Raw genomic sequence first — 56,437 nt, 5'->3', positions numbered from 1 at the left:
AGCAACCATAAAAGGTCAACAGGAGGGTTTAAATTGATGCAGAGAAGCAAACACTCTGTAGCGAGGATTGTAAAGGAACTGGGTCTGTCATAAATACGATGCTTGAACAGGAAATGCATATTCGCTTGTGTTATGTGGGAAGAGACAAGTAGACTTGCACCGTATAGATATATATATACTTATATTTACACATACACATCCTTACAGGCTCAGCTGAGAGAAGCAGAAGGGCAGTAGCTGTGGGTATAATGAGTTGCCCCTCTATCTGCAGACTGCATCGCTGGGGGTATATATGAATATATCAAACCTATAGGTGAGTCCAGTACACGGGGCATCAGGGGGCATAGGAACAGCAGGGACATGGTTTTCTTTTTTTTTTAAATATTTTCAATGTAGAATAGAAGCCTTACAATAATTCATTGTTATAGAGTGTTTGTTATGTGAGGAAGTTAATAAGAATATGTTTTCTATATGAGGCAGACGGCGTGAGTCTTTGTGGTTTTCTTATTATCTGATTTTCTATTCTGTCGACTGTTTGTCAGTCTCATATATATATACATAGTGACTAAAGTACCCCCTCTTGTCAAATATAAGGATATTATAAGTTACTGAGGAGTTTCATGACCATATAAAAACACAGATCATGGAACTCCGAAGTGACTTCTAATATCCTCATATTTTGCAACAGGAGGTACTTTATTTATTATAATATACAAAGTTCAGTGACAGAAATGACATCACTAAGCTCCAATTATATAGTAAATAAAGTACCCCCTATTGTAAATTATAAGGATATCATAAGTTACCGAGGAGTTTCATGACCATATAAAAGTACGAGGCTGAAGGCTGAGTGTTTTTATACAGGTCATGGAACTCCGAGGTAACTTCTAATATCCTCATATTTTACAACCGGGGGTACTTTATTTATTATAATACACAAATTTCAGTGAGTCATGTGACAGAAATGACATCAGAACTCACCGTTTATAAGGATATAATTTACAAGAAATTCATGGCTTTTGTGTATTATAACCGATTACATCACTAAGCACTGTTTATAAGGATATAATTTAGAGGATATTGGGTATTATATATATTTTTTTATATATATATATATATATATATATATATATATATATATATATATATATATATATATATATATATACACACACACATATATATGAATTTTAAATAAAACAACTCAGATGAAGTGATTGTGATAAAAAAAAGGCTTTAGTTCGTCGCATTTTTATGCAATCTTTTTGTTCAACCCACTGAATTAAAGCTGAAAGTCTGCAGTTCAACTGCATCTGAGTTGTTTCATTTAAAATTCATTGAAGTCATGTACAGTACCAAAATTAGAAAATATGTGTCTCTGTCTAAAGATTTATGGGCCTAACTGTATATGTAAATGTTGGAAGTGTTACTGTCTGCTCTTTACTTCCCCTACAGAAATAGGGATTGGTAGCACTAGATAGGTACCTAATATATAGAGACAAGAGGAAAGTGTCGGAAGGGTTACTCTCTGCTCTCTCTCATTTCCCTACAGAAATAGGGATTGGTAACACTAGATAGGTACCTGATATATAGAGACAAGAGGAAAGTGTTGGAAGGGTTACTGTCTGCTCTCTCTCATTTCCCTACAGAAATAGGGATTGGTAGCACTAGATAGGTACCTGATATATAGAGACAAGAGGAAAGTGTTGGAAGGGTTACTGTCTGCTCTCTCTCATTTCCCTACAGAAATAGGGATTGGTAGCACTAGATAGGTACCTAAAATATAGAGACAAGAGGAAAGTGTTGGAAGGGTTACTGTCTGCTCTGTTCTCATTTCCTTACAGAAATAGGGATTGGTAACACTAGATAGGTACCTAATATATAGAGACAAGAGGAAAGTGTTGGAAGGGTTACTGTCTGCTCTCTCTCATTTCCCTACAGAAATAGGGATTGGTAGCACTAGATAGGTACCTAATATATAGAGACAAGAGGAAAGTGTTGGAAGGGTTACTGTCTGCTCTCTCTCATTTCCCTACAGAAATAGGGATTGGTAGCACTAGATAGGTACCTAATATATAGAGACAAGAGGAAAGTGTTGGAAGGGTTACTGTCTGCTCTCTCTCATTTCCCTACAGCAGGGATCCCCAACCTTTTGAACCCATGAGCAACATTCAGAAGTAAAAGCAGTTGGGGAGCAACACAAGCATGAAAAATGTTCCTGGGGTGCCAAATCAGGGCTGTGATTGGCCATTTACTAGCCCCTATGAGGATTGTCACCCTACATTGAGACTCTGTTTGGCAGTACACCTGGTTTTTATACAACCAAAATTTGCCTCCAAGCCTGGAATTCAAAAATAAACAACTGCTTTGAGGCCACTGGGAGCAACATCCAAGGGGTTGGGGAGCAACATGTTGCTCACGAGCTACTGGTTGGGGATCACTGCCCTACAGAAATAGGGATTGGTAACACTAGATAGGTACCTAATATATAGAGACAAGAGGAAAGTGTTGGAAGGGTTACTGTCTGCTCTGTTCTCATTTCCCTACAGAAATAGGGATTGGTAGCACTAGATAGATACCTAATATATAGAGACAGAGACAAAAGGAAAGTGTTGGAAGGGTTACTGCCTGCTCTGCTCTCATTTTAACTACAGACATAATGATTGACAACCATGGTTGGACTGGGGGGTCTGGGGCCCACTGGGGCTGCTGTCCCAGGGCACCCCCTCTGCCCCCCCCCCACACTGCTCCGTCGCTGCATGCTGCACCATCGCGTGTTTGCTCGAAGAATCCCTTGAATGTGGGATCTGGGTATAGATCTTGGCCGGCGGGGCCCACCGGGTTTTTTCCTGGTGTCCTGCCGGCCCAGTCCGACACTGTTGAACATGTGTATATACTCCTGAAATATACTTTTTACCTTGGTTTGCTAGACATTAGTAAGGAGAGGCTTTGTTGAGTTCAAATTCAAATAACATTTCTATTTTATTCTGACCTGACCTTTTAAAGGTTTTAAAAATTCCTGGAAAAGATATGACAAGTCTCCACTGTAACCTGCGTGGGAAGTTTTTGCATAGTTCCTTTGAATGACCAGTCCTCCACTTCCGAAGGAAAAACACAAGTCACTTTTTACTGAACAGTGGGGCTCTTTGCAAGACAAAAATATTATTTGACTAAAATGTTCCAGTGAGCAATAAAATATTATCACTTTTTCGCTCAACCCACTTGAATGACTTTCAAGTGGGACAAGCAATAAACCTAATATTACATGAGATTCATCTCCTCTCACAACTCCCTGCTTTATTCACGTACCACTCAATTTACTGATTGAACTAACTTTAGTGATGCATCAGGGTGCGTCATTCATTTCAGTGCCAGATGCTTCAGTTAAAGGGGTTGTTCACCTTTGAGTTAACTTTTAGTATGATGCAGAGAGTGATATTCTGAGACAATTTGCAATTGGTTTTCATTTTTTATTATTTGTGGTTTTCGAGTTATTTAGCTTTTTATTCAGCAGCTCTTCACTTTGAAATTTCAGCCATCTGGTTGCTAGGGTCCAAATTCCCCTAGCAACCATGCACTGATTTTATTAACAGACTGGAATATGAATAGAAGAGGCCTGAATAGAAAGATGAGTAATTCAATGCAGCAATAACAGAGCATTTGTTTTTATAGATGGGGTCAGTGACCCACATTTGAAAGCTGGAAAGAGACAGAAGAAGAAGGCAAATAGTTCAAAAACTATAAAAAAAAAAAATAATGAAGACCAATTGAAAAGTTGCTTAGAATTGGCCATTCTATAACATACTAAAAGCTAACTTGAAGGCTAACCACCCCTTTAAGCCTGCTAAATAGCAGTTATTAGTGATTAGGAACTATATATATTTCTAAAACATGTGCCCCCCAGTGATAAGAGGAGAACCCTATCTTGCAGGATGAATGTTTACCAGGAGTAGAGAAAGTGGGGGAGAAAATGCTCCGGCGTCCAAAAAAAATTTGCCCATCACTATTGGCTGCTTCTGCTTTACCAGATAAAGTTGTTTGCGTAGGCTTAATCCTGTAGGGCAGTTTTCTCCAACTTCTGTTGGCATAGGGCATAGGGCATAGGGCAGGCAGAGTATGGCACACACAGGGAGCATAGGGCAGGCAGAGTATGGCACACACAGAGAGCACAGGACAGGCAGAGTATGGCACACACAAGGTACATAGGGCAGGCAGAGTAAGACACACACAGGGAGCATAGGGCAGGCAGAGTATGGCACACACAGGGAGCATAGGACAGGCAGAGTATGGCACACAGAGGGTACATAGGGCAGGCAGAGTATGACACACACAGGGTACATAGGGCAGGCAGAGTATGACACACACACAGGGAGCATAGGGCAGGCAGAGTATGGCACACACAGGGAGTATAGGGCAGGCAGAGTAAGACACACACAGGGAGCATAGGGCAGGCAGAGTATGGCACACACAGGGTACATAGGGCAGGCAGAGTATGACACACACAGGGTACATAGGGCAGGCAGAGTATGGCACACACACAGGGAGTATAGGGCAGGCAGAGTATGGCACACACAGGGTACATAGGGCAGGCAGAGTATGACACACACAGGGTACATAGGGCAGGCAGAGTTAGACACACACAGGGAGCATAGGACAGGCAGAGTATGGCACACACAGGGAGCATGACACACACAAAGTATGGCACACACAGGGAGAGTAGGACAGGCAGAGTATGACACACACAGTGAGCATAGGGCAGACAAGAGTTGGGTCCCAGTTGGACAGCACTGCTGTAGGGAGTCCATTGGTAGGGGGTTTTCTCAATACATGTAACATGGTGGGTAGAATTAGCTCCCACTTCTTGTTTTACTTGCTGAATTAAGTATTTGTATTAATGTTTCAGGAAAAAAAAACATTATTGCAGGTGGAAAGTTCTGTTTTTATTTTAGTCAGCTCATTTTGTTCCCTTTTCTTTTTTTTTGCAAATATAATCCCTGTCTCCTGTTGCATTGTTTCACAGGCTTCTGAATCATGTAAGTTTCCGTTTATATATATACTGTTCTGGGGGTCACTTTTACAGTATGTCTCTCATTCAGTTTTCACATCTTGTATACTTTAAAAGTACTATGGGTTTATTCCCGCTACAGCTTTATATTCCTGGAACTCCCTGCTAATCTCCGTTCCTCGTGCGGGATTGTCTTCCTGAGGATTACAGAGGTTGTTCCTCTACATGGACCTGGAAATTAAGAGACTTAATTAATTTTCAAGTGTATACCTTTTTACTTTGCTTCTTCAATACAGGATTCATTTAATAAATAATTTAAATTCCTAACACACATGTATAAAAATTGACGTGGGTGTCGAAATTGATGCACGTCAAAATAATTTTGACGCCCATCAATGCGTTTCAAAAATGTTTCATTGTTTTGCAATTTCGCGGGAACAGGACAAATTTGCCCATCACTAATAATTAATATTTAATAATATTTACTGAAATCCAGTTTCTAAGCAATTGAACTCAGCTATACACACTACTGTATACCAGGTGATCCCCATTCAGTGTGTGCCAATGGCCTGTCTTGTCCATCTCAGCCTCAATTTTTTTCCTTTCAAAGAGTTGAGATAGAACTGAAAGATCTAAGCCAGGGAGAATAACCCTCAATAACTGTGATGGATGTTAGCTCTTTGGCTCATACCTTCTTTAGCTACTCTTGTTGCAGAACTCTGTTCCACAGGTAAGTCCAGAAAGGATTGAGTGAACCTGAGAGAGTGTCTTCACTGTGGCCTCCTGGAGTCCTGCTCTACATTGGTTCTCTCTTCTTCTCTGGAGAGGATCCCAAGAGACTCCTCTTGACTGTGTTTATATAGTGGTGGTCAACTCATGCTGCCTGTAACATGGGGCTGCCCCCGACATGGACATCTTTGTCTACCAAGGGAGTCTGCCCCCCTTGTGGGTAAAATAGTGCCCAACCATAAAGGTTCCTTGCCCTGTATGTGAATCACAGAGCCAAAACCACAATGTGCAGCAAAAACCTTTGTCAGATTTTCCGTTGGCCAACAAAGTACCTTGTGTGTCATTGCCCTAATATTACTCCAGAGAAAATTCTTCCCCCAGGCTCCAGGGGGCAAGGCAGGGAATACCTATGCTGCCATAGTTGTAGGGGATCTCTCTGTACAGACTATGAGCAAACTTAGGGGACTGTTCCTGCTGAATTGTGCTTAGTACAGGGAATACCTATGCTGCCATAGTTTTATGGGATCTCTCTGTACAGACTATGAGCAAACTTAGGGGACTGTTCCTGCTGAATTGTGCTTAGTACAGAGGAATACCTATGCTGCCATAGTTTTATGGGATCGCTCTGTACAGACTATGATCAAACTTAGGGGACTGTTCCTGCTGAATTGTGCTTAGTACAGGGAATACCTATGCTGCCATAGTTTTATGGGATCTCTCTGTACAGACTATGAGCAAACTTAGGGGACTGTTCCTGCTGAATTGTGCTTAGTACAGGGAATACCTATGCTGCCATAGTTTTATGGGATCTCTCTGTACAGATTTTGAAAAAACTTAGGGTACTTTCCTTGCAGAAATGAACAAATTATAGGGAAATATATACTGAATGGTGCATATGCTTGTGTATGAGATATGTGAGCATGTGGAAATATCTTTCTGTACAGCAAAGGAATTCCAACGGCACACAGGACTGTAAGAAATCTTCAAAATTTATTTCAAAGCGGACTCCGCTTTGAAATAAATTTTGAAGATTTCTTACAGTCATGTAAGAATTCATGTGGAATTCCTTTGCTGTACTCTGCTGTGGGGCTTGCTGAACCTCTACCATTGTGCACCAGGCTGCATATTGTTGTTATCTATTGGGTGTGCGAGATCCTGCCTTGTTCCTAGCTTGAATATCTTTCTGTACCATTAGAATTTCATAGAGCAAGAAACCTTATACAGTATGTACAGTATTTAGTGCATTATCATTTTTGTTTGACTTCTAAACAGAGTTCTATATACACCTGAGCAGAACAAGGGAGGAGATGGAGATAGATGGCTGCTCAAACTGTGCCATAGTTTTCATAAATTACCTTTTCCATCATAACCATTTTTCTAATAAGACCTGTCAGCTCAGAATTCAGGCCATTTGGGGTCATTTAAAGGAGAACTAAACCCTAAAAATGAGTATGGCTAAAATGCCATATTTTTTATACTGAACTTATTGCACGAGGCTAAAGTTTGAGCTTGTCAATAGCAGCAATGATCCAGGACTTCAAACTTGTCACAGGGGGTCACCATCTTGGAAAGTGTCTGTGACACTCACATGCTCAGTGGGCTCTGATTGGCTGTTGAGAAGCTAAGCTTAGGGCTCGTCACTAATTATCCAGCAGAAAATGAGCTTCCCTGGCTGTAATATAAGCTGATGCTACAGGTTTGCTGATTATTAAATTCTGATGCTAATTGCACTGGGTTCTGTGCTGCCATGTAGTAATTATCTGTATTAATTACTAATCAGCCTTATATTGTGACATTTCTATTCTATGTGTACTGTATATTGTGAGTGGGTCCCTAAGCTCAGTAAGTGACAGCAGCACAGAGCATGTGCAGTGAATCAGCAGAAAAGAAGATGGGGAGCTACTGGGGCATCTTTTGAGACACAGATCTTTACTGCTAAAGGGCTGGGGTTGCCTTGGGCTGGTACAGAAGCACAAAACATCATGTACAACATTTCTAGCTACTTCTTTAATTAGGCTTTTGTTCTACTTTACTAATGGTAATATTAACTTTGTGTCAGTTCGGCCTAATCATAGTAGCCAACCAGCAACCATCATTCACTAACCTACTGATTTCAAGCAAGCCTCTGGTTATGGGTAACTATTATCTATAAACTTACTAAAGTACTGCATAATAAACACTGTGCCCCTACTCTCTTTAAAGGAAGGTTGTGCTGCTGAAGAAGTGTTATTAAATCAAAAATGGCAGCTCTGTATCTTGGAGCAATATCATTTCTTCTGGCAGTGGGTAAGATTTAATTCACCATCTGACCTGTTTGTTTGCACCCGCCACATGTTTTTTAAATGCTCAATATTTATTGCTTAGAGAAGATGCTTGCAAAGAGATCAGAGATAATTTGAGCTGGCTGTTTGGCTATATTCTGTTTTGTTTGAAACATTTTAAATTAAATGTTAGTAGGATGTAGAGAGTGATATTCTGAGACAATTTGCAATTGGTTTTCATTTTTTATTATTTGCAGCTTTTGAGTTACTTAACTTTCTATTCATCAGCTCTCCTGTTTCCAATTTCAGCAATCTGGTTCATAGGGTCCAAATTCCCCTAGCAACCATGCATTGATTTGAATAAGAGACTGGAATATGAATAGGAGAGGGATTGAATGGAAAGATGAGTATTACAAAGTAGCAATAATAATAATAATAATAATAATAATAATAATAATAATAATAATAAAACATTTGCAGATTTACAGAACATTTGTTTTTAGATGGGATCAGTGAAATCTTCTCTATATATTATATGGGGGTTATTTACTAAAACCTGAATTTATCTCATATTTTATTAAAAAAAAACAATGACCAAACTCCCATGCTCGATTTGACCTTATGTATTAATAAAATTACCCAAATTAAATAATTGCAGAAAAACTCAATAAAATTGAGAGAACCCCCCGAATCACTCAAGTTTGTGCCCCATAATCCCAAAAAAGATTTTCAGGCTAAACCAACAAAGACCCCGATAACTTAAATTTGGGATAGGTGCCTCATCCATTGACTTATACAGGACCTCGACAAGACATAGAGATCCACTCGTTTGGTGATGTCGCCAAACGAGTGGATCTCTCCCTGATATGCCGACATTGAAGTGGGTAATATCGGGCTAATCCGATTGTGGGCCCTAGGGCCCAACGATCGGATCATAATGGGTCTAATGGGGCGGTCAGATCGCTGGACCGCATGGACGCATAAATGCGGCCGCGATACGAGATTTTTTAACCTTCCCAATCGAGACTTTCTGTCTTTCCAGTTTGCAATTACCGCAATCTGGTTGCTAGGCTCCAAATTACCCCCTAAACCAGACATTGATTTGAATAGGAGACTCAAATATGAATAGGAGAGGCCTGTATAGAAAGATGAGTAATAAAAAGTAGCAATAACAATATATCTGTAGCCTTACAGAGCATTTGGAAAGATTCAGAAGAAGGCAAATATTTCAAAAACTTTAAAAAAGACTAATTGATATGTTGCTTAGAGTTAGCCATTCTATAACATACTAAAAGTTGACTTAAAGGTGAACCAGCCCTTTAGAATCTATTTGCCAAGTAGATGCTCTTGTAACACTTTTTATTTTCTTCTCCAGTTCACACACTCTGTGATATCAGAGTAGACCAAGCCCCGTTTGCTTCTGGAATTATTGGCTCCACTGTCAACTTGCCTTGCCTTTTAATTGATGCCGAAAAGCAAGTGACCAGAGCACATCCCTATTGGATATTGCAGAAGCCAAACCAGTCTGAAGAGACTCTGTACCCCATCAAACCCGGTGAGGAGACCCGTGTTCAGCTCAGGAATGAGGACTGGAAAGACATGTCAATAGCCTTCTCCAATGTACAGCTTTCAGACACAAGCAAATATATATGTCGTATATCTGTGCTTAAAGGGTCAGAATCCCTCTATTTGGCTGGAAATGGGACAATGCTCTATGTTCATGGTAAGTAGATAGAAAAACTTTAAAGCTATTGGGTCAGTTTGCATTTACTTGCCCAAAGAAGCAGAGCTAGTATATTGCAGGCTGAAGTAGAGCTAATATATTATAGGCTGATACTAGAAGTGGAGCTAGTATATTGTAGGCTGATACTAAAGTAGAGCTAGTATATTGTAAGTTGATACTAGAAGTATAGCTCGTATATTGTAGGCTGATACTAGAAGTAGAGCTAGCATATTGTAGGCTGATACTAGAAGCAGCACTTGTATATTGTAGGCTGATACTAGAAGAATAGCTCGTATATTGTAGGCTGGAACTAGAAGTAGAGCTAGTATATTGTAGGCTGGAACTAGAAGTAGAGCTAGTATATTGTAGGCTGGTACTAGAAGTAGAGCTAGTATATTGTAGGCTGATAGTAGAAGTAGCACTTGTATATTGTAGGCTGATACTGGAAGTAGCACTTGTATATTGGAGGCTTATACTAGAAGCAGAGCTAGTATATAGTAGGCTGATACCAGAAGTAGAACTTGTATATTGTAGGCTGATACTAGAAGTAGAGCTAGTGTATTGTAAAAATCTAACAATAAAAAGGGAAGAGGGCATGGGGGAAACATTTGCTTTGTTTCTGTCCACACTGCAAGTTTTACATTAGTGGGTTACAACATAGGGCTCACAGCTCACAATTTGCCAGTAGGAACTTTAGCATATTACCAAGGGTTAGAGCGTGCTTGGAGCTGTAATCCAGCATTGGGGTCAATTCCTAGACCCCCGCAATGGCTGCATTAAAATGCAAAATAACCCTCCAATAAGAACTCCATCCAATTATTTGTTTCTTTGAAATCTACACACCATCGTAAAAACCTATTATAAGTTAATTATGTCCCTCCAATCCATAAAAATATTTAGGTATGGAACTTCATTGCCCCATGTTGACCTCAAACCTTTTGTGGTTTCGGCTTTGGTGTTGCTCCTTTTCTTTTTTGTCAGTGTTAGAATTTCAGATTCTGAGACCTGGTAGGATATTTGGAGTGTAGCATAACTGGTTGTTTATTTTATACTAAGGTCCAATCCAAATGGATTTCAATAGCTCACATGTTATGTGTAAGGCTCAAGTCCAGATGACAGAAACAGTCAGTTTGGTTTGGAACTTTACATTTGGGGACATGTTACGTGGGGAGCAGCTCAGTAGCAAACAACAGAATCCAGATGGTTCGTTTTGGATAAGCAGCCATGTTCCAATTCAGCCGCAGTGCACAGCCAATGGAAACATGATGTTGAGTTGCTCACTCAAAAATAACAAGGGATACATCATTGATGAGCAGAGTGTTGAGTTTCCTTGTCCAGGTAAAGAAAAAGATGATTTCTTAAATTTACAGACTTAATGGGAAGGAAAAAAAATCTATGGGGGTTGCAATAGTTTCATATGCCCCTGAGGTCAGCCCCAGCTTTCAGTTTATATGTAATGAGAATATGCTTTTAATATAAAAAAATTATTAAAATGAAAACACTTACAACAATCAGAACTGCTATGTAAACTCCAGCCAACTTGAGGGGGGTCTTCAAGAGGCATACGAAGGGGAAGCAATAAATCCTTCTCCTCTAGTGGATGTAGAGACAGAACAGACTAGAGGCCCAGGCAGAGGAAGGGCCAGAGGAACCAAGAGGAAGGGACAAGTCTCTATCCACAAGCTTAAGCAGGTGAAATGAGCAAATTCACCAAGAACCTTCTGACTGTAGTCCTGACCCAGTGGTTTGAAAAGTGTCCATTAACCATAAGGTTCCTCATTAAAAATCCAACAGAGTGCTATCTTACAGGGACCCTAAACATTATTAAGTTACTTAATGTTAAACAAAGAGTGCAAATGCAAGCTGGCACCCATTTAGCAGAAAGCCCAGTATTTGTTTATGTTACAAACTCAATAGTATCCAGGACATGAAATAGTAGTAGAGTAGAGTTTGACCACAGTTAGAGGGGAGAAGCCCCCACAGTTTGTAGACGTTATGGGATGCTTGTTTACATATTTTAATTGACATTATTCATTGTTTATGCCAAGCTCCAATAGAAATGAATTTCAACAACACACATGTAACATGTGTCAGTCAAATTCAAGAGGCACAAAATATCAGCTTCGTGTGGGACTTTGGACACTGGAAAAGGGTGCATGGACCAGAGCTCAGTGACCAATGGTGGAACGCAGATGGCTCATACTGGATTAAAAGCAGTGTCACACTTCATCAAGAGAGGTGCACCGCAGATGGAAATGTGACACTTAGTTGTTTACTGAGGAACAGCTTAGGGTACAGCTTTCAGAACCGGAGCATTGAGGTTCCATGCACAGGTAAGTATACATCGGGGGTTATTTATTAAAGGTCCAGTTGTGTTTTTCCCTGAAAAAGTTTTTGAGGGTAGTTTTCAATAAAATTTTTCAGGTTAAAAGAAAACTAGAATTTTTCGGGTTTTAAAAAAAAAAAAAACTAGATTTATTTTAGATGTATTATGCCCCAAAGCTGGAAATATATCGAATCCAAAAAATACTCCAGCTAAAACCTGTCGAGGTCATGTAGTAGTCAATGGCAGAGGTCCCTTGAACCATTTGAAGTTGTTTGTAGCCTTCATGATGTTTGAGATTTTTTTCGGTGGGTTTTGCTCGAAAAGTATTTGGGTTTTTTACCCCAATTACACACATTTTTTACACCCTCTGAATGTATAAAATGTCTGAGTAATTATAGGGAAGGTCAAGGAGCATTACTGAACTGAAGGCCTTATACTGGTCAAGGATTATTATTACTGATGACATCACTTAGAGGCTAATTTAAGAATGCCCGAACCTGGGTACTAAACCACTTGAGTTCCTAAACTTTCCTTCTTCCTTCGAATATCTCAAACCTTTTTATTTTTTGTCTGAAAAACCAGCTGAGCAAGGAGGTGAGTTATTTGAGGGAAGAACCCGCAAAAAATGTAGGAACTTTCAGGTGGTTTTACTACCTGAATGCTTGAGCCCAAAGGTTTGAGCACTAGAGATGGCGCGAACTGTTCGCCGGCGAACTTGTTCGCGCGAACATCGGGTGTTCGCGCTCGCCGGAAGTTCGCGAACGTCGCGCGACGTTCGCCATTTTGGGTTCACCATTGTTGGCGCTTTTTTTTGCCCTCTCACCCCAGACCAGCAGGTACATGGCAGCCAATCAGGAAGCTCTCCCCTGGACCACTCCCCTTCCCTATAAAAACCGAAGCCCTGCAGCGTTTTTTCACTCTGCCTGTGTGTGCTGAAGAGATAGTGTAGGGAGAGAGCTGCTGCCTGTTAGTGATTTCAGGGACAGTTGAAAGTTTGCTGGCTAGTAATCGTTTTGATACTGCTCTGTTATTGGAGGGACAGAAGTCTGCAGGGGTTTGAGGGACATTTAAGCTTAGGTAGCTTTGCTGGCTAGTAATCTACCTTCTACTGCAGTGCTCTGTATGTAGCTGCAGTGGGCAGCTGTCCTGCTTCTGATCTCATCTGCTGACTGCTGCAATAACAGTAGTCCTTGTAAGGACTGCTTTTATTTATTTTTTTGTTGTTTTACTACTACTACTACTACTATAAGAGCCCAGTGCTATTAGTCTAGCAGTGTTGGGGAGTGGGACTGGTGTGCTAATCTGCTGCTCCTAGTAGTTCAGCAGCACCAACTTTAATTTTTTTTTTTAATATTCATTTTTTTTTTATTTTACTTTTTTTTATTTTACTACCGCTGTAGTAGTGTATAAGTTGACCTTTTAGGCATTATTTGCCCTGTAGGCATTTTTTGCCCAGTGTGTTATTCAACCAACTGCCATCTAGCTGTGTGACCTTGTTCACATTCTGTCTAAATATCCATAATATTACCGTCTCCAGAAAAAACACCGGAGTGACTTTTTTCAAGCAGCATTCATATATTTTACGTAATCCGTATCCACCGCTGTAGTAGTGTATACGTTGATCTTGTGGGCAGTATTTGCACAGTGTTTTCTTCAAACCGCCATCTAGCTGTGTGAGCTTGTTCACATTTTGTCTAAATATTGATAATATTATCGTCTCTAGAAAAACCACTTGAGTTACTTTTTTTCAAGCAGCATTCATATATTTTACGTAATCCGTATCCACCGCTGTAGTAGTGTATACGTTGACCTTGTAGGCATTATTTGCACAGTGTTTTCTTCAAACCGCCATCTAGCTGTGTGAGCTTGTTCACATTTTGTCTAAATATTGATAATATTATCGTCTCTAGAAAAACCACTTGAGTTACTTTTTTTCAAGCAGCATTCATATATTTTACGTAATCCGTATCCACCGCTGTAGTAGTGTATACGTTGACCTTGTAGGCATTATTTGCACAGTGTTTTCTTCAAACCGCCATCTAGCTGTGTGAGCTTGTTCACATTTTGTCTAAATATTGATAATATTATCATCTCTAGAAAAACCACTTGAGTTACTTTTTTTCAAGCAGCATTCATATATTTTACGTAATCCGTATCCACCGCTGTAGTAGTGTATACGTTGACCTTGTAGGCATTGTTTGCCCAGTTTTTTTGGCCGCAGCCACTGAAGCACAGAGGCCAGAAAAAATATGCCATATAAATGCTGAAAATAGTCATTTTTTGCCATACGTTGACTCAACGTATATGGCAAAAAATTACTATTTTCAGCATTTATATGGCATATTTTTTCTGGCAACTGTGCTTCAGTGGCTGCGACCAAAAAAACTGGGCAAACAATGCCTACAAGGTCAACGTATGGCAAAAAATGACTATTTTCAGCATTTATATGGCATATTTTTTCTGGCAACTGTGCTTCAGTGGCTGCAACCAAAAAAACTGGGCAAACAATGTCTACAAGGTCAACGTATGGCGAAAAATTACTATTTTCAGCATTTATATGGCATATTTTTTCTGGCAACTGTGCTTCAGTGGCTGCGTCCAAAAAAACTGGGCAAACAATGCCTACAAGGTCAACGTATGGCAGTTGTTTAAAGAGAACAGTAGATTACTAGCCAGCAAAGCTACCTAAGCTAAAATGTCCCTCAAATCCCTGCAGACTTCTGTCCCTCCAATACAGAGCAGTATCAAGCAGATTACTAGCCAGCAAACTTACTATCATCTGTCCCTGAAATCACTAACAGCTCTCCCCCTACACTATCTCTTCCAAGCACACACAGGCAGATTTTTCAGATACATTTTTGCCCTTGATCCCCCTCTGGCATGCCACTGTCCAGGTCGTTGCACCCTTTAAACAACTTTAAAATCATTTTTCTGGCCAGAAATGTCTTTTTTAGATGTTAAAGTTCGCCTTCCCATTGAAGTCTATGGGGTTCGCGAACCGTTCGCGAACCGCTCGCGAACCGCTCGCATTTTTGCGCAAGTTCGCGAATATGTTCGCGAACTTTTTTTCCGACGTTCGCTACATCCCTATTGAGCACTCTTAAATAGCCCCCTCACACCATATATAAGGATATCATTTACAAGATATTCATGGCTCTTGTGTATATTATATATATAATATATATATATTTAATATACAGAAATAGGATCCATTATCCCGAAACCCATTATCCAGAAAGCCCTGAATTACATGAAGGCTGTCGCCCATAGAATCCATTTTATCCAAATAATCCAATTTTTCTTTTTCTGTGTAATAATAAAACAGTAACTTGCACTTGATCCCAACTAAGATATAATTCATCCTTATTGGAAGCAAAACCAGTCTATTGGGTTTATATAGGGGCCGATTCACTAAATTCGAGTGAAGGATTCGAAGTAAAAAAACTTCCAATTTCGAAGTATTTTTTGGGCTACTTCGACCATCGAATGGGCTACTTCGACCTTCGACTACGACTTAGAATCGAAGGATTCGAACTAAAAATCGTTCGACTATTCGACCATTCGATAGTCGAAGTACTGTCTCTTTAAAAAAAACTTTGACCCCTTAGTTCGCCATCTAAAAGCTACCGAAGTCAATGTTAGCCTATGGGGAAGGTCCCCATAGGCTTGGCTAACTTTTTTTGATCGAAGGATATTCCTTCGATCGTTGGATTGAAATCCTTCGAATCGTTCGTTTCGAAGGATTTAATCGTTCGATCGAAGGAATAATCCTTCGATCGTACGATCGCAGTATTTGCGCTAAATCCTTCAACTTCGATATTCGAAGTCGAAGGATTTCAATTCCTAGTCGAATATCGAGGGTTAATTAACCCTCAATATTCGACCCTTAGTGAATCAGCCCCTTAACGTTTACACGATTTTCTAGTAGACGAGGTATGAAGATCGAAATTACTAAAAGTAATCTGGAAAACTCCAGGTTCGGAGCATTCTAGATAACATGTCCCATACCTGTATATATACCTGTATATATAAACATGCTGTTGCGGGTGCTGGGTCAGTATATGATGTATAAAAATTCAGAAGGACCCGCACTCCGTTTTATTATCTTAATATATTTATTTGATTGTATGCAGCTGCTTTTTCCACTTTGCTGTTTGGCTGCTTGAGATTCTAAATCTTGGTGCATAATTAACAATTTTTACACCTTACTTTACATCCAGATTATGGAAAACCTGAAATATCCTATTGTAAGTAACATATGTATTGTATTATTTGTAGGTGGCTCAAAATCTAAAGGACACCATCCAGGTCTTTTTTTCTCTCTGCTGTTGGGAAGCACATTGCTGATCCTGTTATTGGTGCTCCTCTTATTCTACAGAAGAAGGCAATCCCGAAATCCAAGCCAGAGATTAAAGGTTCATGTTCCCTATAATGCTGTACGTTAGCAGTCACAATGCTCTGCAAGTAGAGGGAGAAACACAGTGGTTTTTGAACTTGACAGATTTATTCTTCCTTCAAGGAGATGTTTTATTTTTGCTTATGGCTTTCCTTAAAATAATTTCCCTGGTGTGGCACCAATGCCAACCTCTTTGCCTTCCCTCTGTTTTGATAAGTAGATGCAGAGAGTTGGATCACACCATTAATTCATGGTGGGAATTTATTATTCCATATTTACTGTAATGTTGCACCTGCTTGAGATCATGAATGAATGGATGCTCATCACTTGACTGTTTGGAATAACTAACCCTTTCACCAATATTCCTGGATTACAGTTATCAGAACTTCTGAGCAATCCCAGAGGACTCCATGTTGGATTATATATTTATATTATGGACCATGTACTGTAGCAAATGTAGTGTGAATGGTTTTTTTTTACAAATAATGCAGATTTTTTTCTTATAATGCCAGAGTAATTGGGACCATGCTCTGAATGTCGCCTGAAGCAAATAAGATGTGGCAGATAGTCTATGGTCATTCCCTACAGAATAGGAATGAGGATGAGATACTACACATGAATAAAAGTCACCCATACTCAATGCCACTAAAACTTTGTTTCATGTGATCTTTGATAGGTGAATGCTGCCCGGCCGATCCCAACTGAAATCTATGTTCCATGGATACCCGTTTGTTCCTTGATTGGAGGACATGTTGGAAAATGTAATCTGCAAGTGTGTGATACAGTATGTGCCTAAGTATTGTGCGTCGGCAGATGGGAAAATGAACAGGAGTTGCAGCCCGGGTTTACTTTTTATTATTTATTATTAACATGTATTTATATAGCGCCAACATATTGCGTAGCACTGTAAAGTAACTGTGATTATACAACTACATCACATGAATTACATACATAATGTACTTCCTGCTGTTCTAGCCATATGGGCTCCTTGTATGGTAATGGTCTGTTTGGCCAGCGGGCTAATGTACTGAACATACTTTTTGTCCATTGTCTTAATCAAAAATTTCTATTGTTTTTGCTATTTCTTGGGCTAAACAGGGGAAAGACAAAACACAGATAAGCCCTGTGTATAATGAGCTCCTCCTTATCTAAAAGCCTGAAAGAGAGATTACAATCGGTGGCAAAAAAGAGTGTTTTGTTTCTACAGAACTCATTATAGTAAAGGTAAAAACAAAACTATCATCCATCAGTGCTTTTTAATAGACACAAAGGAATAACAATAAAACATTCATTAAAAGGCTGAATAGGCAGAAATAGGCAGAACACATTATTGTGCTGCAATTAAACAAAAGGGTATATAGGCTAATATTGACTTTTTAAAAGTCTGCGTTGGGATAACAAAATACATCATATTTTGATCATAACTTTAAAATGCAGCTGAAAGCAAATAGAAACCCAACCTAAGGGAATGTGGTTTTCCCCAAACAACTGAAAAATATTTTTCAACCCAACTGTCAATTACCTGAAACCTCATTCCTTTAACTGTTAAGTGGAAAACAAAAGAACTTGTGTGATACGTCCATAGCACCTCACACAGAGACATGGCCAATAGTAATCTTGCTAGACTAGAGACAACTCAGTTCATGGCTCCACACAATGCTTTAAAGTCATCAACTCCTTCCTGGGTGTTCTAACGCATAGTCCCTTCCTGGGTGCTCAACAGCATGTTCCCCTCTAGGGGTTTCAAAATTATGAATCCCTTTTGGTTTTTCAAAAGTGGTGGTTAAAAACATGACCCCCAACTTGGTGTTTAAAAGTAGGATCCCTGACTTGGTGCTCAAAAGCATCAGTCTATCCTTGGTGCTCAAAAGCATGATCTCCTCCTTGGTGCTCCAAAAGCATGATCTCCTCCTTGGTGCTCCAAAAGCATGATCTCTTCCTGGATGCTCAAATGTATGCTCTCCTCCTTGGCGCTTAAAAGTATGATCTTCTAATTGGTGCTCAAAAGCATGGTCTCCTCCTTGGTGCTTAAAAGCATGATCTTCTAATTGGTGCTTACAAGCATTATCTCCTCTTTGGTGCTCAAAAGCATGATGTTCTCTTCTGTGCTCAAAAGCATGATTTCCTCCTTGGTGCTCAAAAGTATTATCTCTTCCTTGGTGCTCTTAAGTAGCATCTCCTCTTTGGTGTTCAAAAGCATGATCTCCTCCCTGGTGTCAAAGCATGATCTCCTCCTTGGTGTCAAAGCATGATCTCCTTATTAGTGCTCAAAAGCATGATTCCCTCCTGGGTGCTCTAAAGTATGACCTCTATTTTGGAGTTCAAAATCATGATCCCTTGCACAGTGAACAAATACATGCAACAACACAGTGGTCATACTAACTGATTTATTTTATTTTTACTCAAGGCTGTGCAACATGGCACATCTATTCACAGGTATAAGAAAGAAAGTTTCAAAAGGGTGGAGACAATCAATTTTTTGGCAAATCCCAGCAAGCAATCCATCATTTCCATGACTTGGGGGCTGATAAAGAAGTGTGTGTCAATAATAAAAAGTAGATAACGGTAATAATGGATAACATTTGCTAAGGAAGTTTCAATTACTGTCTCAGATCCTTGGGAACTGATCTAATTTTCCTGTACTTCTGGTACTTCAGTGTGAGCCCTATGGGTTTAATCACAGAGCCATATATTCCACTCATAGAGATACACATAATTAGCAGCTCTGAAGTCCTACACAAGCACCATATATTGTTCTTTTGTATTAAAGTTCCTTATTGTATTTTTTATTCTACCTTTTAGAGGTAGGAGCAAGTGCTAGAGCAATAATGATTGAGGTGAAAAGTGTGGGGCTGGTCCCAAAAGTGCAAAAAAACATGAGTTTTTGCCTGTTTTCCTCACTTTGAACCTTGACCTGCACTTCATAAATAACATCTGCAAAGCTGAATGGGCTGTTTTTCCTGACTACCCAAACATCTCAGTTCTTTCTCTCAGGACTCAACAATCTACCAGCACTTCATTTGGCCCATGGATGAGGCTTTGCCAGACCTGCAAACATTAGGTGCTTCTTCTACCTTCCAACCAAATTTATTATTGAGGCTTTTATTACTACATGGCCATCCATTGTATGCTGAAGACCAAAGTGAACAATAATAGCAATAACAAGTTATCTTCTGTGTGGCTTTATAATTGGTGACATTTGAAAAAACCTAAGGAATGGAAAGCCCAGATAATGAAAATGGTGCATCTCAGAGTCCTTCATGTCCAGTAAAATGTAACCTGTGGTTTAGAAACTTGGCACATACTGGAACTCTCCCTGCAGATAACATTAAATCAGATCATGTTTAGCCTACAGTATGGAGATACAGTATGTCCTGGATACAGCAAACAGCAGAGTTCAGGACCCCAGGGAATGACCGGTGACTCGGCTGAATTTATCAACATGTGATCATGTGATTTAACAGGGTGTCAAGGTGCAGTTATCATACGTTTTTTTGGGATAAGAATTTAGAAGTCATTAATTTAAAGGCTTATGAATAGACCCACTTCATTTAAATAAAAAGTCAACCGATTAATAAAGATAATAAAAAATGTTCTAGAAAGATACTATAGAATAATATTAACAGGTTTATCAGGGCAGAGTACAGTAACAACCATAGCTGGGTCCCAAGCATGAATTTTCATAAGGGAATCTAGAGATTTTCTATAGAGTGGTTTGGGGTGCTACATACCCTAGTCACATTAAGCAAAGATCTACAGGATGTGAGCAGGATAAATATCACAGCAGGGGTAAACTGAATTTGCTATATAACTTCTTGTTATCTGTGTGGCTCGTTTTTTTCCGTCAGTGGAAAAATAGAACATTCTGTCACAGATACTGGAAATCTGAATACAGACATTTTTCTAAGAAAGTTGCTTCTTCTGCAACCCACAAGTGGTTGAGCTCAAGTACGGTTTTAAAGCCCACATGGTGAGGCAGTAAAGCAACCAGATGAACTGCCCAACCAAGTCTGGACAGGTGTGCTATCACTATCATCATCTCTCCAAAATTAAATTAGAAACCCTTATCAGCTTCATGTGCACAAGAGCTAAAAATCAGTCCCCAATCAAACCCATGTAATTTAATTTTGGAAAATATATGTGGATGAACTCAAGAAGCCACTCAGACAAGTGGGGATAATTTCTTCAAGATTTCTCAGCAATTTATGATAGGGTACAACTTGCAGAAACTGGTGCAAACTGGCTTATTTGTCACATTTGCACCCTGCCCTGTGCTCCGTCCCAGCAGTGCTCTATTCATTTAGATGGCCTCTAGTTTGCAGATGCACAAGTTAAGAAAGTGCCTGTGTGTGCAATGTGCTATGGATCCCTGTATTTATCTCCTGTCTATGGCTGGTGTTAAGTACAGCGCAACATTGTGTCTACTGGACTGCACCTTGCTCCTTGCACTTGATCCAAGATACTGGGGCTGATTTACAAAAGGGCAAAGTGGGCTTTTTTAGCAAGAATTTGCCAAAATGACAATTCGCAAAGAAATAGGCAATTTACTAAAAGGCAAAGTGGACAATTTGCTAGCAAAAAAGCTCAGTGCTACCAAAGTTTGTCTCCATTTTGCCTGGCAAATTTTCGATCAGGCGAACAGTCGTTACTCAGAATATTTATCGAAGTGCGAACTTTCCAATATGTTACTCTTTGTCGCTAGAGTTTGTTTCGCCAGGTTCTACTTGCCAAATTGATAAGATGAAGCCACATCTTCAACATTATTGTCAGTGACATCATATCCTGTATGATAAAAAAGTCATAAAAAAAAGACAAAACCCTGTTAAATATATGTTTTTTAAACTTTATTAGCCATTTGAAGCTGATTCCACATTTGTTTTAGGGTGGGCTCGTGTCTAGGACAATAGAGGATCTTTTGTTTCTCTTTTCATTTTGCTTCCTTGGACATTTTTCATAATAAATGGGGGCCACTTACAGCAATTTCACCAGCTCTCACTACTAAAGACATATATATATGACCTGTATGTACCTGCCATATTTAAATTAATGTAAGCTTAATTATGTTAATGAAGTTTCGCTAGGAAGATAGTAATGCTTAGAAATTCGCTTAGAAATGTTTGCGTTGACGAAGTTGTGCCAGTGAAACTTCGCCAGCATTCATTTGCTGAGATGAAACTTTACATTTTGATAAATACGTGTATTTACTGCAAAATTACGTCAGACTAAGTTACGCAAAGTATGTTGAGGTTTCCTAAAGCGAAAATTCACCCTATACAGAATTGAAAGGAGCAAGATTGGACCCAAGTCCCTTTAATCAATAGTTTTAATACATGCATTAACTGCATCTATTGTAGCATCACTTTGTAAATGACCCCCTTATAGCTGAAATGGAGAGCAGAGACATATGGCAAAGTGCAAAAAATGGCAGATTGCACCCATGTTGCAAGTGAGCCTTCATGAAGCACCTACTGTACATAACTCTGGTCTACCTTGAACCTACACATCATTTCTCAAAGTTTTTAGACTTTCTCTACAATCGGCCAATGGTGAATGTTGCCTTGAATCTTCTTCAGATTTTCCCTCTCAGTGCAATGAGGCTTTGTAAACCCAAAAAGATGCCCTCAAACTCAGATCTGACTTATTGTCTTACTGACCAGAAGAAAAAAAATTTCATAACAGATCTTTGATTTGCAATCATCTCCTTCCTGAACAGGATATGAATGTACAAAGTTGCGCACACTTACACACCAATACAAATATTGTGCACAACTGCCTGGGAGAAGGGAATGTGCAACCTTGTATATGAGTCTCTAGAAATGCTTTGTCCAGTCACATTGAATGCATGGTTCTACTGGATCTGCACTGCATAGTCCACTCTTCTAAGAGGTGGAAGTCCATCTTATAACCTTCTGGAAGCCATAACTTTCTGCACAGTAACGATCAGGTGTATAGTTGCCACCTGTCCGGATTTGACCCGGACAGCCTGGTTTTCAGGAGGGCTGTCTGGGTCAAAACTACGTGCCCGGTTTTCCTAATTTGGAAAACTGGGCAGGATTTCCTAAGATTGATGCGGGGATTGGCCAGTTGGCAAGCGCACCATCATAGCTCCGCCCAACATCCCGCCCGTGCAACATCACTGAACCACCCACAACATCATCATCTCGCCCCCCATGACATCATTGGCCCACCCCACACCTGGATCTCCCAGCAGGGAAAGGTGCCAACCCAAACCAAATGTGATTGTCACGGTCGGCACCCAACACCAGAACAAACACCAGGCACCCTGGTCTCGGCTCGTGCTTCACCAGTAGTGTGACCGCCTTTGGGCCTCGGGAGGAGCCCTCGGCTTACTTGGATGCCACCTGGACTTAAACGAGAGGTGCAAGATGAGGGTTCTGGATAGGCAGAGGGGCACAACAGTAAAGCAAAGTCTTTTGGACAGAAGATCGTAGTACAAGGCGTTTAGGCAAAAGAGTAGTCAGATCAGGCCGGGTCGAGGCAGGCAGAGAGTAAACGTTATCAGGCAGGCAAGGGTCAAACCAGGAAGTCAATCAGAGGAGGTAGTCGATAATCAGGCAAGGGTCAGAATCCAGAAGTCAGAATAGTCAAAACAGCCAGGCAGGGGTCAAAAACAGGTATCAAACACGTTCAGAGTATAGCACAAAGCTCAAAGCACCAGGAAAAAAAATCCTATCACGGGCAATGATAACTGTGGGAATGCCCTTTAAATACATTTTGAATTACGTCAGTGCGCATGCGCCTTTAAATCAGAAGTGCGCACGCGCACTAGGGAGCCGGCACAGGACGAGCAGCACGGCGTGACGGGCGTCCCCGTCGAGGGGGCGGCAGGCGTCCCTGCCGTCCCCCCACTAGACCACCAGGACAAGGTATTTTTATTACAGTGATCAAACCAGTTCTCACCAAGTTGAAGAGTTGTAGACATCAGAGTGAGCTAGTTACCTGTGTAACCCAACAAGATTGGACTGGGTGCTGCTCACCATCACTGGTGAGAACTTAAATCAAAGTTTCAAAACAGGGGTGACATTTGTGCTGTGCAAAGTAACTCAAGTAATGATAGTTACACTGTGTGCTCATAATACAGACATGGGACCTGTTGTCCAGAATTCTCGGGACTTTGGATCTTCATACCTTAAATCTACTCAAAAAATAATCTAAATATTAATTAAACCCAACAGGCTGGTGTTACTTCCAATAAGGATTAATTATATCTTAGTTGTGATCAAGTACAAGTAACTGTTTTATTATTACAGAGAAAAAGGAAATCATTTTAAAATTTTTTTTAATTATTTGACCTTTCTTAGAAAGCTTATTTAATTTTAGCCTTTCCTTCTCCTTTAAGGTATGGAGATCTAAAGCATAGAAAGATCCCTTATCCAGAAACCCCAGGAACCGTGCATTCTGGATAACAGGCCTCACAGCTGTGTAATTCTACACTATAAGAATTGAAATTCCAGTTTTGCAACCCCTAGGTCAGTGCCACACAAGGCCAATTTTTCACTGTGATTTGTGTTAGAAACAGCAGTGGCTTCAAGGAGAATGTTCTTGAAAAATAAAAATGTAATAACATATTAGAAGAAAAGTAATAGAAAATCTGGATGATTTTCTATGAATTGAAGGGTATCTGTGGAATGCCCAGTTGTGAAGGCAGATTCCTTACCTGTAACATGGATACAAGGTAAGCATGGTTTTTCATGGGTTTTCATATGTTAGTAGGACAGCAATAAATATGAATGATTAGAGTGCTACGTACACTTCAGTCTATATAGTAAGCTAATTAGTGATGGGCGAATTTGCGCCATTCGCTTCACCGAAAAATTAGCAAATTTCACGCGAAATGGCGAAAAATTTGCGACGCCGGCGCCCGTTTTTTGCCGCCGGCGCCCGTTTTTGACGGCAAATTTTTTCAGGCGAATTTTCGCAGGCTTTTCGTGAATTTATTCGCTGGTGGCGAATCGCGCAAATTTGCCGCGAAATCGCGCCTGGCGAATAAATTCGCCCATCACTAAAGCTAATGATATGTCTTTTAAGAAACAAATTGAAATCTCTCCAAACAAAGTATGAACTCTGGTATGAACTCATCTTTACCATTCCTTCAAACAAAACCCTGGAACCTCCCAACTATTATAATACTGGAACACTAGGATGAACCTCGAAATACTGATGGGCGAATAAATTTAGCAGGTGCGAATTTGCCGCGAATTTGCCGCAAATTTGCACGTTTTGCCGCTAGCAAATAAATTCTCAAAACTGCTGTGAAAATTTGCCGGTGAAAAATCCACTGTGTCAAAAAAATGTTGTTGCGTGGCAGAATAGTCCGCAGGAAATTTGCCGCGCGTCAGAAATATTCGCACGCCCATTGACTTTAATGCATTTGGACAAAATAGGCGTGCATATAATCAAAATTGATGCCCGTCAAAATAATTTTGACGCCCATTGACTTAATGTGTTTAGCAAAATTTTCGCAGTTTCACGAATTTCATGGTAATTTTTTGTCAAAGCGAAACAGGACTAAAGGTGGCCATACACGGATAGATCCGCTCGTTTGGCGATGTCGCCAAACGAGCGGATCTCCCTCCGATATGCCCACCTTGAGGTGGGCAATATCGGGCTGATCCGATCGTGGGCCCTAGGGCCCAACGATCGGATCCTAGCGTTCGCCAAACGGCGGTCGGATCGCGGGACCGCATCAACGAACAGATGCGGCCACGATCCGACGGGATTTTTAACCCCATCCGATCGAGATCTGCCCGACTTTCGGCCAGATCTCGATCGGGGAAGCCCGTCGGGGGCCCCCATACACGGGCCAATAAGCTGCCGACTTGGTCTGTCGGCAGCTTTTATCGGCCCGTGTATGGCCACCTTAATTCGCCCATCACTACTTGGAAACTATGATTGCCAAATACAGAATACGTAATTCTGATGGGTCATTAGCCCCATATTAATAACCAACCAGAATGCTAAGGAGATTTCTTTATCGTTGGTTAGTGAAATATGAGTGCAACTGAATACACTGGCTAAAGAATTGACAGACCTGAAATACCTGTTTAATGACCTCTAAGTCCAACCAGGAAGAGGGAGACAAATTCTTAAAACATAAAAGTGCAGAAGAGAAATTTCTCTTTAGTTTGTCTCTGATTCACTTTGTGTGAGGACTGAAGCTCGATCCCCTTTCCTGTCTCAAACTCAGGTAAGAGCCTAAATCCAGATTTTGTAGAAATGTCGATCTTGCTAAGGGAAAATACAATTTCTGTGAAATCATTTGCACAGCAATTTAAATATGAATATTGAATATGAATATTGAATATAAAACATAGCCTCCTTAAGCTCCCCATAGACGCGACGATTCTTCTTGCCGAACGACCGATTTTAGGGAAGCCCGACCAATCCTTCGACATTATCGTGCGGTTAGTGGGATTCGAACGATCGTATATCTTACGATTTTTCGGTCGACATCTTTCAGGAAATTGATCGGCCAGGTCAAAAAATCTTTGTCGGTCCCAGTGCAATCTCTCTATGTTTGCAGGGCCAAGCAGGCAGCTCCCCTTTGTTTTCCTGGCAAATTGGTCTTTTTAGTTGATGGTAAATTCGTACGATAGTACGATCATTCTGAGAAGATCGTAGTCTCACAATCAGGATCTGATCTTTTAAAAATCTCAACATCTATGGCTGCCAGTCTACATTTGTGCTACTAAATATCCAGTCGCAATCCTTATTTGGTACCCCACAGGAACATTTATCATGCCAGCATTGCTCCCCAATTCTTTTCTTTGGAGGACGCTCATGGGTAAAATACGTTTTGTGCCCCAAGAAAATCGTATTTCTCTGATATTAGCTATTAAAGCAGGCATTTTTCTACAAAAATATGGCTTCCAAAGGATGTAGCTAAAAAATGATTTGATGCCCAGCAGCTATCAGAGCACAATACAGACTGAGGGTCAGATGTACTGTATGAACGTAGGCAAAGGGGGCGTGAAAATACAGTCAACTGTACAGATATTTCTCAGAACAGTCAACGTTTGAGTTATTCATTTGATTGGCTGCCACAAGTAAAGTTGCACCAGCTGTATTCTTGGCCATGCTCATGCCGGTGCAACAGCTTAAATTGTGTAACATCATGTTGTTGTTACCTAATTCTATTATCTTTTATTTCGATTCCGATAGTGAAGCCAAACAAAGAATGTGAACTGTGAGCTGGATGTTTTGAATTCTGAAGCTACAAAGCAAGTGGATTTTGTAAGGGGGTTATTTACTAAAGTCCGAATGCAAAAATCACGAAAAGTTCATGATTTTTTTTTTAATAAAATCAGACTTTTAAAAAATCACGAAATTTCCGGATGGAAAAGTCAGAATCAGAAAATCCGGTATCTCAGACCTGTCAAGGTTGCATATAAGTCAATGGGAGAAGTCCCAATGATTTTCTGATGTGCGCTGGGTTTCGTGCAATACCCTGAAGTTTTCGGGGAAAAAATCGGAGTTTTCAGGTGAAAAATCTGAAAAAAAATCATGAAAATAGGATGAAAAATCCGAAAAAAATCGTGAAAAATCGTTTTTTTCCTGCAAAGCAAATTTTCGAGAAAATGTAAGAATAAATAAGTGCAAAAAAACCCGAGCAGATTTGATCGGAGTTTGTAGCAGAAAATATTGAGATAAATTCGGACTTCAATAAATAACCCACTAATTGTGGCTGAATTTTGCTGCTCCCTAGTGATGTTATAACGGATAACAGAATACAATCTTTAAAGGTAGCCAGTATAGACTAATCTGGTTATAGAAGGTTTAACCGCATGCCGAAATCTCAAACTGAAGTGCAAATAGTTCTTTGTTCTTTGTAGGTATAATAAATATTTACTTACACTGAGATGCCAGCCTTTCCAACAAAGAACATCTAGATTTTTTTCTCTGGCTGCTATAGTTGTGTTTGCTCATCAAATACTCAACACACAGGCATGTTTATTCTGTTGATTATTTTAAAACTCCTCATCACTCACTCAAGGAGCCTTTGTTTATAGTAGCACTTGTGCTAATTTATATTAAATGGCTGCTAAACCCTTGGTTATTAATGTTAATTTGACACCTCAATTTCTAAGGCCGCTGTACCAATTCCCATGGACAGGCATCATACGTAGATTAAAGTATGTCCACCTCACCTCAACTATTACCTCCAGGGGTCACCTCCCAGCTTTTGCTGGTTTAGCATAGACTCCAACCTATGTAGCCCTGTTTTACTCCAGCAATGTATTAAAAAAATCCAAGGCAATGTTAGGCTTCATGTAAAGAAAAATTATTAACCACAAATTCATCAGTTTGCCATGAATGTAATGTAGATGTTCCACAAATGAAGAACTGACCCTAAGGGTTGGCTAATTAGCTCTGAGCAGGTGTCTCTTTACCTCTTTACTGGTCAGAATTTGTAGGTTAATAATACATGTTACTTTTATTATATGGTACAGGAAATCCTAAAAAATAAGAAAGTAAAATAAAAGAATCTATTCTAGCACCCCACACTACACTTGAGGCATGGTCTTAATCACATGTGGCTGTTAAAATATTTTACCCCTTGTATCCCACTTTCAAAGTAACATATGGAAAGTATATAGACTAAGGGGGTTATTTATTAAGGTTCGAGTTGTGTTTTCCATGAAAATTCAAGTTTTCAAGTGTTTTTTTGGGCAAAACCCTGGAAATAGCTTGAATCTGAAAATACACCTTCTAAAACCTGTCTGAGTTGTGTTCCCTTGAACCATTTGAAGATGTTAATAGCCTGCTTGATGTTCGAGTGTTTTTGGAGAGTTTTGCCCGAAAACTCGAATATTTTGAGCGATTCGGGTTCCTACGGAAACTCTATTAATTCGAGTTTTCAGGTTTCGCAACTCAGACTCACACAACCAGTTTTTTTCCATTCCAGTTTTTTCTTAAATAAGAAACCATTCCAGTTGGGAGTTCATTCAAGTTCATTCGTGGTATAACAAACTCTTAACATTTCACCTTTGATAAATAACCCCCTTAATAATATGTTATCACAATGTGAAATGTTATGTGTTTCCAAAAATAGTGCCATGGATAACCCATGTATTCTTTTATTCTCCTGTAAAGGTTGAAAGCAGACCATTCACAATAATCTTCATTTATCATGACTCTTCAGCGTATTCTAGTGCTTCTTCTAGTAGGTGAGTCAATGCAGTAACATACTGTATAAAACATTGTTTGTTTGCTAATATGCAGGGTGAGGCTGTAGAAGCCCTGCTCTACTTGGAGAGAGAGAAATTTGCATGCATAGGAAAGCCACATTGTTTTTCATTTATTTTCATTATTAACAGCTACAACAATGGAGAGTGCAACAGAGGCAGATGAGACAACAACAGAAGCATCACCAAAAGGTATAACCCTTGATATTCTCCATACTATAGTACTATAGTTAATATTTCAGGGATTCTTAAAGGCATTCTGTCATTGGAAAACGTTTTTTTTTTTTTTTTTTTACAAAATACATCAGTTAATGCCGCATCTCCAGCAGAATCCTGCATTGAATTTTGAAATGTGTTATGGGTCTTAGTTTCCCAAGTGCCCCCAGCCATGTAACTTGTACACTGATAAATGTTATTCTCTTTTTACTGCTACACTGCAAGTGGGAGCGATATCACTCCTTAACTTTCGCCCCTAGCAGCCTATCAACTTAACAATGGGAAGGTAGCAAGATAACTGCTGAGACATGCACTGCTAAAATACTCCCATGCTCCACATAGTGGTAGATATGAGAATAGCACTCAATATTAAAAGACCCAAGTCCGACCAAGACTCCTCCAGTTACATTGAGTAGTAGAAAAAATAGCTTATCTGAAGCAGTTGAATTGTGCAGTGCTGGCATAGAATCATGCACAATGACCAGAGCTGGCTGCTGACGGACAAATATTACTACTAAAAAATACATTTATTGAGTACATTTTTTAAATGGTAGAATTAATTATTTGCAATATACACAGTGTCATTTAGTAATAAAAAAGTAATAGAAACTATACCAAATAAATCATAACAGTATCCCTTTAACAGGTGGTTCAGAATACCAAGATTGGGTTTGAGAGTTGGACTAAGTTATTTTAATAATGTGAAAAGTCTTCCTACAATAGAAATGTGCCATCATTATAAGATTTGATATCTGCTATTTCTGTAGCAAAGTTTGCCCATTTGGATACATTGAGGAAAGGTTTGGGAAAGCCTTATCCATCTATAAGTGAGCCAAAGTGAAACTTGGCAACTCTTCAAAAAAATCTAATAAATAAAGACTCTTCCCAGATACTGTAGTTTCTAGAAGGAATTTGTGGACATTGTACAGTAGAAATAGTAAAGAACAAATATTTGCATATTATATAATTCATAAACGAGCACATTTTTTTTCCTCTTTTTTAGCAATGATGATGACAGACCCAGGATCAGAATCTACACCAGAAAAATTTACGTCAGGTAGTAACTTTTAAAGGAAACTTATCTCATTGTGATTCTTTATGAAGCAGTAAGACTTTACTTTGAAATTTCCTTAGAGAACAGCCTTCTTGATGATAGATATGGATGTTGTAAGCGTTGATTTATGAAAAAACTTTATGATTTGTATGATCCTGTTTTTTGGCTTAAACATTTAGGGGCAGATTTATCAAGGGTCGAATTTCGAACTACAAAAAACTTCGAAATTCGACCATCGAATTAAAAAACTTTGAATTTGAATACCGAATTCGAAGTTTTTTCAACAAATTTGGCAATCCTGCGATCGAATAAAAATCGTTTGATCGCATGATTAAATCATTCGAATCAAATGATTAAATGTTCGAATCAAACGATTTGAAAGATTTTAGCGATCAATCTAAGGATTTTTATAAAATTTTGTAGAAGGTCCCCATAGGCTAACATAGCACTTCGGCAGGTTTAATTTGGCGAAGTATTGAAGTCGAAGTTTTTTTAAAGAGACAGTACTTCTTTTATTGAATGGTCGAATATTCGAACAATTTTTACTTCGAATCGAAGTCAAAGTAAATTCGAAGTCGTAGTATCCTATTCGATGGTCGAAGTATCCAAAAAATTACTTCGAATTTTGAATTTATCTAATTATCTAATGTTGATTGATCTGGAAGAACATTTATTTTGATAATGATGATCAGTATTGATGTTTATCGAATTGGCTCAAAAATGTATTTTAAAAATATGAGTCTTTGCCCATAATGTTCTATCTCATATCAACAAGTGATGGACGAATTTCTCCTGTTCCGCTTCGCAGAAAATTTTTCGAATTGAAACCTGCGTCAATTTTGACGCAGGTTTGGACGCAATCGACTTTCTGGTCTAAAATTTTTTGACACTGGCAAAAATTTGCTGGCGAATTTTCGCGGGAGTTTCACGAATTTATTCACTGGCGGGGAAACGCAGAAATTCTCTGCAAATTTGCGCCTGGCAAATTTATTCGCCCATCACTAATATCAACTTATGTTGACTAGTGTGAGATATAAAATCCTGAAAGATCAGTAGAGATCCATTGATTCTTCATTTGCAGGATTGCCGGACTGAACTGATAAATCATCCCCTTACTGGGTTATCAGCACCATACTGTATGAATTATTTATTAAATGCATTTAAAATACAATTAAACAACATATACAGTTATTCCTTAACATGGTGGGGCATATTAAAATTTTGAATAAAAAAGTCAGACCAAACTAGAATCCACGATTGGAGCAGGGACAAACAAGAAAAAAACTAGCGAAAATCCGAATAGTACGTTTTTTTCGGGCTTTTTCCCTGAAAACCCAGAATTTTTCAGATTTTTTTTCGGGCTTTTTCCCTGAAAAGACAGAATTTTTCAGATTTTTGCCTGAAAAGTCTAAATAGTTGGATTTTCGGGCTAATTCCAGAGTAGACCACAGAATATTCCAACTAGGATAGGGATTTCTCCCACTGACTCAGATTCAGGCTTTTTTCATCCTCGGGGTATAATAAATCCTGAAAAATGTAGGTTTTTTTCCACAAAAAATTCTGATTTTATAGTAAAAGAAAATTCGAATTTTTTGAGTTTTAGGCATTCAGACTTTAATAAATAACCCCCTAATTGTAAGAACTGGGTGCAGTTAGTCATGCCCAATGGTTAACCCACCAGCACACCAGCCATATAACAATAGGCCTCACCACCACCACAAGAATTATTTCATGGTACCTGAATTCCATATAGTATATCTTTTCACATAAGGCAGGAGCCACACAAGGCCACAAAGCTCTTGCTCCTCACCTGGGTTGACTGTATTTATTATTATGTCCCTGTGCTAGAAATCATAAAGATTGGTGTATTTGGCTGAAGCCTTCAACATAAAGAACTTGTTCTTAAAGCCAATAAATGGCATTGAGTGCCTGATTCTTTAGGGTGAGTGTAAATGAATATATCCTCACTTAGACTTGCTAATAAAACTTCCGGCTAAAGACAATAATGAAGAATATTAGATGGTGGCTACATACAGAAAAGGTCCACTCTGGATACAACAAACAGAACAGTGGAGACACTGCAAGAAACTTGCCCATCAGGGACCCTATTTCATACATCGCCTGTGCCTCCTTAAACCAGATAATTATCATATTTATTGATGTGCCTCTAGCTGATTGTATTTCTTTTTTAATCAAACAGCAGCACTTTGTCCCATCGGAGCTGAGTGGTCAAACTGCGTAGAATGTAATTCTGATTGTGCCACTTTGTATATGGTCTGTACTGAGGGCTGCCGAGAGGGGTGTAAGTGTATCGGACCAGGATATGTCTTTTATGAAGGTTCCTGTATCCCGGCCAGTAATTGTCCTACACCAGGTATGTCTCCATCTGTCCACATTTGCTCCACTTACCTTTCTATCTAAACTCTTAGTTACATATTGTCTCCTTCCAATATCTACCTGCCCCTTCCCTTGTCTTTCTTTCCTTCTCTTCTCTGTTTGCTACTAATCTACTCTACTCTAATCTAATCTAATCTGCTAGTTTTTCCCTCCGTTCAATTGTTTACTTGACATGTTGGACCGCTTCTATTATTTGTAACAATAATATTATGTGCCATGGTTTACCGTTCCAATGAGTTTTCTCTACTGTTACTTTTTACTACATGCGCCACCTAGTGGTAAAATTCATAACTTTAATGATGAAATGGATTAGTCTAAATAGTAAGTAAAAAAGTCGATTGTGACACTTTTAAGACACAGACCCATGTGTGGTGCACTCCGATATATGCATGGGTGATTATTTGTATATCATAAGTAAAGATTCTCAGCAACAGACACACCCAGGGCGTCTTAATGCTGTAAAAATGAGAAAACATTTTACTGTTAAAGTTTCAGTCCCATTTTGGACCTTTCTCATGACGAATCAGTTAATAGTGCTGCTCCAGCAGAATTCTGCACTGAAATCCATTTCTCAAAACAGCAAACAGATTTTTTTATATTCAATTTTGAAATCTGACATGGGGCTAGACATTTTGTCAATTTCCCAGCTGCCCCAAGTCATGTGACTTGTGCTCTGATAAACTTCAGTCACTCTTTACTGCAAGTTACAGTGATATAATCCCCCTCCCTTTCCCCCCAGCAGCCAAACAAAAGAACAATGGGAAGGTAACCAGATAACAGCTCCCTAACACAAGATAACAGCTGCCTGGTAGATCTAAGAACAACACTCAATAGTAAAAACCCATGTCTCACTGAGACACATACAGTTACATTGAGAAGGAAAAACAGCAGCCTGCCAGAAAGCATTTCTCTCCTAAAGTGCAGGCACAAGTCACATGACCAGGGGCAGCTGGGAAATTGACAAAATGTCTAGCCCCATGTCAGATTTCAAAACTGAATATAAAAAAATCTGTTTGCTCTTTTGAGAAATGGATTTCAGTGCAGAATTCTGCTGGAGTAGCACTATTAACTGATGCGTTTTGAAAAAAACATGTTTTCCGATGACAGGATCCCTTTAAATGAACTGTTAGTATAATGTAGAGAGTGATATTCTGAGACAATTTGCAATTGGTTTTCATTTTTTTATTATTTGTGGTTTTTGAGTTATTTAGCTTTTTATTCTGCAGCTCCCCTGCCTTTGATTTCTGTAATCTGGTTTCTAGGGTCCAAATGACCCTAGCAACCATGCACTGATTTGAATAAGAGACTGGAATATGAATAGGAGAGACCTGAATAGAAAAATCAGTAATAAAAAGTAGCAACAACAATACATACAGAACATTTGTTTTTGATGGGGTCAGTGACCCCCATTTGAGAGCTAGAAAGAGTCAGAAGAAGAAGGGCAGTAATAAAAAACTAGAAAAAAATGAAGACCAATTGAAATGTTGTTTAGAATTAGCCATTCTAAAACACACTAACAGTTAACTTAAAGATGAACCACCCGTTTGAATATATATGTGTATATATGTATGTTTAAAAACTATTATATAGTTATATATACTAAAGCTATATTGAAGGGACTGGTTAGTTACAGTTGGGGGGTTCTACCGCAACTTATATACTATTAGAAAAATGTTTAATGTTGTTTTAATATATATATTTGCAATGAAAAGCAGTATCCAGAGGGCTATTTATATTCTCTATACTACACGTAAAACAATATAGCAGAAGGCAGCTGCAGGAAAACTGACTTCTGCTACATTGTTTCAACAGTCATAACAGAGAATAGAAAGGGAAAGACAGATACTCCTTTCAATAGCAATAACGTTTACATATTTTATTAAGAAATGTTATAATGGTGCCTTGGTAAGTCTCTTAAGGGCAGATTTGACAAGTGGCGTATAAGAACGGAAAGCAGTGGAATTTTACTGTGGTGAGTAGTGATGGGTGAATTTATTCGCCAGGTGTGAATGTGCGGGTAACTTTCCAGTTTCGACGCCGGCGAATAAATTCGCGAATTTGCCGCAAATTTCGTCACCGGTGTCAAGGTTTTTTCAACTACTTGTGTAATGGACAGCACCACTCACGATTCTCTGTTTCTTTAAAAAGCCTTTATTCAGCCATGGGCTCTGACCCCAAACAATTTGGCAACGTTTCAGACCGCCATCGGTCTTTTGTCAAGCCATCAACGGAATTTAGACACTGGCGACAATAAATGGACGGCCATTGACTTTAATGGGCGTCAAAATAGCCGCTTCACAAATTTCCCCCCAGTTTCAGTGGTGAAGCGAAACGGGATAAATTCGCCCATCACTAGTGCTGAGCTCTAATTGCACACTTTGATCAATCTGCCCAATATAGGGGGACATTTACTAAAGGGCGAATTTTCTCCTCGGAAAACTTCAGGTATTACCTGGCGAAGACTCCGGTGAAAAAGGGTAGCGTAGTGGAAAATTCGCACTTTGATGAATTTGCGGAGTAACGATCGTTGGTCTGACGAAAGGGTGTGAAACTTCGTTAGTGATGTATTCTTTCGCGAGCAAATTGTCCTCTATGCCTGTTCGTGACTTAGCGATGCCCCTGTGGATTGTATTTCTGGCGACTTTTAGCCCTTCAGTAAATTTACCCCATAGTGTTTTATTTAGGGAGATGGTACACAGGGATATTTGTCAATGATATCTTTGCATTGGTGTTGCAGGGAATATCTGGCACCAAAACATATAGATCGCATGCATTCTGAAGAATTCAAAAGAAGGCAAATTTTGGAAAATGTGAGATTCATATGTTTTAGAGCTGGTGATTCCCATTGACGCCAACACAAAGGTGTTTTTCCTTTACTATTCTGCATGTAGTATGTAAATAAATAAAATTAGAGTGATGGCGCACAGGAATATTTGTCATCCTTGGGAAGTGTCCAATACCTGCAAGCAACAAATCTAAAAAGTCTAAAGTTTATTGGCAATTAATCAAAGGTTGAATTTCAAATGTATTTTTACTCTAATAAATGCGAATATACTCACAACTCGAATGGGAGGTTATTTAAGAAAAAATTCGAATGAATAACCCCTACCCGAAAATTAAAATCCCGAATACAAATCAAGTTTTCCCTCAGGAAGTCAATTAACATTCAAATGGTTCAACGACTTGTAAATGAAATTGGCAGATTTTAGGTGGCGAATATTCGTAAACTATTTCCATGGTCCAGGTGGGATAAATCTCACATTGGGGGATTAAAATTCAAATGTGTGAATTCTGACACAAAAGAAAAAAAATTAAAATTCGAATTTACTATCCAAACCTTAGGGGCAGATTTACTAAGCTCGAATGAAGGATTCGAATTAAAAAAACTTCGAATTTCGAAGTGTTTTTTGGGCTACTTCGACCATCGAATGGGCTACTTCAACCTTCGACTACGACTATCGAACGATTCGAACAAAAAATCGTTCGACTATTCGACCATTCGATAGTCGAAGTACTGTCTCTTTAAAAAAAAATTCGACCCCCTACTTCGGCAGCTAAAAGCTACCGAAGTCAATGTTAGCCTATGGGGAAGGTCCCCATAGCCTTGCCTGAGATTTTTTGATCGAAGGATATTCCTTCGATCGTTGTATTAAAATCCTTCGAATCGTTCGATTCGAAGGATTTAATCGTTCGATCGAACGAATAATCGTTCGATCGATCGATCGCAGGATTTGCGCTAAATCGTTCGACTTCGATATTCGAATTCGAACGATTATAGTTCCTAGTCGAATATCGAGGGTTAATTAACCCTCGATATTCGACCCATAGTAAATCTGCCCCTTAATAAATCTGCCCCTTAGTGTTTTAGTTGCTCAATTACAGAGTTGCCTTCTGCAACATAATCTCAAAGGGGACCATTAGTGAGGGGCGAATCTGACCTGTTTCACTTCACAGAAAATACGAGAAGCAGAGGAAATTCACCAAAATGTTTTCAAGTCTTCGGGCGGCAAAATGTTTTTGAATTTATTTGTCACTCGACAATTTTCTTCACCAATTGGAGTCTATGGGAGTCATTTTCACTATTCCCTAAATGCTCCCCCACACAAATGTTAGAGATGAGTTCAGTATAATTACCGTAGTTATTACAAGATCCAAAAGAGAGTTATTCCTAGTAGGTTCTTGAACGAGCTGGAATAAAAAGTTGTCATTCAGCATATTTACAAACCTACTAGCTTTTTCTGTCTTAGCAACCCCATTACCCCAGTCAATGTCTGGATAATTGAAGTCACATATAATTATACAGTAACTTGACCTAGTTGTGAAGCCGCTTCTATTTGTAAAAGTAGCTGGGCTTCATTCTCATCCCTCTGTCCCTCCTAAAAAGGGTGTAACCATTTAAATTCACAGTCCAGTTCAGTAACGTAACTTGACTGTGCCAGGTCCCACGCCAAAAAATCTTCTGAGGGGGACCGTAAGTTATTATTAGTAGTGATGTGCTAATATGTCCCGTTACGCATCATGGAAAAATGAACCAACAAATTTGTGAAACTGCGAAAAAATTCTCAAAACACATAGAAATCAATAGGCAACAAAGTATTTTTTACACGCAACAATTTTTCTCGCTCTAAATGTATTACAGTCAATGGGCATTTTTTATTGTGGCAAATTGTGGGCAATGGATGGTTTTTCTTATAGCAACTTTTTTGTCCAAATGCATTAAAGTCATTGGCCATTTTTCCTTATGGCGAATGTTTTGTCTTGGCAACATTTTCGCTGTGGCAAATTTTTCCGCAGCAAATTTTTGCTGCAGTTCTGCATTCCATTCTGATGAAAAAAATTACTCATCAGTAACTATTAGCCTTTTTTTTTGTAACAGAGGGATCTCCTTTGCTGGTAGATAGGGATGGGCGATTTTTTTTGCCTTGTTTTGCCACAGAAATGATGCCCATAGACTTGTATGGCGTCGTGCAACAAAAAAAAGACGCGCGTCAAAAAAAATTTCTCCGGGCGACAAAATTTTTTTGACGCCCATAGACTTTAATGGGTGTCGGCGACATTTCACCGGTGGGGAATTTTTGGCGAAATGAAACGGGTCAAATTCGCCCATCCCTACTGGTAAACTGTATGCCCCCCTCACTTCTACCCCATGAGCCCTTACTAATCCCACTGCCCAGTCTTTCCCAGCTTTCCCATAAATCTTTAGTTCACCCACCACTCCTTGCCTAGTTTAAACAACCTCATAGCCATTCTTTCCCCTAGCATAGTGGACCCCCTTCTACTGGGGTACAATCCATCACAACTATATAGATATGAACCAAGACAGCTGGGTCATGCCCAATCCCACCCAATAATTTGTCTACCTGATCAACCACATGTCGAGCCCTGGCACCAGAAAGACAGAAAACTGTTTGGTGTAACATGGAATCTCTGGCACTAAAACATATGAATCACATAACTTCTGAAAAATGCAGGAGAAGGTAATTTTTTGCAAAAATTCACATGTTTTAGAGTCAGTGATTCTTACTGACACCAATGCAAAGGCATTTTTCCTTTACTATTCTGCATATAAACGTGTGCAAATAAATATCTATTCTTTGTTATCTTATCAGAGAGCACAACAGAGGTAATATCACACCCAATATGGCTGCCTTCATCAGAATTTTTTTTTACTTCCTTTCTATCCATTAACCCTTTCTGATTGAGGTAATTGCAGGACTGGAACTATGGGTAAGCAGAACAGAACATGCTTATTTAGATTTGAACGATTCGAATTCGAACAAATGCGGCCTATTCACCCACAGAAAAAAAAACGTTCACATTTTTTTTTAAAACATTTGTTTGTTCTTTTTTTATTCGAATTTCGAAGTTATAGGAGTTCAAAAAAACTGCCATTACTACGAAATTTGACCCTTGACAAATCTGCCCCTAAATATGTATATATATATGTAACATTAACAAGACATCTGCCCATTACTCATTTGTTTGGGGTATAATAAGAGAAATACAAGAAATACGCAATTTCATTCCATGTTTTAATTTTTATCAGCAGAAACCACAACATTTACAATCTCTGACACAATCGAGACTACAATGGAGACAACACAGGAAACCTCTCCTTCGGGTATGTATTTGTTTCTGTTGCTTTGACCTTTACCCAAGCTCTTTGTACAGTCATAGCGTGTTCTGTTTTTTTTTATGTATTTACTCTTCTAATGACCTAAGTGAAAAATGGTGGTGTAGCTAAGTTGAGAAGATTCATTCAAAATTTTGGAATTCTCCAACTTGACTTTTTAATGAAGCTCATTTTGATATAAAAATATTTAATTTTCAGTGTACAGGTATGTGATCCATTATCAAGAAATCTCTGAATACAGGATCTCCCATGGAGTTAATTATAATCAATTAATTTTTAAAAATAATTTCCTTTTTCTCGTAATAATACATAAACTACTTAATCCAAACTAAGATATGATTAATCCTTATTGGAGGCAAAACAATCCTATTCAGTTTATTTAATGTGTAAATTATTTTTACTTAAGGTATGATGATCCAAATTACAGTAAGACCCGTTGTCCGGAAAATCCCATGTCCCAAGCATTCTGCATAACAGGTTCCATACCTGTATTTGCAATCCAATTTTGCTTTGAACATTGGGAGGCATATTTATCAAAAGTCGAATTTCAAATTCATGAATTGCGTTTTTTTAAATTAAACTCCTTTAAAGTCTCAAAAACTCAAATATACTATGAATCAAATTCGCCTAAACTCAATTCGAAGACTACTAACATGTCCAAATTTGTCAACGGACCTCTCTTATTGACTTATACATGAATTTGTCAGATTTCAGGTGGGAATTTGAATTTGAGTTCTTAAAGGCCCAGAGTATGATAAATCTAGAAATTAGAATTCAAATTAAAACTCAAATCGATTTTTGTAATTCACAATTTGAATTTGAGAGTTTTGAACATAAAAAGAATTGAGCCTTTATAAATTTGCCCCTTATTCTCATTGGCCGCATTTATAAAGAAAGATTTTTCATCATTCTAATTTATCAATCTTTCTCCAAATTAGATCAAAATATGGGCGGATGAAGAATTTGTTTTGGGTATAATGAAATAAATGGCAACAGTATTTCTATAAGGCTATTTTGAAAGGGAAATTTGTCATCCATGGGAAATCTCTAGGGATGGGCAAATTTGACCCGTTTTGTTTCGGCCAAAACATTTTTTTTGATGCACGACACCATACAAGTCTATGGGAGTCATTTCCATGGCGAAACAAGGAGAATAAATTCGCCCATCCCTAGAAATCTCCACTACCCATGAGCGACAAATCTCCCGATAATACCTTCACATTGGTGCCACAGGGAATCTCTGGCACTAAAAGATACTAATGGCATGACTTCCGAAAAATACAGGAGAAGGCAATTTTTGGAAAATGCAAGATTAATAATGTCTGTTTTAGAGACAGTGATTTCCGCTGACACCAACACAAAGGTATTTTTCCTTAACTGTTCTTTTTCTTTCTCTTCCTCTCAATCTACTTACCCTTTCTGATAGAAGTAACCGCAGGGCCAGAACTAGGGTAGGCAGAGTAAGCACCGACACTATCACACTTTTCCGGGGGACAAATAATGTTTTTAAGACACTGGTTTACATATTCAGAGGGATGAGGGGGAAATCCACATATTTTATTTCATATCAGAGCCCACAAAAGAGGTTGTATTCTAATAAAGTCATACCTTTTTTATTTGTGGGCCTTCTTTAACCTCTGAAGTGGAGAGATTAAAATACTGATGAACTAGATATGCACAAAAATGTGAATCATTTGATATTTCTGTTTATTCCTTTGGTGGAAAAGAATGTACCCAAAGTGCATTTTAATCATCTATGCCTCAATGTAATAGTCAAACAAGCCAAATAGGCAAACATTAGGTAGTATTATTTGGATTCAAACTTTCTACCCAAAGACTGGGGAAAACCACATTATCATGCTGCATGTTATACCACCATGTATAATTACACAGATTGAAAGGAAACTGGAATTGAAAGAATATATGATTATCCAAACCCCAGCATCCCTTAGGTTCACAGTTTAATGCAACCCCTGCCTCCCCTTATTCCATTGGATTCTGGATGGATTCTGTAGTAGTGATGGGCGAATTTGCGCTGTTTGGCTTTACGCCAACGTCCGTTTTTTCGGGAAATTTTTTTTGACGCCGGTGAATTTTTGCCGTGAATTTTCGCGGGCGTTTCGCGAATTTATTCGCTGGCGGCGAATCACGCAAATTCGCGCCTGGCGAATAAATTCGCCCATCACTACATCTAAGATTAATAGATCCGAAATCAGCATTCACACTATAATTAGGTCATTATATAAACTAGTCAGCTATGTTGCCTTTCTAGTTTTACCAGAACTGCGTCTTTAGTATTCTTTCAAGTTAATGATACTGTTGTAGAAAAACTGCATCACTACAAATTCTTGACAAAGATTAATCTGTAATCATTTTGGATCCAGTAGGGGAGAGATTTTTCAACACAACAATTATATTCGGCTAAAGGTTTTTATAAACAAGCTGATTATAATACATGATCAATGAGTTCCATAAATGACCTGGCCTTAAACCAAAAAATTTATTAAATTTAAATCAAATACTTTTTTGGTTTTACACAGACATACAGTATCTGATTCAACAGACCATGATAGTCTGTGCTTGCAGAGACCCTTTCTCTGCCCCACCCCCCTAAGGCTCACAGAGTGATCCAATCCCTCTCTTACCTCTTTCAACTGTGAAGTCATTAATTCTGGGACTTAAGTCCTTCTGCTTTACAGAGAATCTGTGCACTAACCACTATGGAAAGCAAAGGGACTTTAAATCCCTAAATCCATTAGTTCACAATGGAACACGGTGAGGGAGGGGTTGCCAGAAACTTTAAACATAAGGGGAGAGCTGGTTCTTACCAGTAACGTTGCTTCCTTTCAATCTGTCGAATCAGTTATGTCTGTGTAAAATACATTTATATCAAATTATTTAGCAAAGTATAAGTAGAATGTAGAACACATCCACTGCCACCCCAGAGTCTAGGCTTCTGCTTCTGATGTATGACTACTGAACATTTGAGATCAGAAAATGTAAAGTAAAAAAAAAAGTGATTGAATTGTTGCTGTGTTTTTCTCAAACCATGGAGTTGCCAAAAATATATTTATTCAATGCAAGATTTTAGTGCAAGAGCTGGGGAATGGATTGCATTAACCAATCTGAAGATAATTTATCATACATTCTACAGAACTGCTCTGTCCCTCTCACCCAAACAGTTATTATAACATGCAGATTCCCCTAGGCAATGCACATTATCATATTACTAAGTATGGTAGATGAAGAGAATGACAAAATAAAATGATTTGCCTTAATTTAAAAAATATCTTTGGTCATCAGAATCCACAACAACGGAGACAACAACAACAGACTGGCCTGCATCAACAACATCAACAACAGGTACAGTAACTGTAGCTTTCAGCTGTCTAGTACCTTAAAGGGGAACTATCTAAAAAAATTCTGCATTATTTTTGAAATAATCAAGTTTATCTTCACTTTTCCATTCTCAGCATCTGTTTCTCTTCATTCTGTCTTCATGCAGCAGTTGGGTGTCAGATATTCACTGACAGTTAGATCCAATATATCTTATAGGGGGGCTCCTTTCCTAGCAGAAGAATTAGAGCTCACTCAAATAACTGATTCCAGTACAAACAAAATCTAACAAAATAACTGCCTTTTGCACAAATTCTGCATGTAGAGAGACATGATGTCTGGTGATTTTAATAGAGTGAGTTCTAAAACATCTTCTAGGCAAAAGAAGCCCCCCTATAAGATATATTGGATCTAACTGTCAATGACTATCTGACACCCAACTGCTGCATGAAGACCGAATGAAGAGAAACAGATCCTGAGAGAGGAATAGTGAAATAAAGTAAATCACTGGGGTAAATCATTTGCATTGCTTAGTTTTTCTGATGTCCCCCGAAGTTTGATTGCGAGGCAACTTTGGGTGCATTCGACAAAACGAAGTGACACATATGTTTTACCACTGACAATTTACTTTATTGCCAATGGGAAAACATTTTTAGGAGATGTATCCCCTGTATTAGCTCAGATATATCGCAGACGACAAATCTCCTTGTGTGCCTTACTGACATAGGGCTACTGAATGGCTGGGTTGGCACATCACATTCAGTATATAAAATACAGTTTTTGTAACATTTCTAATATAAATAATAAATATTTGATTTAATGGATACCCTAGAGTCTATCTTTCTGCTTTTGATATAGGACTACTGAACATTTGAGATCAGAACACTTAAAAATAAAATACCGATGGTATATTTGCTGCGTTTTTCTCAAACCATGAAAAAAATTGGATTGGAAAAAATGTGTTGCATTAGCCAATTTAAAAGATAATATATTCTGCTCTCTCCCTCTCACCCACACAGTTATAATATCAGGCAATTGCCCCTAGGCAATGAGCATTAGCATGTTACTGAAAGCTGAAGAGAATAACAAAAACATAAAAAAATATAAATATCTCATACATTGCCATGAAAGAGAATGGAGAAACTGGCAGTTTATAATGAAACAAATCCTAGCATTTCTGGGAATGCATTGTGAAGAATGACCCTTAGATCCATTTTGTCTGACTTCATTTTACTGTGCATGTGCCAGTCCTGGATATTCCATGTAGATTCTGTTCCCATATAGAAAAAAAACCCTTGTTCCAAAAAAGCCATATCCCAAGTATTCTTTTTAATGAATCACATACCTGTACATTATTAATTTGTCTCTGCATTGATCCAGGTAGAAATATCTCTCGATTAGGGATGGGCGAATTCTTTTGCCTTGTTTCGCAGAAATAACACCCACAGACTTGTATGGTATTGTGCGTCAAAAAAAATACTTTTATAGGGAAGGTCCTCCGAATAAGGAGCATACAACTGTTCCTATCTATATACATGAAGTTGATTTTTGAGTAGAGATAGGAATTTATTAGGCCTGTATGTTGTTCTAATTTTTTTTTGTCAAAAGTTTTTTTTTTGGGAAAAATCAAAATAAAGAATTTAAAAAAAAAATTTCGACGTGCATCAAAATTTTATTGACGCCTGTACCTTTAATGGGCGTCGGTGACATTTCACCGGCGGCGAATTTCTGGCAAAGCATTTATTTGGAAAATTCAACTAGAAAAACTTAATAAATAGCTGGACACCGCCCACTAACTGATATGGACAGTACCTGATCCCAACTAAGATATAATTAATCCTTATAAGTGTTTTATTTATGTTTAATTAAATTTAAAGTAGACTTAGGGGGGTAATTTACTGAAATCTGAATTTATCTCATATTTTATTAAAAAAAAACACCGCAAAACTCTCATGCCCGATTTTAGCTTATTTATTAATAAAAAGACTCAATTTAATCTGATCGTGAAAAACTCAATAAAATTGGGCAAAAACCGGAAACGCTTGAATTGCTCGAATTTTTTAAGTTTATGCCTAAAAAACCCTGAAAAAGTCGGATTTTCGGGCTAGACCCAGCACAGACCACACAAATTTTAAATTGAGATAGGTGCCTCTGCCATTTTCTTATACACAACCTCAACAGGTCTGAGATGGTGGGCGTTTTGAAACATCTGAGTATAATAAACCTGAAAAAAAAATTAGTTTTTTTCTTCTAAAAAAAAATTTCTGGTAAAAAATGTTTTGTTTTTTTTTTGCGATTTCACAACTCGACCTTTAATAAATAACCCCCTTAATGTATGGAGATCCAAATTACACAAAGATCCGTTATCTGGAAAACCCCGGGTCCCTTGCATTCTGGATAACAGGTCTCATACCTGTATAGAAAAAAAACTTTTCTAGAAAACGCCAACTCCCAAGCATTCCACATAATGAATCCTATACCAGTTCATTGTAAATTTGCCTCTGCGTTGATCCAGGTACAAATATCACATTGTTCCATTCATTTTTTTAAAAAAGTCAACTAGAAATACTTAAAAAATTAAATAGCTTGAATTTTTAATATTTACCTCCCAATGACTGATTTGGAAGCTTGACAGGGTTCAGCTGCTGATTTTTTTTTTTGTAACTTAGATTTTTATTAACAATCAGAATGTTACAAGACAATATGAAATACAATTACGCCATCACGCGTGTATTACAATACACAAAGCGTGCAGCAGAAGCATAAGTCAACAGAATCATACAGACATCAGAAAAAAAAAGTGAAACAATATAAGAAAAGTAAAGCAATCATGTGGGAGAAGGATATAAGGCAACAAAGAGAAAACAGCCTCACGTTCCAGTAAAGTTCAGTCATTAGAGTATAATAACACCCAGGGAGACCACGTTGTGATGGATTGGGGAACCCGATTATGCAATATAGCTATGCCCTGTTCAAATATTCTATTAGCCTCCACCCTCTTTTTCAACTCAGTTAAGGATGGGGGGATAGGAGATTTCCAGTGAGATGCTATAGACAATCGAGCAGCTGTAAGAATATGGTTAAGTAAAACCTGAGTAGATTTCCGCACCTTAGGAAACGGTTTGCCTAACAAAAAAGTGCTCAAATCAGCCAATATAGGCTCTTGTAGAATTTTACTTAGGACATCCGACACCTCAGACCAAAATGGTTGTATTACAGGGCACGTCCAGAATATATGTGGTAAAGTGCCCAGATCACCACAATTCCGCCAACAAAGTGGAGAATGGTCTGGGAAGAAGGCATGAAGAGCGGCAGGGGTATGGTACCAAAACATAAGAATTTTATAAATATGCTCCTTTTGTCTCGAACACATGACAACACGCTTCGCATTTTCCCAAATTGATACCCAATCCTGGTCTGAAAGAGGCTGTGGAAGTTGCATATCCCATTTAACCATATAAGAATGTCGAGGGGGTGGTTTTACCTGTGGGTCGGATAACAATTGATATATTCTAGAAATGAGCCCTCTTTGTGGGAGACCTCTCATGGCAAGTAATTCAAAACACGTACGCCCGGCCTTTTTCGCATCGTCACTATACGGTTTAATAAAATGTCGCAATTGAAAAAACTCAAAAAGTTTCAAAGGCCGCAGCGATGTCTTTTGAAGAAGAGTGCCATACTCCAATATCTCTTTAGATAAGGGATCCAATAAGTCACCTATCGTAGTAATGCCAGTGTCTTTCCACTTATCAATAAAGTCAGGTTGGGTCCCTGGCTGAAATTCCGGGTTACCAAGAAAGGTCATGTTAAGCGATTTAGGTGACATAAAATGATATTTTCGTCTAATTGCATACCAGATAGATAACGTGTGTCGAGTCGAAGAGAGAAGTGAGGATCTCTCAATTGTTCGGCCTTTCCCTGACCATATGACAGAATTCAAATGATATTCACTGGTCATGCAGTTCACGATATTGCTCCATCTAGTATTTGGGTACCACCTTGCCCAAGCTAGAAGCTGCCTAAGATGGGCGGCCTCATAGTATCTACGAAAACACGGAACTCCCAGACCCCCTAATCTACAGGGCGTAGTAAGAACAATTCTGGAGATTCTATGCCTCCGATTACCCCAAATAAACCGATGACATGAAGTTTGGAGATCTTTAAAGGTCTTCAGTGAAACTAGGACAGGGAGGGTCTCAAATAAATACAAAAGTTTTGGCAGAATCGACATTTTAATAGCCGATATTCTACCAAACCAAGATAAGGAGAATTTGGACCAGGTGTCTATCAGCTGCTGATTTTTTTTCATTTCCATTCTTATGATTTTTGCAATTGATAAATCTTGAAAATGCACAACAAACCGAGATTGTTTTCTGCCACAGTTTTCCTGAATGCCAGAAGAAAACATGATCTTGATTTGTAACAATCGGACCTCTAAGTTTTGGAGCAAAAATTACGCCCATATACTTTAATGGGTGAAAAAAGAGTGTCACGTTTCAAAAAATTCATTGCATTTTGATGAATATTCGTCGTTTCTCAAAATATTTTGCAAAATCAGTCAGATTCTCCCATCGCTAATTATAATTAGGGATGTACCGAATCCACTATTTTGGATTTGGCCGAACCCCCGAATCCTTTGTGAAAGATTCGGCCGAATACCGAACCGACTCCGAATTGGGGTTGATTTACATGCTGCGATCTCACAAAAATAAAAGCATTTTTCATATTTTTGCAGAAGCAGTATGTGGAGTGTGCCTATGTTCTATTTGGTTTTGAGTATAAGAAGGTTTTTTGTTTGCAGCATGGCCTACATGGAGCACCTCCAGTGAGTTATCAAGTTTAAAATATTTTGTTTATGCGGAACAAATTTTGCGGGGAATGAGTTTAAAAGTTTGGTTGATTTACAAGCAATGGTTCACCCTCTGTAAACTGATAAGGTCAGTTTTAAAGGACTATGGGTCATATTCACTGTGTGGTGCTATTTTGTAGGCACACCCAAATAACTATACTGTATTTTTTAACCATATGCCATATTTGAAGACTTTTCCAGCAGCTCCATGGTATGTACATGCACAGTACAGAGTTACCCTTTGATCCATGTTCCCTGATATCATTCCACTGTGAATACACCAGTCCTGGGTTTTAGGAGTTAGGAGTTAGATAATGGCAAACATTCATGGTAGTTTCCCAGGAGCAGTGTATTTTTTTAGAAAAATGGAACACTGGCTCAGGGTCCATGGGTAGCACTATTCAATGGGTGTCCCCCATCATCCTTTCAAAATGTATCTTCTCAAGCACAAATTAGAATTAGTAACTTGAATTAACATTAATTGCTAACTTGAATTGCATTAAATTCAGCAATGCTCATTCATTTTTAAGCTAGGTAAGGTGTTAGAGAATGACGTTTGAACACATTCATCAATGTATTCTGAAAAAATGAATATGTGCCTTTGCATTGAGACATTTTCTTGACTACCAGAATGGTAGATAGATACGTTGAAGATAAAATACCTTGGAGACACCATTATTAAAAATAATTATTTCCTGATTTATTAAACAGCAAACAGATTTACAACAGGATCATGGACCACAGTTACTCCTCCCTGTAAGTATATCCTCACCTTGATCACCATTATCCCACTAGTACAACTGCTCTTATATAGAATAGTCAAAGATTTCCGATAATTGGGTCCACTAGTCATGACTTCATTTGCAATTTATTTCACTTATGAATTGGTCACAATGCGCCCCTTTAGTTCAGAGTTTTGCACTTCATTGGAGACCAGGGTATCCCCCAATTCTAAAATATCTTCAAAACAGATCATTTAATCAGAAAACCAACTATAGCTCCCAAGTCAAACACTAAATATTCCATCATATTTTGGTAATGAGTGACCATGAAATTTATACCAAATATTTATTAAAACATCTGTAACACTTTCCCACCCATTATTAATCATTGCACGTCTGTTTCATGTGATGCAAGCACTGAATGATTGGCTGTTGTTGAGTGACAATTTGTGACTGCTGTTTTGTGTTTCTGTGATACCTTTGGCTGGTGTGTGAAGTTACCAATTCAGAGAAATTAAGAATCAACAAAGCTTGGTTCTTTTTCGTTCAACGTGGGAAGAATGTAGAGATCACAAGAAGAGGAAAAATGTGCCGTCAACAATGAAGCATCTTTAATTCAGTTTGGCTTGTGCTCCACTAGTTATGTGGGCAAAGAAAAAAACTGTAACTAAAATAATTTCCCCGGGCCTATTAAAAGTTTATAGATATAAAAATGGAATAAATGTCATTGCAAATAATGATAAATAGTGAATTTCTCCCGTTTCGCTGGAAAATTTGTGAATTTCCGAAAAATTCGCGAAAAATCGTTTCACTAAAAAATTGAGCATTTCGAATGTTTTCATGAGAAAAATGAGAAATTCGAACATTTTCACTATAAAATCGAGCAATTCGAAGGTTTTCACGGATAAATCTAGCAATTCGAACGTTTTCACTAAAATCAAGCAATTCTAACGTTTTCACAAAAAAATCAAGCAATTCGAATGTTTTCACTACAAAATTGACCAATTTAAACGTTTTCACGAAAAAAGCGGAAATTCGGCGCCAGGCAAATTTATTTGGTGCCAGGCAAATTTATTCGCCTATCACTAATTACAAAACAAAATATTTTACTAAAGCGCATTCGACAGTCTCACTCTTAGACTTATACTAAACTACAGTAATAGAAAAAGATATAGGTTTGGCAAAGTGAACCAAAAGGAGCATAGTTCCTGCCCAATCTGAATCCATCCTAATAATGGGATTGGGAAAAGCTCTCAAGAGATTTAATCACCTAATTTCCATTTTCCATAGTTCCATTTTCCACAACTGTTCTATAACCACTGAAGGAACCTTATTAACATCTGCTCCAGATGCAAATGTTCTTGCATCAAATCACCTCCCTTAGTGCTCCTTCAGTGAGCATGCTGGAGAACAAAGAAAGTCCCTCAAGGTGCAAAGTTTGGGGCCAGAGTGCCTTGTTCTTTGTAAACAATCCTTTAGATGTTCCACCACGCTATTCCTTAATGTGACACCCAGATCTAAGTATCGTCGTACCGTCGGGAACTTTGTCATTCGGTTATCTACAATTGGCGACCCTTTATTACTGCAAAGTAGTAAGAGTCCTAAAGTTGAAGACAACTGGATAAATATCTAAGTATTTTTGGAACCTCTCACATTTTGTTCTGTTCCTATGTGCTCTATGAAAATATGGTCTATGTATTATCTATATGATGTTCAGGATTTGCTACTCAGAGGTAAGTCACCTGTTAGCATTGGTTATTGTCCTAGCAAAGGATTTGGGGCTCAGCTCCCCTACAATTTTTTTCAACAGACTGAGGAAGGACCTTGTCGTGGTTCTGTTGCTCACAATTTGTGGACTACACTGCAAACGGGAACAAGCATGTTGGACTATTCAGTGGTAATAGACAAATGCTATGCATATCCTTATTAACTGAGCTTAGTGCTGTCATCAGTTATATGACAACATATCATCACTTGTGTCATGTGACTCTTTGGGGTTATTAATTAAAGTTTTACTATAAAATCAGAATTTTTTGTGGAAAAAAAAATTCAAATTTTTCAAGATTTATTATACTCCGAGGCTGCAAAAAGTCAGAATCCAAAAATCTGCCATTTCAGACCTGCCCAGGTTGTATATAAGTCAATGGAAGAGGTCCCTATACTATTTGGAAGTTTATGTGGTCTGTGCTGGAATTAGCCCAAACACATTTAGGGCTTTTCTGGCAAAAATCTGAAAAAAATCAGGCTATTCAGGCAAAATCCTAAAAATTCAGGCAAAATCCTAAAAATTCAGGCAAAATCCTAAAAATTCAGGCAAAATCCTAAAAATTCAGGCTTTTCAGGAAAAAGCCTGTAAAAATTGCGCTATTCTTGAAAAAAATACAATAAAAACCATACGATTCTTTTTAATAATAAATAAGATCCAATTGTGGATTTTGGTTTGGTCGGACTTTTTAAAATTAATTAATTAGCAAAATTCAGATTTTGATAACTGATCCCCTAAAACAAGTATGTAATAAACACTACTGAAGCCCCTGAGAAAATGTATACAACTTTTTTGCACTTATATGGTCATTGAACTCCATTTTTGAGAAAAAAAAGATTGCCTTTGTGAAAAAAATATTATGGGAAAACCACACAATGCCAAAGACTTGATGGGAAAACAAAACTCAAACTTTCTTGAATGTTGGTAATACATTTTTGATTGACTTCTGTTGCATCTTGATGGGTTTCAGGTGTCAAGTTTTTTTTTTTAAAGATCTCCATTTTTAAGATCTTGTGTTTTTTTTCACAGTCACTATTTTTGCTGTGACTTTTTGCAAACAAAAAAAAATTGGCATGACCTACTCCATGATATTTCTAAGAAGTACAGTGTGATCCACAAGTTGTGCTAACGCTTCCTACAGAACTGACATTGTTATTGATGTTGTTACCTTCATTTTCAAGTATAAATTATTCCATCTTCCCCATCTCTTAAAAGCACCTTTTTCCATGCTTGGTTGGAACTCTGGGTTGAACAGTAATGGTTGGTGGATATATGGAAGATTTGGTAAACTTAATTTTATTGTTGTGCCATATTGTTAAGGTAGCCCCAACCAGGGGATGTTGCAATACATTTTTCTGAATATAATCTTTTCCAATCCATAGGTTATTGACTAATGGAAAGTCAACCGTTAATTGATCCAGAGAACACCAATCTTTCCTGTTTTCAACCTTCAACCATCCCAGCATGCACACTAGGTGAACTGCTACATAATACAAGTAGGAATCTGGAAGGCCTAATGCTCCCTTGTCTTTTATAGCAGTAGTAAGTATGATAGAGGGGATATTTTGTTTTTTGGCATAATCAATCAATGAAATATGTTTGGATGTGTTGTCTTTGCCCTCCCTTTTCGGTACAAACCCTGCTTGGTCAGTATGGATAATATCAGGTAAGTATAACTTTATTCTGTTGCTTAAGATCTTCACATATATTTTTAAGTCTATGTTAATCAAAGCGACGGGTCTATAGCTCGGGCATAATTGAGGGTCTTTCTCAGGTTTGGGAATTATAGTGATATGAGCCTCTTAGGCTTGTGGGTGAAAGCTATTGGCGTTTGTGTGTAAGGGAAACAACTCACCGACACCATTCTTCTTTTCTAGATGGCGGCGCCCTGTCCTCCCACATGGTTCTTCCTGGTTGCAGCACTGTGACACCAGCTCCTTCTCGCCAGCCAATTTTGGCACCAAAGGAGGCCTATTTAAAGGAGCCTGAAGACTGCAACATTGCCTAAATATAAGTTTTGCTTTGTGCATTCCTTGGTGTGATTCTAGTATTGTGATATCGATTCCTGTGTACTGACCTTTGCCTATTTAACCGTTTTGACCCTATTCTGCCTGGATTGACCTCTTTGCCTGGACTCTGACCATTCTATTGCCAAACCCTTTTTTACCTTGAACTTTGTTTGTTGAACTGCCTCCTCCTTGGTCCGCACTCCATACTGAGCCTTCGGGCCCATACATTGTGACCCCATTGAAATAATCTAGTAGAGGATATATCTCTTTCTTAAAGGACAAGGAAAGCCTAAAATAGAATAAGGCTAGAAATGCTGTATTTTGTATACTAAACATAAACATGAACTTACTGCACCACAAGCCTAATCAAACAAATGATTTATGCTTTCAAAGTTGGCCACAGGGGGTCACCATCTTGTAACTTTGTTATACATCTTTGCCTGACCCTGACCCTGCACATGCTCAATGTGGTCTGGGCTGCTTAGGGACCGTCATAAACAAAGCTGCTTGAGTTCTGTATGGCTGGTAAGTAAGGTGGGGGCTCCCCCTGCTGTTCATAAGTATGATTGTTTCCCTGCTCAGCAGTTAGGGACCGTCTGACAATTCTTATCCACAGCCGTAAATGAAGGGAGAATTTCACTGCATACAGTAGGTTTCTTATAAAAACGGTACACATTTTTTAATTAAAGTATATTGGAGATAGGTTTCTTTTTCATTAAAGAAAGTAAAAATGGAATTAAATTTTTTTGCCTTTCCTTGTCCTTTAAATGCTTTATAGACTAAAGGTGGCCATACACGGAGAGATCTGCTCGTTTGGCGATGTTGCCAAACGAGCGGCTCTCTCCCCGATATGCCCACCTTGAGGTGGGCAATATCGGGCTGATCCGATCATGGGCCCTAGGGCCCAACGATCGGATCCTAACGGTGGCTTTACGGGTGGTCAGATCAGGGGACCACATCAATGAACAGATGCGGCCGCGATCCGATGGGATTTTTAGTCCCATCCGATCAAGATCTGGCCGACTTTCGGCCAGATCTCGATTGGGGAAGCCCGTCGGGGGTGCCCATACACGGGCCAATAAGCTGCCGACTCGGTCTGTCGGCAGCTTTTATCGGCCCGTGTATGGCCACCTATAGATGTATAGCCATCTGGGCCAGGGCTTTTCCCTGGGGGTAAAGAATCTATGCATTCTTCTAATTCTCTTAATTCAAAGGGAGCCTCTAATAACTTACTGGTTTCTGGAGTCAATGTGGCGATTCCAAAATCATAAAAAAGGTATCTATTTTATTTATGCTATCGGCACTGGGGTGGTTTATATAATGCCTGGTAATATTTTTGAAAGGCTTCTGCTATGCCTTTTCATGTCATGGTGTGTAATGTTTTTCTTGTCTTTGATTGACATGACTTGTGTTTGGGGTTGTATTTTTTTAAGTATCCTAGAAAAGTGCTTATTACATTTGTCTCCCATTTCGTAAGATCTTTGTTTCATCCTCATTTATGCGTTCTGAATTTTTTGGTTAATTAGAGCTTGTAGTTGTAAAGTTCTTTGGGCTATATTTTCTTTGGCAGATTGTTCCAATTTGGATATATCTTTTAATAACTTAACTATCTCTTTTTCTTTTTCTTTCTTTAGATGGGTACCCATGGATGTTAATTTCCCTTGAAGGACACACTTTAACGTTTCCCACAGTGTTGCTGATGAAATGTCTGCTGTATTATCATTAAGTATTGATTCTATCCACTCTTGTATTTGCTTCTTCCTATGTTCTGTATGTAATAGAAATTCATTCAGCCTCCATGTAAATTCTGACCTTAGTGTACCCAGAATTGAGAATGTTGTAAGTATCGGTGAATGATCTGATAAAATCGTACTCCCTATATCCACAGTTGTGAATAACCGTAACCAATAGTGTGAAATAAACATGTAATCAATCCTCTAATAAACAGAGTTTACTTTTGAAAAGTGTGTGTGATCCTTTTTTGTTGGGTTTAAAACTATCCTGATATCTACTAATTGCATCTCGGAAAGTAACTTTTTGATTTCTTTTAATTCCTTGTAGGAAATGTTGGTTTTCTTAGATGAGGAATCAACCAGAGGGTTCAGAGTTAAATGAAAATCCCCCCTAAAATAATAAGTCCCTCTCTAAATTTGAGATCTTTAGAAAATGTTTCAAATAAGATAATTGTCCTGTATTTGGTACATATACATTGGCTATAGGGCAGATTTGGTCTGCTAATTTCCCTTTTTTCTATAATATAACGGCCTTCTTTATCAATAATTGTATCCATATGTTTAAACGGGAGATCTTTATGGATTAAGGTTAATACCCCAGTAGCTTTCTTCGTTGGATTGTTACTATAATATATATGAGGGTAATGATGTAGTTTAAGTACTGGAACATGGTTTTCTTTAAAGTGAGATTTTTGAATCAATACAATCTTAGCACATTGGTGAAAGATTTGGGCCCGTTTGATACCATTTATATTCAGAGAGTGAACTAAACCTTCTAGGTTATTTGTTTTGCCCATATTTATGAGTTCATTTTAATCTCAATTATGTTTTATGTCTTAAACAAATTGTTTGCTTGCAAAATCGGGATAGAAAAGGGGAAGGAAAAGGAAGAGAGAGCATTCTAATGCCCTGGGGAAAGGGGTTGTAGGAATATACAGTATGCCACAATAGACTTATTCTGGGCGAAACCCAGTGCTGTGTTGGAGTGTAAGCGGCTTGAGTGCTAAGCACCATTCTATAGGGGGTGGGTGGCTGATCGGACCATAGATGGATCATCAAACTAGTTGTTCTATAGATTTTCCATCTGATCCCGTTCCAACCATAACTTTAATTGTAAATTTCACCTTCTCTTTAGTTGGGGTATTTTGAAAAATATTCAAATTAACTTTGTAACATTGTAACAAAGATAGTGGGTTTGTCAACCCTGAAACTTTAGTGATAACATTTGAAAAAACACTCATGAAAAGTGTTTTTTCAAATGTTAAAACTTTATATATTGTTACCTATAACCTGCGGGTATGTCTTTAGACCAGTTCACTATTGGGTCTTCATAAAAGTCCTGTATTGTAGTCCTATTATCAGATAGTGTCAATAAGAAGTAAGTCTTGACCTTTCTCTTGGGGTCCTTGGGGTCTTACTGATCCTCTTGGAATTTGGTGTATGCATCCATTCTCCTTGCATGGTAAAGTCCAGGTCTTTAATATTCCCCATAGTAGGTAACCATCCAGGTAGTTCTACATCAGGTAAGTATGTTTTTTCCGGAAATTCTTAGTGTCACTCGGGTGTCGTATAGTCGCGGTAACGCCTTTCTTACTGGCTGAGAGAGAAAATGGATATCCCCAACAGTATGGGATATTTTGTTCTCTCAAGAGATCCGTCAATGATTTTAGCATTTTCCGCTTGACCAAAGTGTTCTGGAGAGGTCCTGAAATAGTTTGATATTGATAGATAGTTGACTCATTTCCTTGGCTTTACTAAGGATTTCTTCTTTTACAGTAAAGGAGTGTATACAGCATAAAATGTCCCGAGGAGCATTTAATGGAGCCGATTTAGGTTTTTGGACTCTGTGAGCCATCTCAAATTTTATGTCCATATCTGTATTCCTTTTTAATAGGGAGCTAAATATCTGTAGCAGGGCTGGGCGTATTTCTTCCGTTTGGACTATTTCTGGTACACCCCTTACTCTTACTATTCTCTTGATCTTCTATTTGCCTTTGAAGATCCTGAGTAACATTGTCTTGTTGCTGTTTGTGATTATATATAGCCTTTTGATTATCATAGTACTTACTTTGATTGTGCTCTAGGCCATCAGTGAGGCAGCAAGGGTTAACATATCCCTCTTCATGTCCTTTATTTCTTCTTTAATAGCTGCAGTAACATCTTGCAGCATTTCCTTTATATCTGACTTTGAAGGGAGATTTGCAATATATGACTGTATATCCAGCTCTTCCTCACCTTCACTGTCAGCATCAGAGTGTTCTCTATAGGAATCTGCCTTCTCATCACATTCTGCACTTGCGGCCGCCATTTTGGATTCAGGCAGGATCGTTTTTTCTTTTAGAACATTGGGGCTATCTCACTACCAGCCGGTTGTAACTTGCGCCCAGAGATTTTGTCCTTTTTGGACTTGCCCCTGTGAGTTTTCCCCATCTTAAAACTTGCTGCAGGTGGTTGGAACGGTTCTCGCTGCATGGAGCTCGCATGGAAAGCACAGGAGATGGAGAAGCTGCTCTTGTTATCAAGGCACAGACAAATAAGATGGGGGAGGTGTAACTTGCCTTGTGGCACCAACCTGATATCTATCAGAACACCACACTCAATCAGCATATAATCACACAACTGCTGACAGAAGAACTTATAAGCAGACATGATCTTAAAGGGATTGTTCACCTTCAGCTTAACTTTAAGCATACTATAGAATGGCTTATTCTTTGCAACTTCTCAGTTGGTTTTCCTAATTTTTTTTAATAATTTTTGAATGATTTGCTTTCCTTTTCTGACACTTTTTTGGGGGTATTAACCCCAGCAGTCAAAAACTATTTCTCGTTGAGGCTACATTTTAATTGTTCATTTTTGTTACTTATTTTTTAATTTCAGGCCCTCCTCTATTTTCAATCTTTTAAAACAGAAGAGAAACACTGCAAGGCTACCAGTCCACCTACAGGATGTTTATAACCTAAGAGCATTTAGGATAAGGCAAAATACATGAAACATCAATAATAACACACAATCTCCTTGCAGTGTGATAAGAAACTCAGATGCTCAGACTGTGGAGATTTCCATTGAAATACTCTAGATCCAAACCAAAAGTACAACATCTAAAACCTGTCAAGGTCATGTAGTCAATGATAGTGGTCCCTTTAATCATTTGAACATGTTAAAAGCCGTCATGATGTTTCAATTGTTTGAAGGTTTTTTTTTATTAAAGTCTGAATGCCAAAAACGCAAAAAAAATAATTTTTTATGTATTATAAAATCTAAATTTTTTATGAAAAAAACCCTCAAATTTTTCAGAATTTATTACATCCTGAGGATGAAGTCCAAATCTGAAAGTCCGGCATTTCAGACCTGCATAGGTTGTATATACTGTAAGTCAATGGGAGCCCTGAAGATAGTCTGATCTGCTCTGGGTTTCATTCAACAATACCAATAAAACTAATTTCATGGTTTTCGGGCAAAAATAAAAAAAAACAAAACAGATTTTTCAGGTGAAAAATCCAAAAATTAGTACGATTCGAATTTTCGTACGTTTTGTTTCCCGAACTGGAATTTTTCGGGAAAATGGATTGATAAATAA

General features: G+C 38.5%; 2 protein-coding genes across 4 annotated transcripts; both read left to right on the top strand.

Moving 5' to 3' along the window:
* Positions 1 to 147: 147 nt before the first annotated feature.
* Positions 148 to 17,969, top strand: LOC121395660. Its single transcript, XM_041569752.1, has 8 exons — positions 148 to 313; positions 5,021 to 5,033; positions 7,937 to 8,020; positions 9,371 to 9,718; positions 10,775 to 11,056; positions 11,767 to 12,051; positions 16,323 to 16,459; positions 17,117 to 17,969. The coding sequence occupies exons 3-8, from the start codon at positions 7,975 to 7,977 to the stop codon at positions 17,234 to 17,236; spliced, it is 1,218 nt and encodes a 405-aa protein (XP_041425686.1). The 5' UTR covers positions 148 to 313; positions 5,021 to 5,033; positions 7,937 to 7,974; the 3' UTR covers positions 17,237 to 17,969.
* Positions 17,970 to 25,572: 7,603 nt separating this feature from the next.
* On the top strand, positions 25,573 to 51,461 carry LOC108696919 (zonadhesin). 3 transcript variants are annotated; one of them, XR_005962617.1, is made up of 10 exons: positions 25,573 to 25,648; positions 28,555 to 28,628; positions 28,779 to 28,838; positions 29,866 to 29,919; positions 32,117 to 32,290; positions 38,363 to 38,434; positions 41,750 to 41,809; positions 47,343 to 47,387; positions 50,501 to 50,660; positions 50,996 to 51,461. XR_005962617.1 is itself a non-coding variant. In XM_018226627.2 (9 exons), the coding sequence occupies exons 2-9, from the start codon at positions 28,592 to 28,594 to the stop codon at positions 50,506 to 50,508; spliced, it is 513 nt and encodes a 170-aa protein (XP_018082116.1). In that variant the 5' UTR covers positions 25,573 to 25,648; positions 28,555 to 28,591; the 3' UTR covers positions 50,509 to 51,461. The 3 variants fall into 3 exon arrangements, 1 of the variants encoding a protein (XP_018082116.1); XR_001932349.2 differs by having other exon boundaries at positions 38,360 to 38,434; XM_018226627.2 differs by having other exon boundaries at positions 38,360 to 38,434; positions 50,501 to 51,461.
* Positions 51,462 to 56,437: the final 4,976 nt, after the last annotated feature.

Source organism: Xenopus laevis, chromosome 7L (assembly GCF_017654675.1).
Source record: "Xenopus laevis strain J_2021 chromosome 7L, Xenopus_laevis_v10.1, whole genome shotgun sequence".
NCBI classification, from domain to species: Eukaryota; Metazoa; Chordata; class Amphibia; order Anura; family Pipidae; genus Xenopus; species Xenopus laevis.
The sequence above is the reverse complement of the archived record's forward strand: the minus strand, read 5'-3'. Positions and strand labels throughout refer to the sequence as shown.

Bases quoted from the DNA above. Each gene is read 5' to 3' on its own strand.
- LOC121395660 (XM_041569752.1), top strand. From the start codon at position 7,975: ATGGCAGCTCTGTATCTTGGAGCAATATCATTTCTTCTGGCAGTGG. The intron at 9,719-10,774 runs GTAAGTAGATAG...TTTTATACTAAG, and splicing joins GACAATGCTCTATGTTCATG to GTCCAATCCAAATGGATTTC. The intron at 11,057-11,766 runs GTAAAGAAAAAG...GTTTATGCCAAG, and splicing joins TGTTGAGTTTCCTTGTCCAG to CTCCAATAGAAATGAATTTC.
- LOC108696919 (XM_018226627.2), top strand. From the start codon at position 28,592: ATGACTCTTCAGCGTATTCTAGTGCTTCTTCTAGTAG. The intron at 38,435-41,749 runs GTATGTATTTGT...TTTGGTCATCAG, and splicing joins ACAGGAAACCTCTCCTTCGG to AATCCACAACAACGGAGACA. The intron at 41,810-47,342 runs GTACAGTAACTG...TTTATTAAACAG, and splicing joins ATCAACAACATCAACAACAG to CAAACAGATTTACAACAGGA.